The 61,896-nt window shown below is 40.9% G+C and overlaps 1 protein-coding gene across 1 annotated transcript; it reads left to right on the top strand.

Annotated features, from left to right (window-relative positions):
• Nucleotides 1-5,591: 5,591 nt before the first annotated feature.
• Nucleotides 5,592-30,923, top strand: NEDD1 (NEDD1 gamma-tubulin ring complex targeting factor). Its single transcript, XM_063133743.1, has 15 exons — nt 5,592-5,801; nt 7,538-7,684; nt 9,948-10,042; nt 10,969-11,085; nt 13,577-13,717; nt 18,581-18,810; nt 20,150-20,351; nt 20,738-20,927; nt 22,185-22,316; nt 22,932-22,979; nt 23,952-24,175; nt 26,373-26,520; nt 26,986-27,142; nt 29,470-29,536; nt 30,155-30,923. The coding sequence occupies exons 2-15, from the start codon at nt 7,546-7,548 to the stop codon at nt 30,257-30,259; spliced, it is 1,995 nt and encodes a 664-aa protein (XP_062989813.1). The 5' UTR covers nt 5,592-5,801; nt 7,538-7,545; the 3' UTR covers nt 30,260-30,923.
• Nucleotides 30,924-61,896: the final 30,973 nt, after the last annotated feature.

Raw genomic sequence — 61,896 nt, 5'->3', positions numbered from 1 at the left:
AAAGTTTTTTTTCAAGAGATGTTTGTGCGTCATAAGAAAAGGACACAAAGTCCTTTTTTAAAAACTCCTCGAAGGTCTATTTTAAGAACTTTAGGCATCTCAATTAAAACAAATAATGCAATTTGGAAACCTCAGATAAAGAGGATATAGTAACTAAATTATAATGTGTTTTAGAAATACTGTCTTTGCATAGATATTCCCTTAAACAAATATTTAATAAGAAACTTGGCATTTTTAAATAGCTTATGTTTTTAAGATTTTTTAATGAAATAAGAATTTTCTCACACCTCAACACAGCTGTGAAATTGTAATGAAGAGATCTTGATATTGCTGTAACCATAGCAACTGATGTTCCTGTCAAAAATCCAAGATTAAGAATTTGTTGCAAGTTCCAGAAGAAAATGCTGCATTTTTCCCCTTTAGATAACTATTCTTTAAGCATCTAGAGAAAAGAAAGTCCTTACCTATAATATTATATAATAGCATAATGAAAATAGTATGTGTTACAAAGTAAATTGATTCTAGTTTTCAAAGTGTTCTCTTACTGTTAAATAAATACTACAGTACTTTATTTGTTAAAATTAAATGTCTTAGATAAATAAGTTGCTTGAGAAATTTGGTCTAAATCAGGGCTATAGAACGTAACAGAGCAGCTCAAACGCTAACAACCAAATTTTGTCTACTGAATTCTGTTCATCAGCTCACCGCTGCAAGGTTGTGCGTGATATCACGACCCAACTGAAGATGGCCACTGCTAATAAGGCAATTATTACAGTCTGTATTTCATGCATTTCAATTTCCCTTAACTTTACTGTTTACAATTTACTACCACCAGAATACTTCATGTATTTTATTTTTATTTATTTTATTTATTTATTTAAGGATTTTTATGCCACCATTCAGCCAAAAAAGGCTCTCACGGTGGCTTACAAAAGTATTTCTTGACAGTCCCTGCCCACAGGCTTACAATCTAAAAGACATGACACAAAAGGAAAGGGGATTGGGAGGGAGGAGGAGGAGGGGGAAAATGAAAGCAAACTCAGGCACTACAATCTTAGTTGGAAAGTTCAGCAGTTACAGGTGACAGCAGGAGGGAGGGGGCTCTCAGCTGGAGCTGCACCCAGGCACGGTGGAGAGGTGCCTGGCTGCTGCTTCCTCCCTCACTGGTGGTCTCTGCAGAGACAGTTGGTGGCAGGAGGGAGGGGGCTCTCAGCTGGAGCTGGACCCAGGCACGGTGGAGAGGTGCCTGGCTGCTGCTTCCTCCCTCACTGGTGGTCTCTGCAGAGACAGTTGGTGGCAGGAGGGAGGGGGCTCTCAGCTGGAGCTGGACCCAGGCACGGTGGAGAGGTGCCTGGCTGCTGCTTCCTCCCTCACTGGTGGCCTCTGCAGTTACAGGTGACAGCAGGAGGGAGGGGGCTCTCAGCTGGAGCTGGACCCAGGCATCTAATGTATCTAATGGAGTGGACTATAGTCCATGAAAGCTTATACTATAATAAATGTGCTAGTTTTTAAGGTGCCACAAGACTCTTTGTAGATCTTTTTTGAGCACTGAAAACTGTGAAGTGAATCAGGTCATGTCCAGATTCAGTGTCTGGCAGAGGCTGACACAAATGTCCTAATAGAGAAATGGCCAACAAGCTTCCTCTATGCATTTCCCATTCTACCAAGACTTTTTCAGTTAATGAGGAATTGCAGAGATAACATCCAATTAATACCCCCACCCCCAGCACACGCACACTCATACTTTGGTCAAGGTTTCCAGCCTACTAGAGCTGTCAACAAAGAATTGCAAGCTGTTGTTGCCAAGGAAAACCATTCTGTTTCTACAAAGTCCTATCTATACATTGACATGTTTTGGTTAGCAGCCTGGAGGCTGAAGAGAAGAAAATGATGGGATTAGGTTACTTTGAGATAATGTGGAATACCATGGTTTTGTTGTATAGGGATTCCACAGAGTTTAGAAGAACACTTGGAAGGCTTTTATTGTCTGGATTGTCAATAAATGGACTCATCAAGACGAAAAAGAGTTGCAGAGATTTTGCAGATTCTTTAAGGTAGTCTTAGTAGCACACTGCACAGGCTCTAAAGAGGGTTCTTGGCTGAGTAAGCAAGAAGTTTCTTTCATTGCATCTCTATATATACACAAGGGAGTGATGTTGAAGAACCTACCACCTATCCATGTTTTCCCCCATAATAGAATGTGATGGCACTACTTTTTTAGCTTCTAATTAAGGGTCTGCTAAAAGAGCTACACACACTATACTTGATCTTAGCCAAAAGGCTGAGACGCGATAAAACAGCTTTTACTGAACATTTCTGGAGTGTGTTGGTCTGTTGCAGCAAAAAAAAAAAAAAAAAAAAAGTCTTGTGGCAACTTAAAGACTTAACAAAACTATTATCTGATTATCTGATGCTGAAGTGGTCTGTAGCTTATGTAACCTGATGCCATAATAAATGTGGTAGCCATTAAGGTGCTACAAGACTCTTCATTGTTTATAGTGAAAATAGCATTCCTATTTTCATAGAAAATTCTGCACCTTGGCATGCAGAATTTTCTAATTTAGGGACGTGAGTAAAAACCTGCATCTTTCACATGGAGAAGGTTGTACTGTGGACAGTCGCAACCTTTATATCTTACACCAATTCCTTGTTCCATAGGTCTCAGGAATTTGTCTTCCCTTTCTTTCCCAGCCCAGTACAACATCAGAAAGGGGTTAGCACAAGTTGGACAATAGGAAAGAGGCAGTTATAATTTGATCAGAATGCAGGAATTTAGGTAGTGCTTTTTGTATACTTGGGTCTCATTTCCAGCTTGCTTAAGCACAGCCCACAGGACTATAGGGAAGGGGATGACAGTCTTAGTGACCATTTTAGGAAGATCATTCTTGGAAAGGATGTGCAGGAGTTCATCAGTTCACACATTACAAAACTAAAGGTAAACCTCTTGTTCAGAAGATGTTGCTTTAGGTTCTACAACAAATTATTTTACCTAGAGATGTGTCCTGTTCCTTGAATATACCTGTCCTATCAGATGGAACTCTATGTCTACATCCCAGATATGGTAATTACCATCAGAGCTTTTTTTCCTCCTTGTAAATGCATGTTCTTCACTGTGCCCAGGCTTAGTTGTTTATTTTATTTATTTATTTAATTAATTAATTAATTTATATACCGCCACATAGCTGAAGCTCTCTGGGCAGTTTACAAAAGTTTAAAACAGTGGACATTAAAAAAAGTATACAAAATTTAAAACCATCAAAAATATATAAAAACAACAGTATATAACAGTATCCATTTTAAACAACAACAGTTCTGGGGTCCATTAACAAACAAACAAACTTAGCATATGTTGTTAAATGCTGTTAAATGACTAGGAGAAGAGGTTATATAGGTGTTTTCATACACCTGTTTTGTTCCCAGCATGACCAAGAGACGACTTTCTTCTTTCAACAAGCAGGGGCAGCACTGTTTGAGCTGACATTTCTGCTGAAGTATGGAGCCTAAAAGATTGAGGGCTTCTCACCATTATGCAGCCAGGTTTCACTCTATTAGCTTTTTCTCAAATCGTTATTGCCTCAGAAAGTAAATTCTGTCCCTTTCTACCATACACATCATATTAGTCTCACAGAATCCTATGGGATATAGTAAATATGCAGTATTTAATATTTAAACATTCCAGGAAGCAAAACTTATTACAAATATTTATATGCCACTATTTCCATGAAATGTCCAAGATGACTACCAATACTGATACATATACATGCATGCATGTAAATAAATATTTTTTTTAAAAAAGCAAGAGTTCAACTTTGCCAGGTCTTGAAATCAAATTCTGGTAGTTGGTGGTGTCTGAGGGCAAAGCCCTGAGCAAGTCAGGCAGTGGTACCCAACTTTTTTTGCTAAGTCCAGAGGGTGGTACCTAGTACAGGGGGTCTAGAGTGGTCTATTCACCTAATTGTGAAAAATAAAAACAGGCTTCCTCTTTACTTTGGGCAACTGGCCTCCAAAAACAACAACCAGGTGCACTAAGAGTATTTTCTGGTAAATTGTCCCTGAGAAAAATCTAAACTGCCCAGTTCAGAAACTATTATAGCAGTCTTTGTCAACGTCAAATTTAACTCATTTACTTTCTCTCATGGAAATGAATGGTTGGGGACTGGGGAGTAAATGCCTCCTACCTGACATGGAGCATCAGGCCTGCACTGAATTCCATCCCCCTGCAATAGAGATGAAGCTTCCCCAGCTAAACCCCATCACAATGATGGCTGTTTCAAGTAATATGAAATAATGACAAAATCTTCCACCTTAAAGATTTTAAAACTAACAAATGTATTATTATGGCATAAACTGTTGCGGACTAGATGTATAAACTGAGAATAAAGTATCTGCAGTTGGCCGGTACAAGAATAGACAGAAAACATGTAAGGTAGGGGTCAAATGGTAAGGAACTACAACCATGTGTACACCTCCTTCCAACTGAGGATAACACTCCATGCATCTGATAAGTGGACTCTAGTTCACAAAAGCTTATGCCATAATTTGTTGTTAAGGGTGCTATCCTGTGCATATTTAGGCAAAAACAAACCTTACAACTCCCAGCATCCCTCAGACAGTTGGCTGGGAGATGTTGGGAGTTGTAGAAGTTATTTCTGTCAAAACATGCATAGGACTGCACCCTGTGAGCCACAGAATTAATTTTTGCTGCACTAGACCAATACACTGGAAAATAAAATAATATGCTGAGCACGTTTAAGGAAAATGACAACTGAAGCATAGATCTAAAGTAGCAAGAAGAATCTGCAAGGTGGGATGCTTGAGCTCAAGAATGTCACACAGACACCCGAATCCTTGCTAGCCCATCTCGCAGCACAAGAGCCCGGTTGGCCAAGGGATGGGCGTCCAGCTGCTTTCAGCTAAGAGTACTACCGAATGTTTGTCTTACTTAGAGTAGACCCATTGCAATGAATGAGACTTAAATTAACCCTTTTCATTTTAATGGGTCTATTCTATGAAGAACATTGGATACTACCCCAAGTTTCAGAACGGTCCACTTGCAACGCGTGACTTCTTTGTCGCATAACGTTGCTTAGGGTGACCATATGAAAAGGAGGACAACTGTTGTGATGAAGAGGGGATTTCACCAGGTTCTCCATAAATACAAATGACACCTGCTGAAATTCCCTTTTCAATACAACTGTTAAAGATACAAGAGCCCTGTCTTCCTTTTCATATGGTCACCCTAACGTTGCTTAGCTCAGGCTCCCTCAACCTGTCTTTGGACTACAGCTCCCATCATCACAACGTGCGTCGCAGTCCCAAAACATAAGGGGGAGGGCACCAGACTGGGGAAGTCTGGCGTAGCTTATTCCCCACTCCTTTTAAAAAAAAAAAAAAAAAAAATACTGTCAGTGGAGAAGAAACCACGCGCCAGAACCAGCCCCTTGTCCAACAATGCATTTTGAAGTGAAGCTCCGCCTCCATTCTTTCTCCCTTTCCTATTAGGTTAGGCGAACGCGGATGGCTCTCTTTTGCCCTTTCTCGGCTGCCGTAAACGAAGCCCGCTTAAGGGGGGGGGAAGTGTTTCCCCGCGGTGCCTGTTGGGACAGGCTGCTAAGTTGTAAGAAGCGCGGAAACTCCGCTCGGAGCCGTCTGGCGCGTTCGGGGAGACGAGAAGGCGGCGGCGCTGGCTTCGAAAGTTTGCGGAAGGGCGCTTCTGCCTAGCAACGCTTCATGCCCGAGAAAATGAGTCGGGCTGGCTAGAAGACTCTGACCCGGGCGGGGTGTCCCGGCCAAGCGGGAAGGTGAGAGGGAGGCGGCGGCTGTCATTGTTGTGGGGCCAGGGGCGTGTGACCCAAGGGGGTTCTCACTTTGGCCTTTCCTTCGCGGTGGTTTGTCCTCGGCTAGGACAGGCGGACCCTGACTGGCTGGGCCCTTGGTAGCCCCTCCTGAAACAGCCGCTCCGCTCCTGTTGTGAGGTGGGAGCATAAAGTGTTGGGGCGTCTCACGGTTTTTCCTCTGCCCCAAGACGTAGGACACCAGTTGCTTCTGCGAATGGACGGGAACGCCGAACGTATACGTACCTACTCAGAAGTCACCTCCATTGAGTTCAGTGGGTTTTATTCACTGGAAAGTGCCCACAGCCTTCTCTAACTTGGTGCCCTCCAGATGCGTTGGGCTACAACTCCCAGCATCTCCCAGCATGGAGGATCTCCAGCACGTCTGAAAGGCTGTCCTAGAGGTTTTTCAAATGATGAGGACAAAGTTAAGGGATTATGGGGGTTGCAGTCCAGTACACCTGGAGGGCACCAAGTTGGGAAAGGCTGGCCTGCAGAGTTGCAGTCTTAAACAGGCCCACTATTGCTTATGAGCCTGGGCTGGTTCTCATAGTTTTTTTCAACTGAATAGTTAAGTCTTGAGCATTTGGGTTGGGCGTGAGGCACTTGGTAGGCATCAAGTGAACAAGTAGGTTGTAGACCGAAATTCCCCCTCCCTTGCCCCTCTTCAGTATCTGTGGTGCTTTGTCAAAATAGAATTTTGTGATGTGAAAATCACTTGAGTGTATCAAAAGGTGTTTGCAGTCTATTAAGTGTGACAAATGTACCTGTGTCAGTTTCACTTCATGCATCCAGTAGAAGGAAGTGGCTTCAAAATATGGCGGCTTCAAAAATGCCCCTACTCCTGTATATTAGCTCTAGGCTGTTGGTAGGGTTTGATCTCATATAGTGTGATGGCCAGCAAAATTGGAATGCGATCTTTGCTGACATTTTTTTCCAGGGCCAGATCTACACCTTGTGTTAAGCCATAATGATCCTATCATGGTAACGCTATATCCATCTTCCACATTTATACCTTGTAGGACACACAATTACCTTTGTTGTGGTATTTTGGATAATGTGGAACAAAAAACAAGGAATAACACTATGAAAGTGGTACATGGAATATGTAATGGACCCAACAGTTATCAGTGTGCTTCAATACCACTAAAAAGCAATAGTGTAGAACTAGCCCAGGTATATCCAAGCTGTTTGAAATTAAGTTTCTGGAGTAGTCTTCATTCAAAATTAATCTCAGAGACTTTTGCAAAATGATTTTGATTTTGCCATGGAATGACAAGGAAGTGATAGGTGCTTTATTTTCATAATTAAGAAGATCATTACCCAATAATTAGATTTAATCTATAGGTTTGCAACTTTGCATGTCTTCGTGTATAATAGCTATGCAAAAGATGCCTGTGGACATGAGAATGCCATGTTGAAAATGTCTGGATTACAAATGCATGCCATTGCAGCCTTCCCAATGTGGTGCCTTCCAGATATATTGGACCAGCCAACAAGCCATTGGACATGTTGGCTGGGGCTGATAGGAGTTGTAGTCCAACACATCCAGAGGGTACCACCTGGCTTACTTTATCAACCTTATTAGTGTTATGCTTTTTCTGATTACAACAATAATATTCAACATTTAGAATATCTTGTAATGGATCATAACTATCTAACTACCCTATAATCAAGAGTGCATTTTCCCTTTTTGCTTACAGGTTCAGCCATGCAGGAAAGCACCCGTTTTGCTTCGTCAGGAGATGATGATGTTAAAATATGGGATTCTTCATCTATAACTGTGGTGGACCAATTCAGTCCCCACACTTCCTCGCATCCAGTTAGCTCTGTATGCTGGGGTAGCAACAGTATCCTTTGCCATTTCATAGAGTGCAATATCTGGAGCTGCACATTATTAGTTAGTTGCAAATTGCAGGTGTCCTTGATCAATCAGCTGTTTTTGCTGCAATGTTGATTGACACTGACTAATGTGGTTGGTTGATCATATAGTCTAATTAATGGCCTGTGGTAGCTCCAACTGCTTAGACCTTGGGGTATCCATAGTCATAATGTATTTTTCATAAAGGGATTTTTAATAAATAGCATCCATGTATCAGCTGATAGTATGGAAACTATTTGTGTATGAAAGGAAATTGAGTGAGTATTTGTAGCCTTTAGAAAGTTTGGGCAAGCAAATGGGAGAACTAATGCATCCAGAAATGAGAGTTGAAGTTATCAAAGTACTAAAATAATAACTTTCTTCAGTGATCATTTTGAGTACATTAAGGACTGTGCCACCAGCCTTTTGCAGCAAATCCATGACACACCTAATTCTCTCACATTTCATCCTTATTCTCTCGCCACACAACTTTAATAGCATGTGTCTTGGATGATGTTTACTTCCATGCCTGATAGGGCCCTAACCACCAAGTTTGTTAGAGTAATGTTGAAGGGTAATGTCTATAGGCAGGTAAACACGGGGCTGGCTTGCCAGGATTTTGCCTTGCTTTCCTGTTAATTCATAACACCAAAGCATATTGCTTCTTGCAAGCAAGAAGGTCATTTTGAGATGTTCCAGTAAATATTTCTGCTTGCAGGATAATTGTTACTATCTGCTTCAAATGAAAATAAGATAGTAAATATAGGGTGACCACATGAAAAGGAGGACAGGGCTGCTGTATCTTTAACAGTTACATAGAAAAGGGAATTTCAGCAGGTGTCATTTGTATATATGGAGAACCTGGTGAAATTCCCTCTTCATCACAGCAGTTAAAGGTGCAGGAGCTATACTAGAGTGATTACTATGACAACCAAAGTGTTAATTGTCTGACTCTTTAATTTTTGTTTGGCTGATTACTGCCATAAGAGGGAAAACTCCCCAGAAGACAAAAATGTTTTAATTTTGAAAGAGAGGGAGTGCACCTCTTTCAGGGCACTAGTACACCTGGTCTTTGATAAATCTTGTGTTCTCTGGTAGGGAATCCTGTGCTTAGAACTACATGTGTAATTCAGCATAACAGAAGCTGCTTTGAATTCATTTGTTTTTCTAATTGCCAAATACTTCCTAATTACTTTTCTATGCCTGGGCTGCTAAGGAGATTTTGTTAGCTCTTGGGGATCAAGAGTGCAACAGCTTGTCATCACTGATTGTATGCTGAATTAGGTGTACTTAAGCCCACTGAAATCGATGGGCTCAGGCATGCTTAAATTTGCACAGGATCAGGGCTGTTAACATCTTAGAGGTAATGTCTTTATTAGCTATTATTAGTTATTGGAAGTAATGCAACTGGCAGTAGCTATTATGATTCTGAAAGCTTGGACAGTTGTAATGTGTTATAGAACTAAGGAAACAAAACTCCTGAGACCACTTCTGTTTTGCTCAGAAGCAACAGCTAAGTATTATTAGATATGAATGTTAAACTTTTACACATTTTGCAATATATTAGGAAGGTTTTTAAAAAAACTGCAGAAAGGGTCTCCATCACAGCACATGTGGATTCTACAACGCCCATGAGGCCAGGCTGAGGTATCCTGCAACTTATTTTCCCTCCTTATATAAGGGTGGTTCCTCATAGGCTTCTGTAGGGAGTGAAAAAGAACACACGCTCTGTTGAAAAACGTCTGGAGCAGATCCATAGACAAAGGAAAAGAGACAATCCAGAGAGAAAGGAAGGAAGGAGCAAGAAACCATAGAGATGGAATAAGGGACAGAAAGAAAAGAAAGAGGAGCCAGAGAGCAAGAGGAAGGAAGAAGAGCCAGAGAGATGAAAGGAAAACAAAGAAAGAGTTGGAGAGAGACAAGAAATGAAGGAGAGAATAGGCACGAGAGAGAGAATAGGAAGCAGAGAAAGAATAGGAACCTGAAAGAAGGAAAGAGAAAAAAGAGAGAAACCAGAAAACTTCATTCTGATTCCCTCAAAAGCTGGAATGTCTTCCCATCTGTGTTTATAATTTCTGGTAACTGCCAAAAGAAATAGCATATTATTTTAAAAAAAACCATGACTCTTGAAAGTACATTTATTTCCATTTTAAACTGTATACTAACCTATATAGTTAAAGGGGCTTGGATTAATCTTTTCTTCTCAGCTACTATAGAACACTTTGTGCCATGGTCCATGACTCCTGTTTCAGATAATTTTCTGGTCACTGCATCTGCTCTTGGTGATAAAATAGTTATTTCAAACTGGAAAGGTAAACCAGTTCCGCTCTTTGAACTAGCTGAAGGGGTAAGTAAGACATACTGGTTTCTTGGTAATCTTACAGTGCAATCCTCTACATGTTTACTCAGAAGTAAATCATATTTAATTAAATGTGGCTTATTCCCAGGTAAGTTGGTATAGGATTGCAGTCTCAGGCTGTTGTTTTGTCTCTTTTCTGTTGCAAAAATGTTTTATGTGTAGATATGACTATATTTTTATTTATATACACATACATAGCGAGAGAGATCCTAAAAAAGTTACTTTAAAAAATCATATTAGTCCAAGCAATAATGTAGGGGAGGGAAAGCCATATTACCCACTAAGATATAGTTGGTTGTAGTGGCAACCAAAGTGGTGGATTATTAATCCACTGGGTCTGGTCTGGAAACAAGATCAAGTAATGTGGAAGCCTAAAGGGGAGAAATTTGGACGGAGAGGATTTAATAAGCAGTCCTAAAAACAAATGGTACTTTTCTAACAACTTTTCAGTGAGTACCACAAAAGTAAACAAAGTAAAAGTCATTGACTTCATTTGGGTTGTTTAGGTCCAAAATATCTTCCCTTGCCCCTCTTTTTAGCTCTCAAGTAGCGTGCAGTCTAACTCAGTGATGGGCAACCTCAGAGAGTTTGTGGGCCAATTTGGTATATGCTGTGTATAATTTACATGCAAGCTAAATCTTGGATACTCCTTTCCCCATGATCATCCCCCCACCATATTTCACTTCCCGTGCCTGGTATTTGCTGAAGAATATTGTTTACTCTACATTTCATTATACCTGATTGCAAAGCTTCATTGATTTTAATGGATTTGGATGACCACCTTGGATTTCTGCATTGAGCAGGGGTTTGGACTTGATGGCCTTATAGGCCCCTTCCAACTCTACCATTCTAGGATTATGTTTTTTATATATATACTTTTCTACATGGTTGATATTTTTCTTTTTCTTAACTAGGCAAAGCAAACATGTATAAGTTTGAGTTCAAATTCAATGTATATTGCAAGTGGAGGCACTGATAGTACTGTTAATATCTGGGATTTAAAACATAGAAAACTTCACCGAACTCTTAAGGTAAAGCAAAATATTTTCTGTTTTGACTATTTGTGTATTAAAGTATGTGGCTTCCGAAACAATAAATAAATTCCCCAGCCTCTTATTTTAGATTTTGATCTTTAAAGTCCAAACTTCAACTTACTATTCATCTCACATGTGTTTGTTACTGGCATGCTTTCTGGATTGTTTGGCAAAATAAGGGGACTTTTCAAATTATCATTTTAAGACATACTAAGTGCATAGTTCTTATTCAATTGAGGGAATTCAACACACACACAAAATTTTCTAAATCTCTGCGTCTGCTCAAATATAGAGAATGAATTATTTCATCCATTTAAATTGAACTTGATGCTCCCATCCCCTTGTTTTCATTAATCTACTCTGCTACCCTTTGAAGTAAATTAGGGAGCCTCTTCAGATAAGAGGCATTCACTGGAGACATTGAAGGACAGAAAGGGGGCTTGCTTGTTTATTTACTTAGTTACTGTATGCATGTGGCATTTTCAAGGCAGTGTAATTAAAATATAGGGCCTGTAAGGCTAACATGGAAAACAAGTAGTAATGAGTGGCAAACTACAGGCAAATTCCAGCAATATTTTTTTTTGCCAGTTAATCCTTTTAATCTGTTGATAATCCTTATACACCTATGCTAGCATAATTAAGGAGTTTAGTTTCAATTCTGATTTTAGGGTTTTCAATTTTATAATTGCCATATGGTAATGAAGCTTCCCTTAAATAACTATTTTTGTCTGAAAGCATAATGCTTTGACATTTATGTGTATGCAAATTGAGGATTATGTGGAAAACTGACAGTTCTTAGGTAAATATCTCAAACACCACAAAAACTGTATATTGTAGGAAAACAGTTATTGCAGTTGCACTGTATTAGAATAGCATTTTATGTATGCAAAATGCTGAGGACTGGACAGGTTTGTCCAGTCTTGTAAATATAAGCATTACTCTTCGATGGGTACATTATTATTATACTATTATTACCAATGGTGTCATTCCACCAATAGAAGGGAAACTCACTCCTGTGCACCCCCCTCCCCAATCTGCTCCAAAGGGTTGGTGGGGGGTGCAAGGCGTGGAGAGGACAAGGAAGTCCTTCTGCAGTGTTGGATGCAACCTGCCACTGTACCTTGCCACCAATGCCAACACTATCAGTGTACAGGGTGTTTTAACCGAGCTGCATAGGCAACAGATTAGTCCCTGCTCCCAAGGAGCTTCCAAACTAACTTGCTGGTTATGGATGAGCAGTGGTGTGTTCTATTTAAGTGCTGGTCTGTATGTTCAGAATAAGCATGTAGGAATCTTTTGGGAGTATGCCACTTCATACATGGGCTTTTTTTTAATCATACACTGCCTTTCAGTTTTTGAAGCAGTGATAATAAAGCCAATGAAATACAATAAAACCAAGACACAGTGTAATTAATAGGGAGAGAAACATTTCATATCAAATGAAAAGCTCAGCAAATTAAAAAGGGGTTAGCAGCTTGTCTACCTAGAGAGCTTGAGATGGAGAGGGCCAACTGAGGCTTTTTAAGGAGGAAGGGGTGGAGCACCAGCTGTGTGCCGTAATAGAAAAAGCCCTGTCTTGTGTCCCAACCAATGGAGCCTCAAAAGTAGTGGGATGCACAGCATAATCTCTGATGTTGAGCATAGTGGGCGGACAGGGTAGTATGAAAGGACATGGTCCATCAGATATCCTAGTTGAGAGGGTTTGTATCCCATAGGTATCCCCTATGCAAAGGGTTGTAGCCTATAGGTATCCCATATGTTTGTATCCCATAGATCCAAATCTACCCTAGAGGGTTGGGGGATCCTTCAGAACAGTGGGAGAGATGGTGCAGGGGGTTGCAGGGGGAAGGAGCCTCCACTAGATGAAAGAGCCTTCTGTCAGTGGCGGAATACCCAACAGGATACAACCTAATCACTTTGGGTATTGTATGTTTGAATGCTTAAACATGTAGAAAATGTGTTTGTCAGGCAGGACACTAGGCCGGGCACGGAATTATCCAATCTGTGTTGAGAAACTGTACAGTCTCAGGAGAGTTCCACTCCCTCCCCCAACTTCCCAACCCTGAATGTATAGATCAGTTCTTAGTTCAGCCTTTAGAAACAGGGCTAATTAGAAATCTAATTAAGAACTTGTTAAAATTGACCAAATTTCTCTGACAGAAAACATTACCAAGCATATGTAAATTATGAGGGATAAGGCAAAACTATCATTATTAACTCTTCTGTGAAGCCCTTGGAGTTAGGAAGTGCTAGTCTTGGGAGCAGTAAAATTGGGAGATGCCATATGGATTGCAAATCTTAATTATTAAAAATCTGACAGAAAGAGAGGCTAACAGTACAATCCTATATGGATCTACTCAACAGTAAGTCCCATTGGTTTTAATGAGGGTTTCTTGTAGGTAAACAGCTATAGGATTGCAGCCTAAAATGATGATTACGTAAGTTCTTTTGTGCCAAGTTAAGATTCGCCTTGTATTTTCTTCTTTAGGATCACAAAGATGAAATAACTTGTGTGTCATTTAATTGGAATGATTGTTACGTGGCTTCAGGTTCCATGAGTGGTGAAATTATCCTGCATAGTCTTGCCACGAATTTATCCAGCACTCCATTTGGCCATGGCAGCACTCAGGTAATGTATTTTGCCGCTGGAATATGTTTCCAATGATGTAATTGGATTCCATTGGGTATTTTGGATTTTTATGGAAGCATCAAATACAACTGACCGTTGTATCTCGCCATGTGGATATAGATTCTTTACCACTTTTCTCCCACCTTAATCACTTCCTTTTTTTCGGTAAGCCCATCCCAAACTCTTGTGCGAGAAGCAGACTAGCTTCATGCCCTTTCCTTTCCCTTTTGTAATGGTAAGTGGCTCCCAGTATCCCTGATGTAGGATCTCTGCCCATGCGACAGAATGGATCTTCATGGAGTTGGGGCTTTTCTAAAGGCTGAGCACACAATTGGCCAACAGGTGTGCTGACCTGAGGTTTTTTTGTTAATATTTTATTGAAATATTTCTTTGTTTTATAAATAAACATCTGCACCCCACTCTCCCTAGCTCATTTACTGTCCTACCCCTTTTAAATATATGTGTATGGTAAAGGGGAAAGAGAAAACAAAAGAGAAGAAAAGAACAAGAAAAAAGTGTGTGCATAATAAATTGGTTCCATACAAAGCCCTTTTTAATTATAGATTAAATTTACACAGTTTTCTTCTTCTGGTATGATCCAAATGTATAGCTCCAAAATCCCATCCCAAACACACTCACATTTCCCCAGATTATCATGCCTCATATTTGAGGTTTTTAAACTCGAGCAGCTATTTGTGTGAACGTGGGGCCCTGCTTATGTCTCTTCACACCCTCTGCTTTAATAATTTTATTAGTGGCATGTTATGATTGATTTTTATATATGTGTGTCTGTGTGTGTATATATATATAAAAAATATTTTTACCAAGGTGCTTGGCTTTCCCTTTTAGAATTTCCTGCAGGCTGAACAAGTTTGGTGTTTAACTTGTGCAATTCTGCAAAAGATGTGGCCATGGCATTGTATTCATTAGAAGCAAAAGCCCAGTTTGTGAAAGCTCTGATTCATTGTTATCATCCATCAGTTATATTGATGCAAACTTCTTCATAATAGCCAGTTTGCTCTTTTTAAAAAAGCCACCTCGTAGCAGAGCTAATAAAGTTGTCATAGCTGTGCTTTATGTGTGGCTTATTTGGGAAACTGTCTCTGACAGTTATTGATGGACAGTGTGCTAGCGTTTAAAGACCAAAGCAATGAAGGCAGGGAGGGTGGATCTGAGCTCCAGTGATAAGGTGCTGAAAGACCCACAGCTGGGGTACATTGACTGGGGGTTTCTTTGTGTGCTTTACACTTCTTTTCTTGACGGCTGTTTGTTCTGCTGTTTATAACTTCTCACTGCATTCTGATGAAGAAAGATTGGATTGCTCTTAAACCTTGTGGAATATTAATGTAAAATATAGGGACATCGTACTCACTTGACAGATGTAATCTGAAATGAGGCCAGATGTGTTTATGGTGGAATAACTAAATGAGGTTTAAATATTTGCTATGACATGAAATACACAGCATTACTGCAACAATCCAATTATTTGTTTGTATGGTGTGATGCAGAGGCATTAAAGATTTCAATTTTTCTGCCTGCTGTCTACTCAAACCTTTTTCTTTTTCCTGAGTGAATTATTTACTTCACTGTAATGGGGGATAGAAGAATGGCAAAGGCAAATGGAAGCAGGGAGTTAGAGGAGCTACAAGAGAAGAGCTTTGGATAACAGGGATGCAAGAAGGTTGGAGGAGAAATAAAGTGGGTTGTTCCAGGGTTGGGGTTTTTTTGCCTTCTATGTGTTTTTCCCCCTCCTCATCCCAATAACCTTTATTATGTAAGATAGATGAACAGGCTAATTTAAAGTTATTTAGAACAGACTAATTTAAAGTTATGGTGACTTTTGTGAACCCACTGAGTCTTCATCAGGTTCCCTTTTCTTGTAACTGTTCTTGAAGTTTAAATTCCTGGAAGTCAGATCCTACAGTTTGGCATGTCCACATGTCCATGTTGCCCTTTCGTGGGGCTGGGGAGAGACTGCAGTAGATCTTGAAAGATGCATTATTTTCCTCCCCTATTTACAGGGATCAGATCAAAGAGACTTGGGTGGGGTGGGGTGGGGTGGGGGGAGAAGAGGGAGGGACATACTGTTGCCTGTATGTCCCTGCCTGTTCTTCAAGCCTTTTGCACATTATATTTTTAAAGCATGTTCAGAGCATGCTAAATACCTAATATATAGAGGAACATGTAAGGATTCTATTGAATGCATGTTTTCATGAATTTGAAATTAGGACAATTATTTAGAGTCTCAGGATAACAAAGAATGAATTCAACTTAAAGCCCATTATTCCATCAATTTCAGGTCTAAAGTGTCTTGTTGAATCACAGTCCCAGTCTTGAAAACTCTCTGCAGTAGAGACTTACAGACGCTAAGCTTGGCACTCTGTCAGGATTCTAAAGTTTCCATTGTTATGGCAAAAATGCCTAGCTTGAAAAAGTTGTTAAATTTTAATTGCATGTCACTCCGGTGACGCTTAAATGGCAGACTTGCTGACTAAACATCTGAAATGGCTGTTCTTGTAATAAAGATGCGGTATCAATGCTGACGTTCACTTAAAGGGCTTTCAGGTGTTACTGTTTATTTATTTATTTATTACATTTCTATACCGCCCAATAGCCAGAGCTCTCTTTTTCTGTTTCTCACTACTGGATATTGTGTCAAATTCAGTCTCTTCTGTGGCTGGACACTACTGTTTGAACGCTAATAGACTTGAGCCAAAATAGGGGGCTGATTTTTCATGAAATGGTCTGTGCCCTCATGTTTAATGACTTTCAGGAATGGGAAGAGTTTACAGTGGATGTCCCTGTTGTGAAGGCCACCAGGCTAGCACTTTCTGTTCTGTCATGCTGTGCTAAAGCTGCCACTGCACTGCAAAAATGGGGACCACGGGCCTAGTTGCCTGGGCAAGAAGACTGGGTTCTTTTTTCTCCCCCACCCCTACTTCACACCAAGGGAAGGCCTCATTTTCCCTTAGTGATTTGGCTTGTACATTTTTAAATGTACAAGCCAACATTCATGTACATTTTTAAAACGAGTATTTTATAGTGAATAAGCTTTTCTCTAGATCTAGTTGCTGTTTTCTTGTGGGCTAGGAGAGTTACTGGGCGAGTTTGCATGTCACTAAGCCATTTGGAAAATAAGCCATGGTGGGTGGGTGTCTTGTCTGTTATTCCTGTCAGACAATCGGTGGGTTGCCATGGTTTGTTTCTCCCTCAGTTCATCTCAGCCATCTTGGCTGCTATTCCACATGTTCCAGGAGTCTGTGCATCTGAAATCCTTGTTCCCAACATCAGTACCCTTTCTGCACTTGCGCAGGACTGAAAAGAATAATAATAAAAAATTGCAAATACGTTCAGGACACTCTTTCTTTAAGATTTCTATTAAAAATGAAAAAAACTGTCCTCAGCTGGAGGGCGCTGAAAAGGGATGAGGGAAAATGACTGCGGCACTAGTGAGATTGCGAGGAGTGGCAGGAAGGGTTGCCCTTCTTGCTGGGTGGCACTCTAGCTATTCCTGACAACCCACAATAAAATAGTTTTTCTGGATTCGGACATCATAACAAGCCACCCTAAACAACCCTACTACAACCCATAGGTTCTCAGTGTGGCTTGTTTGCGCAAAACACAGTGGAAAAAACGCTCTGGGGTTGGATATCATGCGAAGCTACACTGTAACCACTCACAATTACAATCCACTGTGGCTTAGTGTGATGTGTGAATCCAGTTACTGCCTGTTTCTTTAAGTGAGTTATAAGTCTAAACAAAGTATGCAGTTGTAGTTGTGAAATAGCTTCATGTAGATAATTGGTTAATGAAGTGCGGCAGTTTTCATGCACCATTATCTACAGAACAGAATTATTATGTATCACTTACAAAGCGCCTCAAGTGTCCTAAGTACTGTATAGAGATTAAAAGGAAGTCCATGCCCACAATCTTTTAAAGGAAAAAGGAATTGGGAGGTAAGAGGAAAGCAAGCAAATTAAGCTAGAATATTGATGGTATCAGTGGTATCAACTCATTGAGGGAAGTAAAATTGCACTAAAATCAAAATTAGCGAACTTTTTTTTGGTCCAGATCATCTTTATATGTTTAAATGCTGATTAGAACACACTTTTACAAACATATATTTTGCATTGTAATGCAGTGATTTCTGAGGTATTATTACCAGATTTCAGAAGTCTTATGAATCAGAATGTCACTCATTGTCATTGGATGCCAAGAACAAAGCGTTAAAACTTGTGTAAGTGATGTGACCTCTGGTTGTGGAGATAGGGCTAACTTTTGCAATCCAAATATAGCCTAAACTACAAGGGCAAAACCCCATTATTAATATTTATGGATACCACACTGACAACTAATCAGCTATAATTCCTTTATAGCTTCAAGTGGCATTAATACTAGTGGTATACTTCTGTGTGTTGACTTGAACATTTGGTTCAAATGTTCAAATGATAATATTTGGTTATCATTTATTATGCTATAGTGAGATAATAAATAGCATTTCCACTAGTTATGTGAATTGACCCGGAGTTGTTGTCAAGAGTTGAAGTTCGGTTCTTACCAAAACACAGTAACAAAACCTTAGTGTTAAATATACATTCCAAAGCTGTTCTACCACACCACCCTTGTAGGCTATCGGGTTTAAGTCTTCACATCTGACTCAGTATGAACAGGTTGGTTTTTTTTTATCATGAGCAACTAATTACTTTGATTTAAAATCTACAGGCCTTGGTCCCGAGTAAATTAGTTATGCTTTAGTTCCCATTAATTTAAAGCTGATTCATTCCAATGGGACTAAAGCCTAGCTAACGTAACCTGGTAAAAGTTATGGCATGCTCTAACACATGCACTTTTTTTTTGTTACAGCCCATTCGACACTTGAAATATTCTCCCTTTAGGAAAGCATTACTGGGGAGTGTCTCTGACAGTGGAACTGTAACTCTGTGGGATGTAAACAGTCAAACCACATATCATAACTTTGAAAATGCTCATAAAGCTCCAGCCTATGAAATCTGTTTTTCTCCCATCAGTGAGCTGCTACTTGTAACTGTAGGTCTGGATAAAAGAATCATATTGTATGATACCTCAAGTAAAAGGTAAGAATGCACTTGTCAAAATATTTACAGAATTTATATGCGGCTTTTCAGTAGCTGCCTACAAAGCGCCATCTTGCTTAAAATCATAAATTTTGTGAGGTATTGATCTTCAATAATCGCATGAAATTAAAAATCCATTTACTGAGGTTTGACATGGTCCCTCTTTAATTATGTTCATTGGAACAGTTTGCATTTATTTACAAAAAATGTTAGGGTTGGAACATGTCACAAAATTTGCTTGTGAAAATATTTTTAGAGTATTCTTACTATTAATATGAGTTGTGTGTGCTTCCTTGATTTGTTTACTAACTCGCTGGTAAGAGTATTGAAGCAGCTGCAATAGTTCAGCACAACATGTTTTTTTTTTTATCATTTGGTGTATACAATCACACACATATTTCAAGACTGTTTGGGAAATTCATTTTAGTACATAATAGAGGCCTGTACTTGAGCACAGGGCAAGTCGATAAAATGCAAAGGAAGCTGTGCGTTCATAAGAAATTTTGCAGTTGTACAATATCTTTATTGGGACTAACCAAAATGTTACGAAATAAGTGAGCAAGTTTTTGAGTTCTCCGGAATTCTTCATCAGCCTAAATGTTAAATAAAGCAGGATGGGGAGCGGAAATGCTAGCTTGAAATTGAAGCCACGAGTTCTGCATTTGATTAGTTTTAAAATGGAATGTAGGAGGAGCAGATTTGGACTGGGTTTGGATGACATGATAACACACAATAGGTTAAATAAACCACTTTTTTTTAACCCATCATGGTTTACCGTGTCATCTGTCAGGAATTTTTTAATCTACAATGGCTTATTTGCCCTAAATAACCCACAGTCTGTAGTAAGGGTTATTTAACCCATCGTGGGTTATTTAACCCATCGTGGGTTATGTCGTCTGTCGGAAGCCTTGGGTTAATTTGCTTGCCTATAGACTTGCGTGGCAAGAATGGTTCATATTGCTGCCACCACTCTGTTCTTTGTGGGTTTTTTCTATGTAGTGGGAATAGTGCTACTGTGGTTTTGGGAACAGCTGAAAGCAGCTACTGTGATAGCGCCTATGTGTAAATGCACAACTGTGCTTTAGCGAATGAGTGAAAGAGCGCTACTGCGGTTTTGGGAACAGTTTAAATGGGCTACTGCGCACTTGGTGGGGGAGAGGTTTAAATGGTCTTAAACACCACAAGGGAAGATGGGATACCAGTGCGCTTGGATGGGAGGACTGCAGTGTTGATATCCCATCCTTGAAGAGTAGCATTTTATTTTGGAAACTGTAATGCAAGATTGTATCCTCCTTTTTTTTCTTCCTCCGTTTTCAACATTTTTATTTGCCACATAAAGGCAGTTAAGGACTTTAGTAGCAGAATCTCCTCTCACTGCAGTAGAGTTCATGCCTGAAGGAACTTCCCTGGCGATTGGATCTTCTCGTGGAAAGATATACCATTATGACCTAAGAAAACTGACAGCACCTGTGAAATCAGTCAGTGCTCACAAAACCTCTGTGAAATGCATAACGCTGCAGTGCTATAATAGCTTTTCACGGGTAAGGCAACTTGTACATTTAATGTTCAAATGTAGGTTTAAAAATAAAACCTTGCCTAATTATGGCAAATAAGTGCCAACAAACAGAAACGATGTGTACATTTATGTTAAGATAATTTTGTTTCTTTTGTAATTATAGTTAGAATTGCACAATTTTCATTCTTTCCAGAATGGAAGATGCTTTCAAACCTTGATGGCATGCTCTCTGTGTGGCTAGAATGCATCTCTTTAAAGTACTGTAATATTTTTCCGAATATTTATTATTAAAGAAGCCTCTTGATATTGGAATCCTATCAACAGCATTCATAGGAAGACAGTTGTAGCTTAATCTTTTATCTTTTTTTCATTCAGAGTGGAGCACTTCTGATAAACTTATTTCTATTTTAGTCTGGTCTTAAAACATCCTCAAATAAGCAGGCCTGCAAAAGATCTGATATCAAAACAACAAGTAACACTGGAGGAATTCAGAATGCTGGCATGATCAAAAACCTTACTTCTAACATATCTGCTACATTTGTGCCCCAGTCTATGCCAACAGCTGAAATTAAAGGGGCTGAGGCCATTCAGGATAAATCAGGTAAAAAGAATCCAGAACTTGTGAAATCCATGAAGGGGAGAATGTATGAAAATGCGGAATGTTGCAATTTTAAAAGTTCCTTAGTTGGTCTATATAAAATGGCAAAACTGTGGTACCTGAACTGTAGCCACTTGTGCCAATGAACTGGTGTTTGGTGTTTCATGTTGCTGTAATATCACTGTAGCATCACTTTTGTGGCACAAACTATTCACCACAATCGAAACAGCCTGATTTTCATTTATCATTGGTTGCACAACAGAAACCTTGGGCCTGATTAGCTGATGGTAGTATTCTGCTGAAGGCAAGCACTTGTGACAATGGATTTTCCACTTCCACAGGTGCTGGCAGCCTCTCACTGTGCTGCAAATGGGATCAGGCATAAGTTTTGTGCAACACAGAGTTAAAAAGCTGGAACCATGTGATCAATTTATCATGTCTTGTGAGAGGTTTAGTATTTTTCAGTTCACGAAAGAAGCGACTCTGAAATAAAGATGAAAAACGAAGTTCTATATCTTTAAGGGTGGTTTTCTTTGGAGCTGATTGCCCAAATCTGTTAAACTAGGTTCAGCTCTGTTTTCTTCTGGAAAGATGTAGTTTGTTTTTAAGAACAACTTTGTTCTTTGGATGTTTGTTGCTGTGTTTTGATTCTTTAGTACATATAACATTCAGTTAAGCATCAGTTTTATGTGATTCTTTCTGACTAAACCCAAGCAAACAGTATAATATATCTCAAAGAATGGAATCAGCTTTAAACACACATTCACTTCCTTGCAGAGTTTTCTGTCAAACACGTCTAGTGTCAAATACTGGCATTAAGCGTAAGGAAAAATAGTCGTCTACTGTTGGATGGGGTGGATTCATTAATTCTTAATGGCTGCACAGTATGATAAGACAGGTTCTGTTGTACCTAAGTTTATTTATTGTCAGGTTGTTCTTGATAATGGTGATAGCTTTTGCTTGCTATCCTAACTATGTTTCCTCAGAAGTCAGTCCCATTGACTTCACTGGGACATGCTTCCAACTATGTATTGGCAGCCTCACACCAGTTTTTAAAAAGACAGCTTCCCCAAAATATCTTACCTGAAGTATGTTGAACTTGTTTCATTAATCTCACTATAAGCTTCTTCAGTGTACAAACATTCTGTTACTTTTGGAAATGGCAAGTGCTGGTATGTAATAGATAATTTTGTGAAGAAAGCTTAATTTGTTATTAAAATGACTTTTTTATTCAGGAAAATGGATGTGTTCCTCTTCTAGGATTCCCACGTAGCAGCAGCTTGGATGTAATTCCTTCCAAAGAAATTGATCATGGAAACACTTCTAATCTAACTCATTTTGATGATTTGGGGAGAAATAGTTTAGGTGACTTGTTCTCTCCACTTCGAGATGGTAAGTTGACACTGAAACTACTTGTCTGTACATTTACTGGCAAGGAACTCTGTCCATTGTGTTAAAACTATATGTCCCACTGCATCTTGCAGTTAAAACATTTAATAACTGCAGTCATCTTTTAAATTGATTTTTTATTGCGAAATTTCAACTGAATTCATTTTTTAAAAAAAAATAAAGAAAGAAGAGGGGGAAAAGGGGGAAAGAATATAGATAGATAGATAGATAGATAGATTTGTATATATGTATATCAGTGAATACATATATGAAAGTTCAACATTCTAGTAATGATACATAAGCTTCAACAAAAGCAGATCAAATACCCAAATTAGTATCCATTACAAGGTGGTGTCTATATACCAGCCGTTCAAATTTTGAAAGTGTTCAAATATTGAAAAACTTGAAGTCATGCCCATAGTGAGAAACATAAACAGGCAGTTGTAATCCCAAAGCTTTATCTTTTATACTAAAAGCTTAAAAAGCTGTTGTAGTAGTAGTAGTAGTAGTAGTAGTAGTAGTAGTACAAATGAGCAGGTAGAGCTATGACTCAGGTTCTATCTATGCAGGTATTTTTTTCATTTTACAGTCAGTATTTATTGCTCTGATGTCTTATAGATGTTGCAGCTTGTAAAACAAGTGAAGATGTTCCAGGAAAGGGTGATGGTAAGCATTTTCTTTAATATGCTTTTTATTACAACAGTATTAGTAGCAAAGACATAGTGGATGGAGGATGAGGAACCTGTGGAGGTTTGGGCTTCCTCCGTGGGCCTCACCCCCAGGCATGGTGGCTACCAGGGGTGTGGGGAGGAATCCCCTTGTTATCTCTTATCTGTGATGCAGAGATTTAAAATACAGATTTAAAATGCAGTTTTAAAATATCAGAGTTAAAAGGCTAGGAAAGTAAATTGCTAAAGTTGGGGGAAATAAAAAGGTCTTCACCTGGAGCTCATTCAACAGCCGGGGAAGCCACAGCAGAAAAGGTCCTCCTCCTGGTAGCCTCCTGAGTCATTTCCTTTGGCAGGGGCTCATGGAAGAGGACCCCAGAGGATGACCTTAGGGTCCGGGTAGGTACATATGGGAGGGACGATTCTTCAGATAACCTGATTCTTCAGATGAGCAAAGCACACTTGAAGCTCATCTGTAAGCACTGGCAAAGTCTCCCTTTGCTTTGTGTGTTGCTTACTGCTGCAGTTGGGATGGGAAACAGTTTGAGAAAGTGGCTCCCAGCTAGTTCAGCTTTGCCTGCCCTGTGTCCTCACCTAATGGGAGAAGGGCAGGCAAAGTTGCCCTGGTTGATGTGCCAAGTAGATGATTTACCTGGTGAGTGAGCTTGGATGGTTTTGCTGTTCAGAGGTCTTTGGAACCTGCTTCTGGGCCAGCTGCCTCTCCAGTTGGGATGGCGCATGAAAGAGGTGCTCGGCTTTACCTGCTCTGCATCCTCACCCAATGAAGAAAGCCCCTGCAGACTTTCAGTAAATCAAATTATATAAAGAGAAGTGAGTGTGTGTGTTAGAGGGGGTTAACCGTTAATATACTGTGCATGCTAAACCTGTTTTCTGGAAACAGTCTTAATGTAAATTAAGTCTTAATGTAAATTGCAGTTATGCAAGTGTGTGATTTTGCTTTACATTCTAGGTTTGGATTTTCAGCCTTACCTTTCAAGCTTGGATTTTCTCTCCCAGTTCAATTCTGCATTACCTATGAGAAAAAATGCAGCAGGATCTAGCTCACAAGTTGTGCACTCTAGTCCACTGAATATATTTGTTGGCTCTCCTATTAAGGAGGAGGATGAGAATTCAGATGTTGATGCTAAGAAAACTAATTATGGAAGACAAGAGTCAAGAGAACATCTCAAACAGGTATAGTGTGATTCTAATTGCAGGGAGCTCAATCTATCTGCCTTTACTTTTGCTTAGTTTCTTTGCTTTTTATTGCATAAAAGCTGACATGTGTTGGTTAGCACTGCCTTTTCACTGTAGGCCACATTACATCTTCCTCAATATACAAAGGTTATGAAATCAGGAGAGCCTGATTGCATGCAAATATCACTCCTCCCTTTCATTTTTGGAGCAAATGCTATTTAATGTTTCTTACGCATCATTGGTTTACATGGCTAGCTGCAATCACAGCTTGCAAGTATGCTTAGAAACCCTGTAAGTCTGTTTGGAGCCTGTTCATGGTTAGTGAAAATGCTGGTGCAAACGTAATGGATTGGTATCCAGACTATGTTGGTTGCTCTTGGGCCCCATTTGAAAAATTAATTATGGTTCTGTTCAGTCAACACGCTAAGCCATGGCTAGGACGCTAACCATTTTGCAGCAAATGGTTAGTGAGCATGTTTAAACCATGGTTATGTAGTCATCATGGTTAGGAATGGTTCACATGACCTGCTACATCATGGTTCACATGACACACTAAGCCATAATGTTTAGCTCAAAATGCTTAACCACAATGGCTTAGCGTGTCATCTGAACAGGGTCATAGCCTTGGTATAACTAACCATCTGTATCTAAACCAGTTATTACAGTTAAGTCCAAAAATGAAAGGGGAAGTGGAATTTGCATATGAGAGGACAGAAGTAGCAGTGGCATATGGGAACGATTGCCTAACCATAGTTAGAAGATCAAACAGTATTATGTCTGCACTGGGCCCTTGAAAGGAAAGGAGCAAAGAGGGTTGGCCACTAGGTGGTGACCAAATATGTACTTTTTAAAACTGCTTATTTAACAAGGGGGTTTCTGTCCTTGACCCTTGCCTTGTTGAATGATCCTAAAAAATGCCAGGTCTTGGATTCTTGGGTTCTGATCAACTTAGAATGCTTGCCATCTGATAGACTTTTTGACTGTCAAGGATAGGGAATCTCTGGTCCACAGGCTGGATGCAGCTTGTGAGGGGTGGGGCCTTCCAGCCTGCCAGCTTCTTCCCTAGCCCCCCACCCCTTCTTGGCAGAGAAAACCTCTTATCTTTGATCCCCAGTTGGTTAGAGAGGAGAGCTTTCTCCCTGCTGCACAGTGAGAAAGGGAGCCTTTGTCCCTATGCAGCAGGGAAAAGCTATTATCAGATGCTGATTGGAGATGAGAGCTTTCCCTGCAAGGGAGAATGAATGGGACCTGTGGAAGAAGCTGCTGAGTGGCTTGTCCTTCAGAGGCACGCCCTGCTTACTTGTAAGTAGACATGCTGTTCATGCTTACTTTTGCATAGACATGCAGGGACTTGCCATTTGGATGCTATTTTAAGGTGTTTCTGAGTGATTTAGCCCAGCTTGCATCTAAATAGACATGCAGGGACTGGCTTTACATGTGAGTAGACATGTTGCTCATGCTTGCTACTGAATAGACCTACAGAGGTTTGGTACTTGGGATGCCATTTGAAAGTGCTGCAGGCAGTCCTGCTTTCTTCTTAGCAGGCATAAAATCTATAAATTGTACTGATATGGCAGATTATTAATATAATGCTCAGATCTCCTAATGCAAATAATAACTACAGTAGTGCAACAACCAAATAAAACTACCATTTGAGAGACAGGAAGAATAGGTGATGCTTCTTGGAACCCCACTGAACCATGATAGGAGACTTACTAAGTCCTTTGGAGCTTCCAATTTCCAATAATATGGGAAAGGAGGATGACAAGGGCCAACAACGAGACCTAAAGCTCTGTGATATGACAAAGGTGGTAAGAATCTAATGGCTGAGATTACAGACCACATAACAGGCTTGAAAGAAGGATGAGCTACTTCTAGCTGACCTCTGGAAACACAAGTAAATTAAGTCTCTCAGCAACTTAATGGAATTGCAGAAATGGTTTTTGCAGCAATGGACTTAAGTCTTGCATAGAAAAAATAATAATGAAGAAAATGTAATCAAATAAAGAATGCGTAGGAGGCATTTTTTATACGCACAAGGCTTTAATATCTATTTTATTATCAGATTTCTATACCGCCTTTTTGGAATTAACCAAGGCGGTTTACAAAAATTCAGGGGGAAAAAAGATAAATGAAAACATAGTAAAACATTAAAAGCCATAATATATTTATTTATCCCCCTCCCCTACCAAAGTTGAGCTCCTCAAGCTCTGATTCTACAAATCTAAGCTCTCCACCATTGGTCAACGTAGTCAAGAGTCCTGATTCTCGAGAGAGGTTTATTAAGAACATCCAGGCACAACTGACATATGAATCGCCAATGAATGGTACTACCTCAGCTAGTAAGTATAAACCACACTTTTGCATTATGAAATATAATAAGCTGGCTCTAGTGACTTGGCATCCTAATTGAAGTTAAAAAGAGTATAAGTGTGTGTGTGTATAAGATTTATTTAAAGGCAGTGTTATTGATGTTCTTCTGAATGAGGGTATGACACAATCTAAAGTTCCTAATTTGCTGTGCGTGGTGTATCATGGCAATTAGTTTGTGAAATTCTCCAGGGTTTAACTCTAGTTTCAGTCATGAACCTGCCTTAAATCCTTAAATCCCACCACTTAATGAGCTTTTAGGTAGGTGAGGAATATGGTTCTGAACGCTTCTTTTTCACTTTGTAAATATAGGTGGGTGAATAGAAATAATGTGACTGAGATGTGGTATGCCCATAATGCCTGTCTTATATGCTAGCTAACAGAAAACTACCCTTTGGAGTCCCCTTTCTTTGCTCACATTCCTTTGTTTTGCATAGGCCCAAAGATAACTTCCACTGTTACAGCTGGAGTTGCCAGTTCACTATCTGAAAAAATAGTAGATACTATTGGAAGCAGTAGATTGAATGCACCTTTACCATCAGTTCAAATTCATTTCATTCAGAATATGATACAAGAAACTCTGGATGACTTCAGGTAAATAGAGTTGTATGGACACTTTGATTATATATATATTTTATAAGCATATTACTTCGTATGAGGTTTAACTTAATATACTGCATTTATAAACCTTCAGGTGGTACATGGAATGTTTTTGTTAAAATGCAGGTTTTTCGATTTCATTTGGTTACTGGCCTCATAATAGCATAATATTGCTGGCTCTATAAGCACATGGAGCAGCAACCAATTTCTTTTGGTTAGGTAACTTACCATTAAGGTTTGCTTTATCTGTTACAGTCTGCAAATTAGAGGGCTGCATGTCATCACACTTTTTTTTTCTTTTTCCAAGAGATTCTCTCAGACTCCTCCATAGAGCTCTCAAATTGTTCCTTAAAGTTCCAATTCAAAAAGTAGTGTAGAACTTTGCCCAAAGGATCTTGTAAAGGAGGGGGGAAACATAATGGTTTGTGTGCACACTATTTTTCCACCCCCACTCTGCTTACTTTGTTTCCTGTGTCAAATTCCTGTAACTGCTTTTTGGTTTTGAAAGACCGATGAGTTGCAAACCTCCTATCCTCCAGTAATGGAGCACTTCTGAAATGGGAGGTGTTCATGTGCTCCTCTGCCCATGCACAGCTGAAGCAGTGACATACTGTGCACAGCATCCTATCTCTGGCATGGAAGGCATGTGGCAGCAACTAGTATCCCTGTAGCAAGCGGTCACATCTCCTTCTCCCTCCTGTAACATTTAAGGGCTCTCACCTCCAGGAATCCAGCTGCCACAGTGTGTGTCCCTGACCATTATCTATACTGCTGGACAGGACAAGGTTGCTCATATCCTGATGACTGGATTTAATGCAAGAGCTGCAACAAGGGAGAGTGCCTCAGGGATACTGTTTTGGGTAGTCACATTATGTTTAACATGCATGCGCCAGATGTCTGGTTTTATTCCATTGTGGGGGGAAATCTGCCTCAGGTTTGACTCCAGTGTTAGACCTGAGTTGGGTTTTACAGAGCACTACAGATTTGACGGACAAGGAAAAGGTCTCCAGGTGGCTATAAAAGGAGCTGGCATTGCTACCCTCTCAATGCAGTGCTAAATCAGGAATACATTTCAGATTGGCATGCCCACCAAGTATACACTGGAGCATTCTTTTTTCTTTTGTCCCAAAGAAGCAGACTAGTTTGAGTAGCCAGGATGTTGCTTAAGAAAGTGGTGGGGATGTGTTTTGTATTTAATTTTTTTAACTGCTTATCTTGTCATAGTGATACCTTAGCTTTTATTGTTGACAAAAATAATGTGTTGGTGCTGTAAACTCATGAGTACAAAATCAAACATCTATCAGAATTTAGATTAATTGAAGAAGTAGGTACATTAGTTCAGAAAGCCACTTGAAAATACATTTTGAAAATACTTTTAGCAGATGCAATAATAGATTTAGAACACTGGTTTCAGCTGCATTCAAATCCAGTAAAGTTGATCTGTTACAGTAAAAATCTACAGGTGCATCTGTAGGCACATAATATGAAGCTTTTATTATAAATGAATGATGGTAGCTGGAATCTGTTTAGCTGTGCATCTGGAGCAATTAAATTTTCTTGGTGCATAAAAATAAAAATGGCCATTAAACAGCTTTTCAGGTTGTTTATGGCAAACTGTGTTGGTGTACTGCGCTTCCTGGAATATGAAATGTTGTAGGTAGGATATCAGGATTTCTTGCCTAATACTTGGATTTTCAACAGATTCTGCCCCCTTTTAGATTCTTATTACCAGCCTTGGTTTAGCTTATGCTCAGAGCAGAATATTCTGTCTTGTAAGTTGAAACTGTGTCTGCTATTCCTCCTCTGCAAAGTGGCACTAGGAAGGAGCAACTTTCAGGGAAAGTGGAGGGAAGAGAGGTGTTTAACCTTTTGCCCTTCCCTTTCCTTTCCCCCTTGCCTTCCACCATTGATTCTACTTTGTAGAGGATAAATGGCAGTCAAGTGTTTCAGAATGTGAGGCAAAAACAAAACCTATCTCTGCCTAGTGGGGAGGCTTCTGTACCTCTTCCAGCAAGAGAGTAGACAGACCCTTTGTCTACATTCCATTTCCACAAACATGATGTGTTAGATGACTTACTTGGAACCCAAAGCTAGAAATGCATTGGCAAGGGGAAGAGAAGGATCTGTGTTCTTCCTAAAGACCTCTTAGTTCTAGTGGTCTCCAACAAAGATATACATTGTCATTGAATTAAGGAAGTAGGGTAGGATAAAGTCTAGTCTACCTTGAGATTTTGCCATTTAGAACTTACGTTATAGGAACCAGAGCGAAAAAACTTGACTTGTGGACATCAATTGAAGATACGTGGCTTTTGTTCCCTCAGGGAAGCCTGCCATCGTGACATTGTGAATTTGCAAGTGGAAATGATCAAACAGTTTCATGTACAGATGGTATGTATAAAAACGTAAAGAGTTGTGCATAGGCGTTAACATAATTACAAATAAAAAGACTCATCTCACGGCCTATATTGCTTGGTCTTTTATAGATCCTAGAACTATTAATCTGTTTTTCTAGAAATGGTATAATCTTTGCTAATAGGCAGTGCAAACTCAAACTCTTTTTAAACTAGTTACAGAATAGTATTGTTTGGGTTAAGAAAAGAATATAACATTTTTGGGGTGAAGCAGAACTAGATGGTTTTGTTGGAAAAAAGTTATTCTTGCGAAGGCATTACTATATTCTTGGTTGTTGTTTCTTAGGGCAAAATCCCATGCATGTTTAGACAGAAAAAAGTTCTCCATCTCCTACAAGCCCCCAGCCAGCCATGCTGACTGGGGCATGCTGGAAGTTGTAGGATTCCCCGCCCCCCCCCCCCCCATCTAGACATACATAAGATTGTGCCCTTAATTTTCAAAAGTTGTACATGCTGTGATTCTTACACAGAAAGATAGTATCTTCTGACCACCTTCATATAAACATTAGGACTTCACATGAAAAATGCATAAGACCAAATTTGGATGTATTATTTTTTCCCAAGTAATATTTTTACTTCATTTCCCTCTCTCTAGAATGAAATGCAGGCCTTACTTGATAGATATTCTGTAAATGACAGCTTAGTAGCTGAAATTGAGAGATTGCGTGAGGAAAACAAACGACTGCAAACTCACTTCTGAGAAGTCCCTGTTCATGCAAGGAGAATGGACTGAAGTCTTATGATTGTGCTAAGGCATCACGATGTCATCTGGCCAATACTGAAATAATGCGTGAACTCAGTATTTTTTTTCCAGCACTAAAGAACTTTTTTTTAATTATAGAAAAAGCAATAGATAACAGATTAATACAAAAATGCACTAATAATGTTTGTATCAAAGTGTTTTTATGGTAAACTTGAAATACATTGGTAGTTACCTGAGGCTAACAGGTGTATTGATAACTAGTTCTAGCTGTATACAAAGTGCCTTTATAAAAGGGAAACTAAACAGGAAATGTATTTTGTATAAGAATTTATCAACCTCCTGTATCCTGATAAATTTATTATACACTTCAATATTTCAGCAACTTTTTTACAATGAACACTTTCTAGGACTGTGTGTGTGTGTTTTCTCTCTCTCTTTGAGTAGAAAAATATTCAAATGTCTGGCTCTTGTTTTTTTCTTTTAATTGTATATGCTCTTTTACTGCTGACTTATTTCCTATAAACATTACTTTGTAAGTGTAGGGTGTAACTTTGCTTTTTGTTAAACTGAGTTATGTATTAATCTGTATACTTACATAATTTAATGATACACTGATTAATTTGCTGAGATTGAATAAACAATTTGTGGACTTCTGAGTAAACATATTTGGCTAATAATATTACCATATTGCTGACATTGTATCTAGAACTCAAGCTGTTCTTCAAGGGCAAGACATTAACTTCCAGAAGAGTCCTCTAGACTTCCAGGGCAATCATAGTCATATTCACATTTGTCAATTTGACTTGACTACATGTTACCCTGCTCTGCAGCTAAGGCTGAAAATATATATTTATTGCTTGCTACCATCTTATGGCTGATTGGAACAGAGCATCAAACTTCCCTTGTTATATTACTGTTTGACTCTGTCTTGTGAGTGATGGCTGATCAGGGGCATAAACACACTTTTATCAGGCTTCACGTGACCACTTTTCCCATCATGAAGTGACATTTATGAATGCTTTATAGTAAATGTTCACCTGCAGTCTTTTCTGATAGTAAGGAAACCTTAGGTTGAAAATGAAGAGTTATTGGCATGTGTTCTGACTACATTTTAAACCGTTCAGGGTACAATCCTATGCTTGTTTAGACTGAAAAGGAGTCCTAGATGGCTGGCTGGGGAATGCTGGCAGTTGTAGGACTTTTTTCTGTCTAAACATGCATAGGATTGCACCATTAGAAGGCTAAAGTTTGGATGGATATTTCCAAGTTGACCACAAACACATTTGCATTTTCAATTAAGAAATTGATATAAGTACATAAATGTTTTTGGGTTGGGTTTTTTTTTGGCTCAGGAAGGACTTTAAATTGAGTATGTGTGTGGGGGTTGCTGTGCATGACTGTTACACTGACATAGATTAACAGGGAGCTGATATAATGCCCCACCAGGCTTAGATGTTACCACCCCCCACCTCAAACTGCTTAAGTAGGGGTGGAGCTTTGACTGTTCTCTTTCTCTCTGTTTTGGGCTTTGTTGCCCCTCCCCCGTCTCCGTGCTTAGACTGTTGAGTTATCAGACATTTTCTTTTATTTATTTATTTATTTATTTATTACATTTCTATACCACCCAATAGCCGGAGCTCTCTGGGCGGTTTTAACTTAAACTGCTTGTTTAAGTTGTGGCTTGAGCTTTGACTTCTGGGTCAGCTATCTCAGCCTGCTGTCATAAAAGTTTGTGTGGGTGGGGGGTCACAGTTTGCAGCTGGGGCTAATCAGAGCAGGCCTCTCTGTCTCCTGAGAGTGAGTGAACAGGATCAGCAAATGGGTGATTTAAGTGACAATGAGGGGAATACAACTTCGTATTCCTTCTGGCACCTCCTGAAAATGTTCCAGGAAGCCTTCCCTTTAACAACCAGCCGTGGTTTATTTTGCACTTCGTTTCTTTTAAAATGTACTTTTAATGTGTTTTTATTATATTTTATTTTGTTCACCACTCCAAAATTTTGAATGGGGAGCGGTAGATAAATATTGTAAATAATTGTTTGTCTTCCTTCCCAAGGACAACACAAACCACACTGCAGCAAATGCAAACTAGTAGGTCTCCTGGAAGAGAAAGTGATGAGGCTTGAGGCCCGCCTCTGTACACGTCCAGCTTCTCAGAGAGTGAAAGGCTTGTAGAGGAGAGACAGGAGGCTCTCCTGAAAGAGCAACAGAAAGGGAAGGTTTCCAAGGAAGAGGAAGAAAACAAAGGGCAGGAGGTAGGAGAGTGGAAGAATGTGACACATAGGATCAGGGGATCTACTCTTTGGGAAACTTCTTTACCTGGGACAGTTTCAGAATCATTTACAGGCAGTACAAGAACCTGCTCTTCGATAACGAATAGTAAAAAGTCCTGGCTTATATGTTTGAGCTCATGAGTAGTGTTTATCTGAGATACTAAAGGCATGATTCTATGTATGTTTAGACAGGAAAAGAATCCTAGAGCTCCAAGCCTTCCCCAGCCAGCATGTAAGACATTTTCTGTCTAAACATAAATGGGCTTGTGCTCTTAATGCAGCTGTACAAAGATACAGACAATGCTACTCTTAGGTGGATTTGTAGCTGATTGATGTACTGTTCCCAAAGAGTGCTCATCAATGGCCCCTCCTAGAGGAAAATGACAAATGGGTACCCACAGGGTTCTGTCCCGGACACAGTGTTGTTCAGCATCTTTATACGTAACTTGGACAAAGGAACAAAGGGGACGCTCATCAAATTAGCAGATGACACCAACTAGTTAGGGTAGTTAATACCTTAGGAGACATTCAAGATGATCTTAACAGGATGAAGATCTTGGCCAAAATTAACAAAAGGAATTTAAGTAGGAAGAGTGACTTGCACAAATACAGCATTGACAACAGATGGATTGACAGTGGTATATGTGAAAAGGGTTTAAGAGGTTTTAAAGTGAATCAGCAGTGTGATTTAGTGGCTAAAAAGGCTAATGCAATTCTAAATTGCATTAATGAACTGTTACTGCACATTCGCACAGACATGTAATGTGCTTGTGTACATTTGTAACAAAAGTGGGTCTAATTCTAAATTAAGAAGATGACGTCCAACATTCTAAGTCCAAAAACGCAGACTTTATTTTTATAGACTTTTGTCCTCAAAACACACATGCATGCACATTCATTAGCAAAGAGAAAAAATATTATCCACCTTTACCATAATAGGCCTTACTGAGAGAAAGGTGAAAATTGAGGAAGCAGTTTTTTCCAAATAGGGCAAAGGTGATGCTATGGAACTGGAAGAGCAGATGATTGGAAGTCTATGTGACCATCATAGGTGGGCCATGGGGGCAGAAGTTTATATATTTGGGATTGAGGAGCAACTGGTGGCTCCTCAAACTGGTGTCCTGACCTTCAGTTCCCATCAGCCCTAGCCAGCATCGCCAATGGTGATGGGAGTTGTGACCTTCCAGATGTTTTAGCCTACAAGTTGCTCACCCCTGATCTAGGAGGAAAGAAAAAGAAATAGAGCAACTTACCTGACTTCAGAGGAAGGGAAAGCTGAAGGACTTGACTACCTGATTCATTGCCAAAAGTTAGAAAAACCCTGTGGGCATGGGCTATCCACACTTCTCAGCTTTGGTTATGAATTCAAAATGGGACAATGGGATACAGTACATTGTGTTGTTTATTCGTTCAGTCGTTTCCGACTCTTTGTGACTTCATGGACCAGCCCACGCCAGAGCTTTCTGTCAGCTGTCGCCACCCCCAGCTTCCCCAAGGTCAAGTCTGTCACCTCCAGAATATCATCCATCCATCTTGACCTTGGTCGACCAACGGACTGATGTGAGAAGAAGGAAGGCCAGAGAGAAGAAGGTTGCAGTAGTCCAACCGAGAAATAACCAGTGCATGAACAAGCGTATTGGCAGAAGAGATCCCTTCCGAAACCAAAATGGGTTCTTGAGTTGAGGCATGTGGGTATTGCCAATTAAATACATTGTGCATATGTCAGAAAGCCAGCACTTCTGAACCTCCCCTGTAACATGACATATAGTGTCCAGATCTCGAGATGTAATGGCTACCCTCTGTTCTGCGTTAGTCAGGTCACCCATGGAGTATTGCATCCAGTTCTACACCATAGTTCAAAAAGGATATCAACAAACTGGAATGTATCAAAGGAAGGCAATAAAGATGCTGAGGGGCCTGGAGACGAAGTCCTATGAGGGAAGGTCGAAGAGCTGGATATGTTTTGCTCGGAGAAGAGATGATTAAGAGGTGATCTGATCGTCAGATATTTGAAGGGCTATCACTGTAGCTGTTGGAGCAAATTTGTTTTCTATTTCTCCTGAGGGTAGGAACGGGTTCAAATGACAAGAAAAGAGATTTAGACTAACTGTTTGGAAGAACTTCTTGGCGGTGTGAGCTGTTCAACAATGGAACAAACTGTCCCAGAAGGTGGTGGACTGTCCTTCGTTAGAGGCTTAAAGCACAGATTTCATAAGGGAGTTGTACTGGATTGGTGCTCTAAAACTGAAGTTGATGACGAGTATATGCAGTAGGGCTTATTGTGAAAGGCAATGCATTTAAGTGCATGGATCAGCTTTAACTTTTTACACAGAGAATGTATATTATTTTGTCAGAGGATGTAAAACACTTGGGCAAAACATGTCAAAATACCATTTGTTTTTCTCTCTTCTCCCTCATTTTCAGCCTCTTACTGGCTTTAAGAGAATTTGCAAGATGCACTATTTTATCTTGCATGCTGCATAGATTAAAATTAATGGGGCATTCAAAATGTGTTAATATCTAGACATAAAACTGAAAAATATTAAAGGAAGGGAAACATGGAGTATTTTAAACTAAATACTCACAGCAACACATTAAATGGTTCTGCACTGGTTTTGTGTCTTAAGTCTTCAATTTTATAAATTAGGAAAACATTGCACTGTGGATTTTTGTGCGTCTTTTTTGCAATGTAGAAAATGCCTCTAACACTCTTTAAAAGTGAAGAACATCAGACGAAATTTATATTGAGAAGCTGTTTAGTTTTGAAACAATAAAATGCTTAATAGCTAATTTTGTATTAGTATGTTAGCTGTGGTGGCTAACCACAGCTATGAGAATTCTGTACCTGTATCTCTTTGCAGGAACATGGGCATTAAAAATGATAGGGACAGCAATCCTATGACATATTCCCACTCCTGAGGTCATAGATACTGCTACAACCTCAAGTCTTCAGAAGAGCTTGTGCAAGGCAAAAAGGGGGCAGGATAGGGGGAGGGTAGAGGGGAGGGATGGCATGGATCTGCAGGTTCCAAAATCTCTCTGTATCCACCTACTGCTGGTAAATCAACTGGACTGGCTTAAAGGCCCACGTAGCTAGAATTGCTCCTTTTGTTAGGATGAGCAGGAGGCAAAATTGCTTCAGTCGTCCCTCCCACTTTGTCTAGCTTTTGTCAGCAGGGCTATAGACAGAAGGAGGACTCCAATCTAAAATAAATAAATGTGATCAATAACTCTAAAATAGTTAATTGTGACCTATTGATGTGTGTTTGTGGGAAAATGTGAGTGGAAGGCAGAATGGAGCCATAGTGAGGGTTTAATTCACTGAACCTGCAATCCTTTATACAGTTACCTAGAAATAAGCCCCACTGAATTCAGTGGAGTTACTTCTGAGTAGACATGTACAAGATCACACTGTGAACTATTTCCTCACTGAAATCAACAAGTTTCTGCTTCCAGTGAATTTTGACATGCTGGCCTATTTTTGTTTTTGGAGTTAAAGCAGATTCTCAGTCCTTATGATAGAGTTTAATTAGGAATAAAAGTGCTGGGTTTCCATATGGCCATGGAACAAATTCTAAACATACTTTTGAACTTACCTTACTACCACATCTGGTTGTTTCTCCTTAAGCTACACCTTAGTCCTAGTCAGAAGGCATCTTTATAGTTCATTAAAATATCAGGCGAAGAAGTGCCTACTGTACAAGCTGTTTTCCCCCTGTGGGAAAGGAGACCACCCCTACCTGTATACCTGACACACAAATGCTGACTCTCCTCACAAGTGCAGTAAGCATAGGAATTCTCTGCTAGCTTACCCAATCTATATTTGGACTTCTTGTTGCTATACTCGCCATTTTATTTAACCTCATTTCTTACACAGGGGTGAACCCAAGAGAAAGCTTTATCAAGTAAATCCATTGTTTCCATAGTAACTTGTGTTTCAGAAAGGGAGGAAAAACACATTTTTTTTTTTTAAAAAAGTTACAAAATAAGCAGCTGAAACAAGGAATGGTGATGGATGTTGCATAAAATATAAAGCAGCGTTTGGCATCCACTGGGAAGCTTTCTGCTGCTCTGGAGCACTCTGAATCCCCGAACGAGCAGTAAAGCCTACCCGCAGCCTCCATGCCGTCCTTTTGGGTTTTCTGCTTATTTTAACAGGACCAAAACTAAAGAGTCTCTCTTTCTGAGGCACGTTTAGTTGCCATAGAAACAATGATATAAGTGGCAGGGATATCTCTAACCTCTGCTTTGAAAAGGAAGCGTACAGTTGCTTAATATAGAATGGTTTGAAAGCCAGGCACAGGCTGGCCAAGTTAGGGAATTTCATCATAATATCTGCTCTTGCAAGAGCATCAAAGATGTGACCAATGCTGCAGCTTTGCCCCTTAAGACTTTTATTCTGTACAAAATTGACAGGCGCTTAGGTGGATGTGGTTGAAAGGTCACTTATTTCTAGTGGATTACTTGTCTGAGAAAGCAACAAACAGACCCCCCCCACAACCCCCCCCCCACAAACCCCCCACAACACTTACATTTAAGGCTGCAATGCTACACACACTTACTTGGTGTAAGTCCCTTTGATTGAACTTGGTGGGGCTTACTTCTGAGTAGATTTGCATATGATTGCACTGTAAGTCAGTCTAAAATGTATTTTGGTTATAATATTACTTATTTAAAAGATAAGCTGTCTTTCAAAATACAGTACATTTTCACAAAGTGACATACAAAATATAATAAAAATGATTAAAATGCATCAATGTTAAAATAATAATAACAATACAATAATAAAAAGAACAGTAAAATCGTATCATTTCAGCCAGCCATTCTTTTCAGGGCAGATAAAAGGAAGTACTTCTTCATGCAACACTTTGTTAAACTATGGAATTTGCTACCACATGATGAAGTGATGCCCACAAACTTGGTTGGCTTTGAAAGGGATTAGACAAATTCTTGGAGGATGAGGCCATCAATGGCTATTACTGCAGTATTGGGAAGTATTCCTCTGTAGGCCAATTGCTGGGAACATGAGCGAGAGGCTATTTGTTGTTCTCATGTTCTGCTTCTGAGCTTCCCATGGACATATTATGTTTTGTTTTGTTTTGGTCATTGTGTGAATAGGATACTGAACTAGATACACCTTTGGTCTGAATAGGATGCTGGATATGCTTTTGGTCTGATCCAGTAAGGCTCTTCTCACACACATCTTTATATTAAGAAAGCTGGTGCCTCATCCACGATAGAGGAACTTCTGAATATCCACAATGGGGGATCAAACATTTCCTCCTTTCCTTGCCTCCAGGAATCCTAGGGCTCCAGGTCCAACTTGTAACATTCACATGACCTGTTAGAACCTGGAATGTCTGCAGATCCTTCCTCCCCACTCTCTCTTGGGACTCTGATCATGCAGGCACCATGGCTCCACCAAGAAGTCAACATTTTCATCCTCCTATTTCTCCCCATGCTACCCCACTCCTCTGATTTTTGTAATATCTTGCCAGATGAAGAGATCTAGAGAATCTTAAACCTTGGACATCTTTGTGACTACTTCTGTTTAACGCTGCTTTAAGAGCCACTGCTCTTAAAGGAACAGTGAACATATTTACAAAGGGGCATTCTTTAACTGGATTACATTCTATTTGGGCTCCAGGAAGTCAAGGAAGAAGTAAACATTCTGTCTAATAGCAAACGCAAGTTGTTGAATCCATATCAGCATGGAAGTGAAAACCGGCACATCCAAAATAATTAGAGTGGTTTCTACATACTCAGGGAGCTTGCTAAGTACTTTGGAGTATTGCTAAAATATTTTTTGAAAAACCACAATTGCTGCTTGTCAAAAACCTGTGGACCTAGAAAACGAGGGTGAGAAAGGGAGGGGGAAAAGGCGTGAGGCAGCTTTCCCCTACCTTGTGCCTTCCAAGTATGTTAGGCTACGTCTCCCATCATCCACACTCAGCATAGCTAATGACTGTGGTTTGGGAATCCTGGAGTAGGCAATATGAGCTATGTCATGTTCAGAGGAGGAAGAAGAGGAGGAGGCATCATCCAGTGAGCCATTGCTACTCCAGGATCTTCCAGTTAGAAGACATGATGCATTCCTCACTTCTCCTGCACCACAGGAGCTGGTGGCTGCAAAATCAGGCAATGGCCCTTTAAGAGACATACAGCACCTCAGAGGATGTGAGTTTAATGGCAGGTCCAGATCAGTCAGGCTTCATAAAGCCTCAGAATGCTTCTTCATTTTGCTGAGACAACAGTTTTCCTTGGATGTGTTCCAGACAGCACAAATATGTCCAGTGTTGCCTGGCTTTGCCTGGCCTATTGTGGAATACTGCAGTGGAAGGCAGCTTCAAAGTGTCTCCCTGCCGATATTTCAAAATTTAAAGTGTTTATAAATATCAAATCCCAAGTCAGGCAGACTCTGTAAGTCTGTCAATTAACTATGTTTTGGAACTGTCGAGATGTGCAATACTTCTGCATCAGTTCAAAAATAAAAGGAAAATGGAGGGCAGGGGGAGAGAGGCCTGCTTAAGCCCCAAAGAACTTAGAGTAATTGTTGTACAAGAAGGGCTTATGGTTGTGGAGATGGGTGCCATGAGGTTAAACCCCCTCCACATAAAGAAAAAGAATACCCTTTTCTCTTTCCTTTTCTCAGGACTGCTGCTCTGTACTTAAAAGATCTGTGACACAGGTTCCATAGGCACACATTTGCATAAAATGTGCATATTTTGCTTTATATGGATCAATGCAAATTTAGAAATAATTGCTTGAATTAAAATTTCACAGAAGGCGAGCCAATCAATTTCCCATTCAACTCATTTGTTACTAGCACCTTGCCCAACTTATGATCACAGTTAAAAAGCCAAACTGGGTTTTGGCTCAGATTTGTGGCAGCAGTGCAGCGGGCAGAACTGGCCCACCCATGAAGCGGGGTGAGCCATTTGCATCAGGCAGCAGAGCTGGAGGAGTGGCGAATTGTGATACTCCCACCCCGCCCGAGCCAGGAGGGCCTGCTGCCACCCGCCATCTCCAGCGGCTGCTCTAGAGAGCCCCATCAGCCGCTCTCATGCTATGGTAATGGCTAGAGTGAGAGAGTAGCTGGTGGGACTCTCTGGAGAAGACACCTGCCCTCTGTTTCTCCTTTGAGAGCTTCGAGACTGGAAGAGGCTGCTTCTGGTGATAGGGAGAGATAGAGCAAGGCCAGAAGCTAGGAGTGGCAAGAAACAGCGAGGTAAAGAGTTGGAGGGAGAGAAATAGCAAGGCAAAGGAGGAGACGTGAAAGAAGGGTCCAGGTTAAAGGCTAGGAGTAGGGAGAAATGAGGTGAAGAGGTTGTGGGGGATGGGGAGAGAAATAGTAAGCCTTGAGGAAGAAATAGTAAGGCAAGGTACAGGAGAAAGAATGAGCAAGACTATGAGGGGGAGAAACAGTGAGGAAAAGAGGTGGGGAAGGAAATAATGAGGCTAGAGGGTGGGGAGGAGAGAAATAATGTACAGGGAGGAAGGGGAGAGAGAGAGCAAGGCTAGGGGTTAGAAAGGGAGGGAATGAAGAAGGCAAAGGATGGAGAAGGGAGAGAAATAGTAAAGGGATTTGGGGAGGCTAAAGTCTGGGATTGGAGGGGGGCAAAGGGGAAAGGACTGTGTGGGCAGAAGGAGGGGGCAGAAGCAACCTTTCCTTCTGATCCTGCCCACCAAACAGCTGATCAGTGGCAGGTTCAGGAACAGGAAGAAGATTTTTTTTTAAGGAGGCAGGGAGTGGGGAGCTTTGTAGGCACTGCGTTGGGGACGCCTCGTGTAGAGACCTCTGAGCGCAAGAGAGGGAAGGCTCATATCTATTTCTTCCCCCATTTTGGATAATTCTTCACTAAGTGACAAGGTTCTGCACCCGAGACTTCTTTAACAGATGGAACAGATGTCTATCACGGCCTGTGGGAGCTATTAGAAAAGACTGAGCAAGGCCATCTTGCTGTCACTACATCTGTCACCAGAGGATACAAGGCATAGGCTGGCAGTAATTTCTGGCTGAACATTTCCATGGAAGTATGGTCCCTGAAGCTGCAATTCTATACCCATTTACCTGGGAGTAAATGGGTAGACATGTGTAGGATTGCTTTGGGGATTAGCTGCAGTTAAAATATGCCTTGGGACAAGGACTATGAAATGCCTTGCGCTCATAAGCACACAGACTGGCTCCTAGACTTTTACTGCACAGTCTTCTATATGTTTACTTGGAAATAAGCCCCACTGTATTTAATGGATCTTTCCTGCTAGATAAGGTTGGATAGAACCGCGGCTGTAGAGGATTCTTACCAGTTAACTTTGGAGCTGTAATGCAGCCTTCCCCAAGCTGGTGCCCTGCAGATATATGGAGCTACAACTTCCCGACCATTAGTTTTGCTGACTGGGGTAGATGGTAGCTGAAGTCCAAAACATGTGGAGCTAACTAGGTTGAGGAAGGCAGCTATAAATTATTTGAATGTTACCCATGGAAGATTGTCCTGCTATACATACACTAATTTATTGAATGGACACTTTTAATGCTTTGCCATTTATCCTACCTTTGAACCAACGGAGGCCGGTGGCTCCGATGTCAGTGGGGTGGTGAGTCCATTCTGGGTTTCATTCAGAATCAGTCAGAACTCTAAAGGATCTATCTTGGATAGCTCCTTTAGAGTCTGATTGAGACCCTGAACGGATTCACTGCCCCACTTACATTGGACCCAACAGCCTGCACTGCTTTGAACAACTTGATCCTCAAGCCCTACCAGAGAATGAACTGAATCATTCATATATATATATATATATATATATATATATATATATATATATATATATATATATATATATATATATATATATTATGCAAAGGCCATTACTTGAAGAAAGCACAGTTCTTTTCCAAAATTGTTATCTTCTATTTATTGATCATAGCATTATCCTTCCAGTAGAGGGCAGCACAAGCCTGTGTTTTAAGTTCATTGCGCTCCTTACTTTACTGCTGTTGAGTTAACAGGAGGCATTTGGTGGTGGTGGGGATGAATTATTGTCGCCCCCCACACACACACCGTGTGTGCGTGTGTGCTTGCTTGCATGCATGCATGCATGCATGGCCAGGGCTGGCCCAAGACATTTTGCCACCTGACGTGAAGGACAAGATGCCCCTCCCCCACATCAGTAGTGATGGGACAGCAACTTCCACCACACATAAGAGTAGCAAGATAGTTTAGGTGGGGAGCAGAGCAAGTCATGGGGCAAATTGAGCTCTGTCCCCAAATCATTGGAGGCTGGTGGCTCTGATGTCAGTGGGGCAGTGAATCAGCCCTGTGTTTCAGTCACAACCAGCCAGAATTCTAAGGGAGCTAGCCAAGGTGCTGAACCTAGTTTGGGGTGAGGTTCAACACTGCACCTTTAGAGCTGTGGCTGCTTTTGATTGAAACCCAGAATGGATTCAGCACTCCACTGACATTGGAGTCATCAGCCTCCACCTCCTCCAACCTCCTGCCACCTTTTCCTGCCCTTGAGTGACTGCTGCTTGAGGCTGCTGCCCCACTGTGCCTTGTGAGAAATATCAAAATGTCTGCTAGAATTTCCTTGGTCACTACTTACGTTTCTGTTTTGTTTGTGGGGCCAGAGCCATTCCGATAAAAAAGTACTCTTAATTTGCACTCCTTTCGCCATATCATTTTCTAACTCTTCACCCCCCACCCCCTGACTGCGCTCTGCAGCTTTCTTCAGTAATGAAACATGACTTTATAATGCTGATTTTTTAAAAAAACTGTTTTGAAAAAACAAAAGCAAAAATTCAACATAATTTAATACAGTAGAAGAGCTTAAATATTGAATGGGTGGGTGGGTTTTTAAATGACCCTTCTTTGAATAATGTTCATGCATTCTAAATCCTGCCTGTACTGGAGTTGGGTTTGAAGCAACAAAAAAGCCAGCCTGTATGTTCCTCTGCCTGCCCTGCCCTTTATTTTATGTGTCTGTGTTGTTGCTGTTTTTAAATTAAAACACTTTTCTGAAAAGCTCCAAGTAGTTCACAGCAATAAATAAATAAAAATAAAAACAAAAACAAGACCACCAAAACTATTCAGCCTTTTGTCAGAGGCCTGCTAAAACAAGAAAGTATTACAACCCTTTTGGCAGTGCCAGATCCAGGATTTTGAGGACAAAATGCCCTCGGAAGGCCTCTTCTTTCAGTGAGCCTGCCTTCTCACTGCCATTGCCACCAGCTGCTATTGCTCCCCATTTCCTTTGTCATCACTGCTGCCACTGGCTTGTTTGAATAGCTCCTTTAGAATTCTGACTGGTTCTGACAGAAACCTGGGCCGGATCTACACTAGTCTTATAACGTTGCTAGTGTCCCTTTCTAACGTGGTTCTCTGTATCGGTTCTCTGTAGCTGTAACGTTACTGCAGGGCACACTGTTAAATCCTTTCGTTGTTCTCCCTCCCTCTTCTCTGAGAGCTGCTGGGTTTGCTCTGCCCACTGCCTGCCTCATTCCTAGCCAGCAGTGCAGGGCAATAGTCATAAGCACACACAAACTCCCTCCCTCCCAAAGCATCTTAACACAAGTCCCAGGGAATTGCCTGAATGCATAGGAGCCAGCCACTTTGCTGAAGCTAAGCAGGGTTGGGTCTGGTCAGGGTTGGGATGGGAGACGAAATTGAAAAGTTTTAGCAGCAGCCGCATTTAAGCCCCGCTGGTCATGAGTTTTGGACTTTGGACCCTTGTTAATTTTCCTGCACGGAGCTACAGCGATCCTTTGAGCGCTCCTCAGGTCCTTTGCAAAGAGGAGGAAATGTTAAAAAAAATCATACAAAATCAACCGATGACCCAATTAGATTCAAATTTTAAGGCAAGATGCATGGGGGTACTTCATAATAAAAGCAGATTCTAAGGTGGAAGGAAGGAGAACAGGAAGTGGGCGGAGCAAACCCAGCAGCTCACCGGTAGGATGAGGCACATGAATCTGTAGCCACGCTGGAACTAAGAAACAGAACCTGTAAGTACGACTCATTTACAACGTTGGAGACCCAGGGTCACGTGACACTATGCGTCACAGTAACCCATTCAAAACGTTAGAATAACACCAATGTAGATTCCCACCTGGAGTGGATTCATCGCCCCACTGACATCACAGCCAGCTGCCGCCACTGCAGGACTGCAGTCTTACGCAAACGCTGCAACTTGTGCAGTCCTTCTCTGGCCCCAAAAGGGATTCACACAACCGCCTTATAACCAATGGATATGAACTAATATGAAAGCCTACCTTACCTTTCTCCTTCAAATACATTACCAGGGAGGAAAGGCTTGATCAAAGGAGGTGAGGCATGCAATGCGGAGGCTTTCATTGTCAATAATGCAGTGAATTTTTTAAATGAACAAATATACAAACAGATCAATGCAGCAGTCACAAATGACTGACAACTGCTGATCTAAGAAAATGGTCACTGATATTCTTAAGTGTAAATAAGTGTAAATATGATCGCACACATGTTACATTCTCTGCCTGGAGTAATGATAGCTACCTAGTTCTAGTTCAACCCAAAAGGAAAGGGTAATCTCAAAATGCTGTAAAAGATTTTAATTGATGAAAAGCTTTTCATAAGTAAAAGCTTTTACAGCATCTTGAGATTCTCCTCTCTCCTCTTGGAATCATCTTTGATGCTTACCTGATGCCTTTCCATCTCTGGTTTTAGTTCAGCCTTCTCTAGCCTGGTGCAGGTCTAGCACACATGGAGGGCACTGGTGGATTACTCTGTAAAATACTTTAATTTTTAAACCTTTTGCTTGTGGGCTCACTATTCAAGGTAGTTAAGGGGTGTTGCGAGTTAAACCAGCCACCTTAGTGATCTGCAGAATATGCTCAAGTGGCGAGGTCATTGGCTAACCCCCATTCCTTTTTCTCCTTTCCTTTTGAACTCAATGCCTCTGGCCATGGCACGAGAGAAATAGCAGCCTGTCAATCTTCTGGTCTTGTTTTTATGCTATCTGCATTTTTTGGAGACGGGGTTCAAATGCTTGCTTTTAAATTGGGAGACCTCCCTGAATGTAGTCAATACTACTAGTGGCTCAGTTATCCCACTGCATGGGTCAAAACCATAGTAGGAACTGTTAAGGGTCTCTGAAAGATGGTATTCCAGAGATGTTGGGTTGATCCAAAGTGAGGGTGCAGTTGATGGTTTTGAAAGATGTGAAACCATCACAGTCAACTTCTGCTTGTCCATCCTCATCTACTCCTCGGGGCAGGATCTACACTACTGCTTTAAAATGGTTGATAACAGTAGTGACAACTGTTGGGGTCCAGGACACACTCCATATACAGTTTTCAAACTATTTTGAAAGTGTCATACCCTGCTTAGTGTAGATCTGGCCCAGGTTCTAGAAGTGCATGAGCCATCCCGTCTACCTCCTGAGAGCTGTACTTTGGGTCTACAAAAGTAGTGCCCATTTCTCAAGTTAGGAGCAGGTCCCACTTCCTGCGTTTCTGGTTTAGTACAGGAATATGTCTTCTGGATCATCCTAAGAGAGGAGTGGGAAACCTGTGGCTCTCCAGATGTGACTGCACGACAGCTCCCATTGTCCATGTTACCTCCGCCCCCCAGCCCTGAAGGGGAACAATCCAGAAAGAGGATTTGAACTTCTCTGGTTATACTTATGTCCTGTGACAATCAATATTACTTAAGCCAGCAAAAGAATGACGCTGCCGAAAGGTTCATTTGCTCCATCATCTTCTTTCCTACAATGTGCAGTCAGATGCATTCAGGAAGCCCTCCCTGATTGTTGCATCCCAGCAATTGGTATTCATGGCTAAACTAGACATGTAGTTAAAACATATAATTTTTCTAAGGATGCATATACAGAGTCAGACCATTGGTCCATCTAGTCCGGTATGGTTGATGTTGACTTAATACAGAGAGAGTAGCAGTAAGTTTACTAGGCAGTCTTATGCATGAAATAAGTCGGTGGTTCACAAAACACCACAACTTACATTCAAAGTTGAGTCTGGGTTGAGTGGGGATTGTCATTGAACTGTGGATTGTTGTGTTGTGTGAACCCAGTTGCACTAACAAACCATAGTTTGTTAACCACAAACAAACCACAAAGATGGTTTGTTGTTGGGTTGTAAACTGTGGTTTGTTCATGGTTAAACTGTGGGTTGTTAGCCTGGCGGCCCAAACTCAACCTTGAGTGTGGATTGTCATGTTGTCTGAACCTAGTCCCTATGTTCAATGAGGTTTACTCCCAAATAAGGGTTCTTGGATTGTAGTTTCAAATACAAAAAGGCATGCAGTCCTTTGCAGTGTAGTTCTATTCATGAGTTATGCCAGGTGAATAAGGAGAGGATTATCAGTAAATCTCCTGTCCTAACATAAATCCAAGTTATTTATTTCTGATATTTATATCCTACTTTCTATATAAAAATAAGCAAGGCAGCTAACAAAACCCAAGATCAATAAATGTACAGTAAAGCCAACATAAAACAACCATATTTGAGGCTGCAGTCATATATCATTGTCCAGAAGGTTGAAGAAGAGACAAGGTCATCATCCATCTTAGATCTGATCCTCACCGATAGAAGAAACTGGCTGATGAGCTGAAAGTAGTGGGAACTTTGAGAATAAGTCACCACATCAACTTGGGATTCATGACACTGAGGAAAGAGACAGCTAAGCTTAGTCAGAGATGCACCCTAGACCAATGTCCTCCAACTTGGTGCCTTCCAGATGTTTTAGATGAGAACTCTCAGCATTCCTGGCCATTGGTCATGCTGGCTAGGGCTGACGGGAGTTGAAGTCTCAAACCTCTGGAGGACACCAGGTTGGGGAAAGCTGCCCTAGACTTTAAGAAAAAACTGAATGGGATCTGTCAAAATCCTAAAGGAGAATGGAGTTCAAGATGGATGAGAATGCCTTAAAAGAAAGTGATTGAAGACACAATCACAAACAGTTCCAAAGAGGAAGAAAAATGGGAGACATCTAAGCTTTCTGAGAAGCTTGGATTTAAAAAGGATATGTACAGGCAATGGAAGAAGGGGCAAATTGACAAGAACAAAGGGGTAGCCATTGCTTGTGGGGAAATGATCAGGCCAGCTAAAACTCAGAGTGACCTTAGATTGCAAATGATGTTAAACATAACAAAACAAAACCAAACCTTTGGGGGCTATGTTTGGAGTAAGGAAGGGCAAGGAAATATTAGATTTGCTGCAAGCAGATGTCAGAGAGAAGCAGAAATGCTCAATTTCTACTTTGCCCCAGTCCTCTCCCACAAGAGATACAATGCTTTACCCAGCAAAAATAAATCAAATTATGAAGGGAAGCAGTTCAAGACAGGTCTGGAAATTGTTCAGGAGAACCCAGGCACTCTAAAGGTGCCAAGTCTTCAGGGCCACATGAATTGCATTTTAGGGTACCAAAGAAGCCCCAAAGCCTTTGTCTATAAGTTTTGAAAATCCTTGGAGAGGCGGGCACATGTTGTCCCCATCATCAAAATATGAGAAAAAGGGGATCTGGGCAACTACTAACCAGTCACTACTTGAAAAGTTCTAGAGCAGATTATTTAGCCATCAGTCTGTGAGCATTTAGAAAAGATGCTGTGATTACAGAGAGCCAGCACTGGTTTCTCATGCCAGAGTATCCATAGCTCCTTCATTGGATAGAATTACTAGCTTGGTAGTTCAGGAGAATGGTGCGGATGTAGTATATCTTGATTTTAGGAATATTCTTGTTGGGAAACTGGTAAAATGTGGGCTAGATGATGCTACAGGCAGGTGAATTTGTAGCTAATTTTTGGACTGTACCTAGGTGTTCATCAATTGCTTTTAGCTAACCTGGAGAGAAGTGACAAGTGGAGTGGGTTCTGGGTCCAGTGTTGTTTAACATCTTTATAAATTACTTGGATGAAGTACAGAAGAGATTATATCAAACTGGGATGGGTAACTAATACCTTAGAAGACTGAAATAGGATTCAAGATGTTCTTGACAGGATGAAGAACTGGGCCAAAAAACTTTAAAAATGAATTTTATCAGAGATAAATGTAAAATTCTGCATTTAAAGTGCATAAGTCCACTTGAATTACACCTGGGTTGACAGTAGTACACGTGAAAGGATTTAGGGGTAGAATTTAGTAGAACACAAGCTAAACATAAGTCAGCAGTGTGATTTGGCAGCTAAGAAGGCTAATGCAATTCAGGTTGCATCAATTATTATTATTATTATTATTATTATTATTATTATTATTATTATTATTATTATTTATATAGCACCATCAATGTACATGGTGCTGTACAGAGTAAAACAGTAAATCGCAAGACCCTGCCGCATAGGCTTACAATCTAATAAAATCATAGTAAAGCAATAAGGAGGGGAAGAGAATGTAAACAGGCACTGGGTAGGGTAAACAGGCATGTCTATACCTGCCAGATATCCTGGGGTTATCTCTAGGTCATCCCTGTGCATCCATATGATGAACAGGGGATTCTGGCGGCAACCTGGGATGACCAGGGACTTTCCCCGGGATATCTGGGACTGTGGATTTCCCAATATTTCTGTGTTCCCTGGACCATCCTGAGGAGCATGGGCAGTGTGGCTGCTGCTCCTGGGTCGTTCGTTCTTCCCCGCGACTAGTGGGGAAGAACATGGAGCTGTGCGGGGTGGCTCCATGCCCATGGGGGTGGGGCAGCAATGTTGCCATCCCTGGGATGGCAGGGTATGTGTGCCTTGGGAGTTGTTGTTGTTTTTTAAAAACAAACAAACCCTTTCCCACGCGACCAGATCCTTACATATATATATATATATATATATATATATATATATATATATATGTGTGTGTGTGTGTGTGTGTGGTTTTTTTAACTGGTAGCTGCGACAGCGATGTCATGCAGTTGTCTAAACACTGGGGGAGGACCGTGGAAGCAGGTGAGTCCACAATTCTCCCCCTCTCTCCTGCTACACCCTTAGACATGCCCATAGTGGTCCTGTTCAGACAACACACTAAGCTATGGTTAGGCTGCTAACCCTTTTGCAGCAAGTAGTTAGTGAGCATGTTTAAGCTATGGTTATGGAGCAACAATGTTTAGGAATGGTTCACATGTCATGCTAAGTCATGGTTCACACGACATACTAAGCCATAAAGTTTAGCTCCAAAGCTTAAACACTGTAGTTTAGCGTATTGTCTGAACAGGGTCATAGTGTTAAAGTCTCTGGTCTACTCCAATTTCTGGAAAAGTGTCTAGGAACAGGAAATGGATCCTTCATGAACAAGGATCCATCAGCAACAGAATTATCTGTGCAACGCCTCCCCCCAAGCTCGCTATAGAAGTGAGTCTTGTTTGTAGGACCGCAAAAATACCCCTGCTTTTGTATCAAGCCACTTGCTCTTTGCTGGCTTTATTTGAATATGAAAACAAATGAAGTGCAAACCTTGGGATGTGCTGCAATGTTTATCCAACAGAGAAATCTACTACCATAAATATTAATTATAACAGATGACATAGCAAGACCAAGAATTACTTTGGTGTTGTTGTTAAGCTCTGTTTCATAAAGCTGCTACAAGAAAATGCCTGTGTTTCAAATGTGTATGGTAAATTAATTAAAGGGCAGAGTACATGATGCGTTGCAGATACAATGGAGTCTTGTTCACCTGCAGTATCTGCCATGAAACAGGAGTGAGAAAGTTCTGTCATACCAGGGAATATCATGAAGGTCACTGAGCTGGAAGTCTATAAAGCTTGCCTTAATTATACTTAATTAAGCAGGTTTTGTCCAATGATTTTTCAGGCTCTGAAGTTGGCTTACAAGTGCTTTCCTGTTATTGATTTATTTGTATCAAGCTTATATTCTGTTGATTTTTAAAAGGTTGAACTGAAGAGTTTAAAGATTTGTGTTCTTTTGCAAAGCAAAACAAGCAAAAACTTTAGCAGCACAATCCTATGCATGTCTACTCAGACGTAAGTCCCACTGAGTTCAACTCCCAGGTACACATGTGTAGGATTGCGGATAGGAAGGGCAATCACATTGTTGGGTCGTAGCACCCTGTGGTCAGGGAGCTCTGACATATCCAAAGTCTTGCTGGTAAGGCAGAAGTGAGAAAGGAACACTGTTCCGGTAGGGCAGAAGTGAGGGATGAGTGCTGTTCTAGTAGAGCAGAAGTGAGCGAGGAGCGCGGTTCCATTTTTTTCTGTTTCTTCTATTTCCCTCCCATTGCAAGCAATGGAAGGGAATTAATTTAGACCAGGCCCTGTATCTTTCTACACCCTAATCTTACCCACTTTCCCTTTTCCAATGATGGAGCTCCTATGGCAGAGAGGAGGGAATGGGCGGGGAAAGTTCCATAAGGGCCGGTGGAAGGGTGGATCCGAGTTTGAATGTTATTCAATATTGGAGCTCTGTCTCCGACTTTGGAAGGGGAGATCCAGTCCCTCACATAGCCCCAGGGATGCAATCCCAGGGGCTGTAAGTTTACAACCTAAGTGACTTTATGGATGAACATTTTACACATGACCATGTTTTTAGCTTGTGGCGAAAGATCTAGAATATTGGTTATATTGGAAATTCACATATAAGGCTGTTGTATAGAAAGAATCAAAACAATTAAAAAAACCCAAATACTAGTGATAAACATCTGTGCTGTAACTTTTGTGGATGATATCTCTAATTACCTATCATTTTATTAGAGTCCATGGGCTTGTTATGGTCCATTGGTTTGCTGATGCAAAATGAGAGATTTGCATAACTCATGAAGCAGTTTAATTTTAAGAAGATTAAGGGTGTGCAGGTACTTTATCTGATAGAGATATCTGGCATTCATTAAGTTGTTTTGATAACCCACCCCCCAGTGCAGTCTTCATGGGAAAAGGTAACTCAACTGGGCTTGGGTGTGAAGATTACTACATGGATTTAAAGCTAATGAAAACCGTAAACCATTCTTGGAAGGGTTAGAAATCTGTCGATCTAAATTCACAGTGACTGACTGATAGGAGAGTTTGATTACAAATCTGTGAATGAATAAGTTAATTATAAATTGTAGTGTATCCAGGGTGTGCATCAGGGACTCGTTTATAAATTTGTTTCGAATAGGGAAAAGATGGCGAACAGCATGTTAAATTTGCAGATACTAAATGTGAAGGTGAAGGGCAAATAATTCAAACTCCAGGTCAAGGGTAGGCAAGGTTGAGCACTTGCCAGCAGCAAGCTACTAAGCAGAGTCAACTGGACTTTCTCCACCAATTCAACCTTATTGTTACCTGATAGCTACATCCAGTATGTGAGGCAGTAAGCCTATATACACCAGTTGCTGGGGAATACGGTTGGTAGGATGCTGTTGTGTCTTGGTCCTGCTTATGAGTTCCTGGTCAACAGCTGATGGCCACTGTGTGAATAGAGTGCTGGACTAGATGGACCCTTGGTCTGATCCAGCATGGCTCTTCTCATGTTCTCATGTTCTTACTTGCATGCTACTTTTGCCTGGACAATGGTGGTGGTGAGGAGGAGCAGCAGCAGATGTCTCCTTGCTCACTGGCTCTCTGCTTATCAAGCAATCACATTGTAGCAATGATGAAAAAGAGGAGAAGGTGCAGGGTCGGTGCCAGACTATTTTGCGCCCTAGGCAAGGCGAGCTACTTGCACCCCCCCCCCCAAATTGCGTGGAAGTCCGAAGATGTGAGCCGAGTGGAGAGCTGGGACTGGCTCACTTTGATTTGGGACCGAGCCGTCTGGAATTCACCGGGACTTACTTCCGTGCGAACACAACCCGCTATGCATCCTGGCATCCCAATCCCCTTCGCACGTTTACTCGGGTGATTAAGGCTTCCGAGTAAGGAGGCATAGGCGGATTGGGCCGCACTGGTGCCTCCCAGTGCAACGCTTTCTCGGATGCAAGTCCCGTTGATCCATGCGCGCAGGATTGGGAAGCAGGAGAGTTTGCCTTGCGAGAAGTCCACAAGTCCCTAGCTTTCCTGGGGGAAGGGAGAGAGAGTCCCGCTTGCCCGCCTGCCTGGACATCGCGGCCTGTTTGAGGAGAGAGGTGAGGTGACCTGGTGACCTTTCCTCGGGAGTAAAGCAAAGGCTGGCTTGAGCCAGGGTCGAGCTCACCACGTGCTTTTTCTTCTTCTGGCGGTGGCGTCCTCCCGGCTCTGGGAGGGCAGCTTCCAGGTGGCTAGAGTGGCTCTGGGAGGGTGGCTCCCGGGCAGAAGTCTGAACATGGAGCCACTGCCCCACCCCAGCATCCCTGGCTTCTCTTCGCATCTGGGGAGGTGTGGGGTGCCATATCGCCCGCCCAGGCCCAGCTGAATCCTCGGGCCAGCCCAGGCCGGTTCACAGCCAACAACGTGCGTGAGTGCTGTGCGGCGTGGCACCCCTCTTAGCTTGGCGCTCTAGGTGGCCGCTTGAGTGGCCTCTATGGTAGCACCAGCCCTGAGAAGGTGCAATAGCCATTGGTGAAAATGGCAGCACTAATGTAGACTCATGAGGGAGGAGGGCCATTGAGAGTGGCTTCCCGAAGGGTCCTCAAACACCTACATCTGGCATTGCTCCAGGTTGCTCTTTCTCATGCACACATCTGCAGAGAATGGCCTCCAGCCCTACAGGTGAATTGCTCATTCAGAGAACCCTCCACAGGCATGAAGAAACATTTAATGTCCCCCTGGCAGGTCTCTGACATTCATTCACAGTGATCAAGCCAGCCAAACTCACAATACTATTGTAAATTTAGAGTGCTATTAAGGTACTTGTCACCTCCACAATAGCAACCCAATACCGTGAATACAACAGCAGTCACACACTGTGAAATGATTCCAAATAAAAGCAACTTGGCTAGGGAGAATGGATACCTTGAATGTGTCAAATTTTCTTATGAGGCTGGGAGGGGAAGAGGGTGAATAAATTGGACATGCATAACCTATTTATTTATTTATTTAAAATATAAGCCACTTTTCTGGACTATGTCCATCCAACGTGGCTAATAACAATATAACCATGAAATACTATGTAATATAACGTCAATGGAACTTTTCTTTTAAAATGAAAATAATAATAATAATAATAATAATAATAATAATAATAATAAGTGATGCATTAAATTATAAACCAGTATAAAACCATTTCTGGGCCACAGCAATAAAACAATTTAACAGCAGCATATTTAGCCAACACATCAATTTTTTTTTAACAGGAAGTCTTTTTGAAACCTACAACTGCAGGGGAGGGTGTCAAATGTACATCCTTTGGAAGGGTGTTCCATAACGTAGGGGCCACTTCTGAGAAGGCCCTACCAGTCCAACCCAGAACTGTTTAATACACCATCGGAAGAGGGCTTTATTTCTCAGCACCAATGCTTATTCACATGCAGCCTTTTCTGTTTGGTAGCAGGTCCAGACACTGGAATATTCACTTATTTCTTCCCCTCTTGCTTTAGCTGTAATGAGCAAGAAAGCGACCCTTGGAATTTGCTGATCTTGCCACAAGCGAGGTTTCATACTTGCAGTTTGAATGTTATAGCAAAAGCAGGGAATGCATAATTCACTCCAGTGCTTTCCCCGTTCTGTGGTACCTTTGAACTGGTGGTCTGAATAAGAGATTGCAGGTCTAAAATAGATGGCAGCTGTGTGTACAGCCATGAATATACATGGGCAAGAAGGAAAAACAAAATCAATGCTGTAGGAATTGAAATAAATAAATCCAGTCATTGGGTCATTTTCCTGGAACACCTAGAGAACAAAATAATATGCAGAAGGGTTGAAGACTTTGCAAGCACAGACTGCAGATAATGAATTGCGGCCTGTGCGGGAGGTTTTCTCTTCAGCATCATGGGACACCTCAGTGCACAATATTTTGTCTATGTATAATAAAACTAAGAAGTAAATAAAAGTTTATAAGAACCTTGTCATCTCAAATTACGCATTGTGCAAAAACACCATGCTTCTGTTTCTGATGATACTAAAGCTATGAAAAATATTAAAAATTCACTTGTCTCTTCAATTTTATATGCAATCGATTACATTTAATCTTTATATTGCTAAGATTGTGAAAAGTACAGGAGATGATTTGCATTAAATTGCTTTTTACCATTCAAATCAAGTGAATAATGGGCCATTTATATGATTATATCTTATAGGTATAATTCTAATATTATAGATTGCAGAAACTTCTTTTAAATAACCTGACCTCTAGTCTTGATTTTGTTTGTAGTTTGCTTGCAAGGCTGGCCCTGCTATCAGGCAGAGTGAGGCAGCAGCCTCAGGACCCTGATATGGGGTATCATAAAAAAGCAGCAAATTGCTAGTTATTTAATTTATTATTGTTGTATTATTTGCTGCCATGAAGGGGCAAAGGTGTTTGTGGAATAGCCTGACCAGCCTTGGGTTCAATGCACCTTGTCTTGTGCGTGTGCCATTTACTGCTCTGCCTCAGCTAAATATCTTGGGCTAGATGGAATATAGTGCACTGATGAATTCAGTTAGCCTTCCTCAAGCTTAGCTTTGTTCCTTCCCGAGATGGAAATGCCCCTTCTACATGAGGGTTGTTAAAATGTGCAAAAGGGAAACTCCCAGGCCTGTGTGACTGGTCCCATTTTCAAACTTCCATTCCTGGCTACCACTGCAAGCCTCCTGTTGCCCAATCCAAGGCCATGACTGTCAAAATTTCACAGATGATATAGGAACATCCTTTAATATCCCCATTTCCCATTATCAAAAATAGTTTTTCTCCATCTGTTGAAGTATTGAACTTAACAATAGATTGTCCTTCAGTGCAAAGAAGGTTCTCCTATGGTTAAAGATAGTAGGAAAAACCCATTTGATCTGTTGTTATAATATATTATCAACGGATCAGAATGAGCCCAAGTACATAGAACGTGTAATAAATGATACCCTGGACAATTCCAACAGGAGGCATTTCTTGTGCACTCATCATTCCTTAATCATGGTTGTTTATGGGTTCTTTAGACAACTTGTGGCCCTCCAGTTGCACTTATTTTTAAGAGCATTTTCCCAGGATGTATTTTCCTGCTTGTGTAGCTGAACTATCCTGCTATAGCACAGTGTCACCTAGAGGTTTATGTTGTGGAAGAGCAGGGAAGGAAAAGCTCTTTGTATGGAGCGCAGACCTCCGTCTGATGTCATTTTGGTTTTAGGTGAAGATCTTGGTATTTGTCCAGATGCGGGGGGGGGGGGGGGTAAGAAACCTGTGGCTCTGCAGAAGCTGTTGGACTCCAGCTCCCATAATCCCTGACCATTGGTCCTGCTGGCTGGGCCTGATGGGAGTTGGGGTCCAAGAACATCTGGAGAGCCATGGGTTAGATTCACTCCTAGCTGTAGGTTCTATTTTTATCCATTCTGCTGAACTGAATAGTTGTTTTAAGCTACGGTGCTTTAACTGTTTGATTATTGTTGGGTTTTATACTAATCTCTACAATGTTTATGATTTTTAAGTAGTGAAAGCGGCCCTAGGAATTTTTACTGAAGGGCAACATAAAAATATTTTAAGCAAATAGAAAGATTTAACAACTCCCGTTGTATTGCTACTGGTCTTCCATTGGGGCTGGATTGTGCAAAAGAAAAATATATCCCCAAAAGCAGTGGCAGAACAAGCAATGGTACTTCTGCCCTCAGTTAAATGCGTAACTTTTCCTCTCTACCCCTCCTCCTCTTTTTCTTTCTCTTTCTTTCTTTCCTGTTATACCAGCCTTATTGAAGAGGACAACAGTAGAAATGCGGTGGAATTCTTTCAAGTTTTATCCTGGAGGTGAGGAGTTACAAAGAAGGGATCGAGAATGGAAAGCATCACATTTATGCTAAATATAAAGCAACTTTAAGCTTTGTTGTAGGCAATTAGGCTGGAGAGCGAAATGCAGGCATCTTTTCTTTTTTGCAAGAACCCCCTCCCCCCCCCCCCCGTGAGGTTGACTTTGTACACAGAAACAGTAAATTCAAGTGCCAGAAATGATTTTATTGGAAGGGAGAGGTTGAGTGAAGAGTGACAGGACTTTGGAAGTAAGATAATACTTGCCTAATTGGGATGTGGAACAAAGATCTAATTAAAAAGAGTAAAGCTGAAGATCCCGCTATAGTAAAAGTATGCGGCACTCTGCATTCTGTTTTCCTATTTACGTTTCTATAAAAATAGATGCTTGTGCTAGAAGAAAATTCTAAAGATGATCTGTGTAAACCTCTTTTCAAATCATCTCTACGTTGCATCAGAGAATGCCATGATGATGGTTGTTTAGGCAAAATAAAATGTCACGCAGGAGGCGACTAGGGAGGAACAAGCCACCAAACTTTGAAAATGTTCTCTTCAGATAAGGTTAAAAATGGCAATATAATTTATATAACTTATAGAACTGCTCCCCTTCTTCTCTCCCCCCCACCCCTCCATCTGCTCATATTTGGGTATCTGTGAACAAAATAAATAAATAAAGACAGTGGTGCAGCTAGGCCATTTTAGATCCTGGACCGAATGTTTGATTTGTTTATTTGTAATATTTATGTACTGCTGAATATAATAGAATCTTTCAGCAGTTCACAACACTAAAATACAATATTAAAAATACACAATATTAAAGCATAGCATTACAACACAGCATAATAGTCTCATGGAGGCTCCCTTTAGATGGCCGTCTGTATCCCTTCAGTTGTGAAGCACACAATTCGCAATTCTCTTCTCCCCACCATCCATTCCGCCATTCCATGATTTAAAACTCCTTCTACACTGCTGATACACTGGAGCAAAACAAAAACAACCGAGTGTTTTCCATTCTGATGAAAAGGAAATTCCCAGGAAATCTGCAGTTTTGCACTGTAAACTCACTTATATGATAGCACCATCATGATTACAGGGCCTGTTTGCCACTGCCCACATCACCTGCTGCTCTCTGGGTGGACATCTGGGGAATTTCAGCCCTAGCTGCACCACTGAATGCAAATATCTCACCACCAGCAAGTCTGGTTTAGCAGAGCCTTGGTCAAGAAGCTTGGCTTTGGAAACCAACCGACTACAAATAAAGTCCACATGGTTAGTTTTTGGTGTGTTTTTTTAATCAAACCATGCACAACAGCTGTCACCATAGCCCCAGTCATGTCTTCTTTCTGTCACTACTTGTTTTTAACAAATGCTATTGGACTACATGTTTCAGCAAGCTCCCTACTTCTCCACAGCATAATCTTCAGAGAAGGGGGATTTTAACCAGTGTGGCGTTATCTGGCTTCACCATGGAAGGGTTCAGGCCCAGTTTGATGAATAGTAGGATTTGGTACCAGGGGTCTTGCAAGATTAGTATAGAAGTGGGACATGAGCCTATATAGTAACCTTTACTGCTCTGCTTGTGGTCAAGTGGGGCTAAGCAGACAGCAACTAACCACTGGGGTTACCAACCAACCACTGGGGTTGTGGAGGGGGGCAACCTAGGCTTTGGATGGCTGTTGTTCATGGGGACAGGGCAAGAATTGCTTAGGCCTGCCCTCACTGGCAGAGGGGCTAGGTCTCTCTCTCTCTTTCTCTCTGTGTGTGTGTCCCCTCCCTCCATATTTATTCTCTGTGGTGTTCCTTCTGTACCTGATAGGCATTGTGAATTTGGGCTCAATATTGGGCTGATTTGTTGGGTTTTTTGTTTTAAACGGCTTACTTTTTGAAACAATGTTGGCAGGATCACCAGTATGGATGTGGAGAAGATGGGAGAGCATAGTAATTACACATTGTGCAAGAACACCATGTGTACAAGACTCCCTGTACTCCCTGTAGCATTTTAGATTCTCCCCTCCACACTGGCCTTGAAGCTAAAATCTTTTAGGTTTTCATGTCACAGTTCTTAATAAAGATGTGTGGTCCATTTTAAATCCAATAAAGCTGTCATTCTCTTTGTTACCCTCTCTGTCTTCAAGCCATGCTTCAAATCTGTGGCTTACAGATACTACTGTACCAACAGTTCTGAATGAGGAAGGAGTTTACATTCATGGGACACAATATTTTGCACGTGGAAAGTCTCAGTATCAGTCCATAGCATCACCAGTTCAAACGATCTTTACAGAGGACAAGTGGAGCCTGCAACAAAATGTTGCAGTGTGGAGTGTTCTTTTTCAGTGCCCTTTTCCAGGATACTCTGTTCCATTCCTCGCTCACCCAGTTTTCCATTCATCACCCACAAACTTTCCATCAGCATCCCATGGCCCCTGAGAATGCCTGGTTCTCATTGAGCCATTTTGGGGTCCCCACCCCACTGTTTTTACTCTAAAGCTGTTTGTATTCCTGCAAACCTTGAGTCTCTCCTCAAGCCTGCCGAAATCCATTTAGCTACATAAAAATGGCACTCATGCTCGACACATTCTTATTTGAACTTTGGATATAGAGGGAATGGTTCAGGACTAGGAAAAAGTAAAATCAAAGACCCAGAAGAGCTTCTGTCACTTAAGATGGACTGTATGAGTTAGAGGGACCATTGGCTTATATCAACACAAATATACAGAGAAAGTCACGCCGACAGTGTTTTTGTATTCCATATATAACATGGTGTGTTTTAATGTGCGCAGACATTCTATCCCTTATGCTCTGATCTCAAAGCATGTTAACAATTTTGCTTTTAGCAGCTTGGTTAAAACAACTGTTTGGGGATGAAAGCTGCCTGCCTGAGGATAAAATTATAAAACCATGGCAGAGAAAATGGTCGGAAGGCACATGGTGCTGAAGCTAAGTAGGTCTTAACCATTCCAGTGGTCTCCTGGGTGAAGAGTAGCCTGGGAATCCTGTGAAAGCTGCTCCAAGCTCTTCGGAGGATGAGCTGTGTCTAGGAGTATAAATAAACAATAACTGTTGAATAGGGAACCATTAACACAAGTTGCTGTATCTACATCACTCTCTTGTGATTATATGTATATATATATATATATATATATATATATATATATATATATAATCTTAATGCCCCTTCATGTGCTCAGACTGATATTGTACCATGTCCTGGAAAATGTTTACGATTATTTTGCACAACATAGCTGTGTATCAGCTTCATAGCTTAGTATCAGGGGTTACATTCAGACGAAGGAACACTGATAGGACTGGGGTATATATGTTTACTTTTAGATATGTGTCATCATTTGCCGGCAATGCAAACAAGCCAGTCTGTACGCAATAGAATAAATGGACACAAATCTGATGGTAATATTCAAAAATCAATGGGGGAATCTTTCAACCTTGAACCTTCTAAACTTGGATACTTTAGCATTCCACTGCACGGTGGCGGCGGACACACACACACAATTTCTAGGGTTGGTGTGTGTGTGTGTGTGTGATTCAGCTCTATGATTGTGGAAAATGCTTCAGAGGTCCAACTCCTTCAAGAGGCTCAAATAAAGGTGAGGCTTTTAGTAACTCTTCGAAATTTACAATGTATATTTTTTTCCACATCAAGTTAATTTTATTATTATTATTATTATTATTATTATTATTATTATTATTATTATTATTATTATTATTATTTATTTATATAGCACCATCAATGTACATGGTGCTGTACAGAGTTGTTGTACATTTTGAAGGGACATCAAAAGTTCATAAACTGCAGAAGAAGGTCACTTAAATATGACACTCACAATTTGTAAATGTCATTAGGGGTCTCTCTCTGTGTGTGTGAGTCTTCACAGTCCTCATAGAAGACTGAGTGATCACCATTCTCATTCCATCATCTTATTTTTATGGTAAGAAAATGTGCTCCTTGGCAATGATTACTTTGATCTAAAAGTGAATTACAATGAACTGAGCAGATGTTTCACTAACTGTGTATGAAGCTCATCTGAAAAGTGCACGAACCAGTATTTTTATTGTTTTAATAAAGCAATCATTATACCCACCGGTAAAGCTTGAAACTGGATTCTTAATAAGGGCATGTTCAACAGGCAAGAAGTAGATAGCATCACATGGTGCATTATGTTTAGCATAATGAAAAATGTATCACTTAACAGTGTTTGCATTATTCAGAGTTATACACATACAAGTGTCTGCTCTAATCCCTTGCCAATATGTTGTCTTGGAAACCAGTTACCTGAACGCCGGCTCAGCAGCTACAAGGAAACAAGCATGGATGGTTATTGGCCACATTTAGTACTGAAATGGAAAACAAGCAATGTAACAAAAGATGAATATTTAATACACCCACATATTCACTAACTTTGGTGCATAGCAGCAAGTTTTGGTTTCATAAAGATGAGACCATGTAATGACGCAATACTTCCTTTTTAGGAAAACAAACTCTAATCTGTAGCCAAGAATCCCTTTTATGCCTGTGTAATGGCATTTAAAACCATCTTCTCTTAAATTAGTAAAGAATGAACTTACTAATGATTTTTGCCAGTCATTAGTAAGAATAATGCAGCAATTGCTATTATGATTGTTCTTAGTAACTGGAATTCTGAGCCAACAAGTGAAAGAAGAGAGCCTGCTATGGACAAAAAGCTTCTCTGTCTGTTTTGAATTGACTTAACTTGCAGCTTAAACAATTACCTTAAGGCAGGCAAACTTTCTTAAGTAACTATTAGCTTAAGCCAAAGCGTTTGCACATTAATAATGCTGACAATTAAAGCGTCCATCTCCCCCACCCCCATTTCCCTTTGAGGAGGTTTTGGAAGTGGATGCCGAAGAGAAATGTTTGGCTTAATGTATTTAAACGCAAACTTTGCAAAGAAGGACAGAGAGGAAGGCATAGCCTGCATTCTACCCAAAGCATCTGAATTTTATATGTGTTGGGAAGAGTCTACTTCCTGTGAAGAGTCTACTTCCTGTTATTTTGAGTAAAATGCTAATATTTAATATTTAATGTGACGCTAGAACCCCCCCCCAATACGCAAACAAAAATCTGAGTGCATATTAGGGTTAAACTAGTGGTGGTGTCGGTCATGGCATTTGGAGCTGCAGAGCTATTTTTTTTTTTTGGTTAATTAAAGAGCCAGGAGGAGAAACACATCAAGACCATGGCATTTCAGGAAGGGGGCTGACCTTTTGCTCCTATTGAAGACCTAATAAGAATCACCCCTCACCTGCTATTTGCAATTGGAGGAAAGTTCCCCTTGGCTCAAGCTGCGCAATGTCAACCACATGACAAACATCATGCCAAGTTTCCTCCTCATTTGCTCAACTATGGTTGCCCTTGACTTCAGCCCTGCGAACAGTACAGAAGTGGATCATTTGCCAAAGCGTCCACCATTCCTAAAGATTTTTTTGGGGGAATGGGGGGGATTAAAAGAAAGGATTTAATGGAGCTGCAGCGTTCAAGGCAGGAGGCACAGAAGGAAAGCCCAACAGATAAAGGGGAAGGTCAGGATCTAAATAACTAATAGGTTTCTGAGTGATGCAGGGTATAAAAATAAGGAGAGGGAGGGAAAAAAAAAGAAGTAACAGGTTAGGGGGACCAGAGGTACGGAGGATTTTGGAGAGGTGACATGGAAATGAAGGACAGCAGGGATGATCAGCAATACTTAGGGGCATCAATGAGAGTTTTAGCAGGCGATGCAGCTGAGAAAAGGGGAGATGCTGAGAAGGAAGAAGATGAGTCGTTTGTAGAGGGAGAAGAAAAGAGTCAAGATGATATGTTTGAGAGTCAGTCGCTGACTGAGAGATGTGTGTGGCAGGTTGCAGCCTGTGGGATTATTGAAAAGAAAGCTGAGGCTGCCTTGGCCGTAGTTGGTCTGAGGCCAAGGCAGAAAATCCTAGTGGAAACGCAAAGGGAACAGGCATTCGCAGGTGAAAGAGCAAGAGTAGTTATTAGCGTACAAGGTGACAGTTTGAAGTGAATGGCACCTACGAGCATCACCAGGGCGAATGTAGGGTGAGGAAAGTGGGGAGATATAATGGAATCATGCAGAACCAGGATCATAGAATCATAGAATCATAGAATAGCAGAGTTGGAAGGGGCCTACAAGGCCTACAAGGCTCAATGCAGGAATCCACCCTAAAGCATCCCTGACAGATACTTGTCCAGCTGCCTCTTGAATGCAGTTAGGAAAGAGGAAAAGGAAGAATTGCCACAAGAGAAAAGGAATGGGGGCTTATTGCCCTGCTTTCAAGCAGGCTTAGAAACCAGTGCCGTCTCCAAGTGTTTTGAGGGCCTTTGGGTAAGACAGCCTCAGAGGGTCCCCTCTGTCAGTGAACCTACCTTCTCATGGTCACTAGCTGCCACTGCTCCTTGTTTTCTTTCTCGTCATTGCTGCCACTTGCTTGCTTGACAGTCTTGCAGCCCATGGCAAGACTTGCAGTGGCATCTACTGCTATCCCCCCCAACTGCCCCCTGTTTTCTAGGCCAGAGTCAGAGAAGGTGAACAATAGTGCAATGGTGAAGAGGAGGCACAACTCCAGGGTGGTGGTGGTCTTGTCAGTGGGCCCCTGGTG

Source organism: Elgaria multicarinata, chromosome 9 (assembly GCF_023053635.1).
Source record: "Elgaria multicarinata webbii isolate HBS135686 ecotype San Diego chromosome 9, rElgMul1.1.pri, whole genome shotgun sequence".
Taxonomy (NCBI): Eukaryota; Metazoa; Chordata; class Lepidosauria; order Squamata; family Anguidae; genus Elgaria; species Elgaria multicarinata.
The sequence above is the reverse complement of the archived record's forward strand: the minus strand, read 5'-3'. Positions and strand labels throughout refer to the sequence as shown.

Coding starts and splice junctions, on each gene's coding strand:
- NEDD1 (XM_063133743.1), top strand. CDS start 7,546: ATGCAGGAAAGCACCCGTTTTGCTTCGTCAGGAGATGATGATGTTAAA. Junction 10,043..10,968: donor TCTTTGAACTAGCTGAAGGG/GTAAGTAAGACA, acceptor TTTCTTAACTAG/GCAAAGCAAACATGTATAAG. Junction 13,718..18,580: donor TTGGCCATGGCAGCACTCAG/GTAATGTATTTT, acceptor TTTTTGTTACAG/CCCATTCGACACTTGAAATA.